The sequence below is a fragment of the Bacillus rossius genome, chromosome 2, assembly GCF_032445375.1.
Source record: "Bacillus rossius redtenbacheri isolate Brsri chromosome 2, Brsri_v3, whole genome shotgun sequence".
In the NCBI taxonomy this organism is placed as follows: Eukaryota; Metazoa; Arthropoda; class Insecta; order Phasmatodea; family Bacillidae; genus Bacillus; species Bacillus rossius.
Window position 1 is genome coordinate 67,530,964 of NC_086331.1, and position 72,089 is coordinate 67,603,052.

The 72,089-nt window shown below is 42.6% G+C and overlaps 1 protein-coding gene across 3 annotated transcripts; it reads right to left on the minus strand.

The window, feature by feature from the left end:
• Positions 1-21,575: 21,575 nt before the first annotated feature.
• LOC134529344 (peflin) lies at positions 21,576-58,575 on the minus strand. Of its 3 annotated transcripts, XM_063363306.1 has the most exons (6): positions 58,380-58,502; positions 43,166-43,244; positions 36,674-36,893; positions 32,702-32,845; positions 25,829-25,963; positions 21,576-22,204 (listed from the first exon to the last, which is right to left on the minus strand). In XM_063363306.1, coding segments are annotated over exons 1-6 (672 nt in total). In that variant the 5' UTR covers positions 58,382-58,502; the 3' UTR covers positions 21,576-22,112. The 3 variants fall into 3 exon arrangements, with proteins under 3 accessions (XP_063219376.1, XP_063219375.1, XP_063219377.1); XM_063363305.1 differs by lacking the exons at positions 43,166-43,244; positions 58,380-58,502 and adding an exon at positions 58,509-58,575; XM_063363307.1 differs by lacking the exon at positions 43,166-43,244 and having other exon boundaries at positions 58,380-58,533.
• Positions 58,576-72,089: the final 13,514 nt, after the last annotated feature.

Consider the following 72,089-nt stretch of genomic DNA (forward strand, 5'->3'; position numbering starts at 1 on the left):
TTTTCTGCCCGATGCTTAGTTTGTTAGTTACAACGCAAAATTTTCCTAATCGGCTGTCAACCATTTATTCCATTATTATTATTCATTTCTGACTGGGGGACATGGTTTGACCCGCGATATACCCGATTCCGCGATCAATCGAGGCGCGATATACCGGGAGTTTACTGTACATAAAAAAATTTAAAAAGGGTCCATACTTTACTTATTATAAATGGTACCTATACTTTAAAGTAAGATACACGAGTACCCTAATTCATTCGTAAGGTTCACAAGCAACGTGAATATACTCAATTACCTATATATTTTACGTGTGTTACCACACACTACTAATATTATCATCCATCCATGTGCCTAGCTTTTGTTTAGATTTATTTCGTGATCACCCAACGAGAGGTGCAATCACTCGTGCCTTTAAGGAAATGTTACTAAATTAAATTGTTTATATACACAAGTTGAATCCTTAATGCTTCATACGCTAGCCATGAGGTGAGGGATATATTGTAAGATAGAGTAGGTACTATACTTTTTTAACGTCGAGTTTTCTATAAGCAATTTACCAATTAATCTAATGCTTGCAAAGTAAAGTATTAATAATGTTTTTGTGATTATAATTTTTGAGTAAACAATTTATTAACTTTTATATATATTTTTTGTTTCGGTATTAATTTATTTTATAAGGTGGAGTATATCTAAAACTGAGCACAGTAGCTCGTACATCTCTGTACACAAAATTTGGTTGTTTTTTGCTCTCTACCTAAAATTAGTAGTTTGATGTTCATTACTATGATAAGTTGATTTTACATTGTTTTGCAACTGTGACTTCCACTGTGGCATTAAGGTTTAATTTTTGTGTATTTCTAAAGTCGAACTAGGTCACGATAGCCACAGTGCAGCACTATATTCAGGCGTTAAATCGCGAGAGGTCCTCTGAGCCAATGAGCCAAGACCTGGTCCTCTGAGTGAAATATATCATGACTGTAATCGAGTGTTCCCTGGGTTAGATCCCCAGCACTCAACCTTTGGACGACCTATAATCAAACCCCCTCTCAGGCAGTGTGAACTTTTGTGCCCGCCATGAAAGATCCGGCTGCGAAATTGATTAATTAAAGTTAGTTATGCTTATTAAGACTATAATATCAGGTGTTACGATTTTGCATATTTTTTAAAAATTAAATTTAAGTGCAAGGATTAATTAAAATTATATAATACCTAACTAAAATATAATATGTCAATTTTCTATAATTTAAATCTTTTTACATTATTCATCGAAATTCGTTGATCTTTTGGTTTTTGAACCCGAACTAACTCAGGGGTAAAATTCCCTCTTAGGTGTCTGTGCTCCAGCCTGTTGGTCTGATCAACATTCAGAGTCTGAACATTGATCTTACGTGAGCTAATAAATGTAAGTATCAGGGATCGAGGTGTACTTCGCCTTTCAGGCAAGAAATAAATTTATTATCTTTCGTCTGATCCATCGTCAGATTGTGCAGAGCTTTGTCTCACACCTTCGGCTTCTTGTGGACAGACAGAGAAACATGTAAAGGGGTTATATTCCCATTTAGTTTGTAAGTTACAGAGCTATCACGCTCATATACAGGGCTACCATACCCATATACAGTGGTTACAATCCCAATTCGCCACTGAGTTTCCCAGGACACAGTTCCCTCAGTGCTTTTCGGCCTCCCTCATAGCGCCCACTTTGTGATCCTACATGTCCAATACCTGAGATCAACGGGATGAATTTCATTTCATTCATATAGCAATGAAATAAATAGTTGTAAGCTTACAGGTACTTAAAATTTTTTTTTATTATTAAATAATTTTAAGGATTTATTTTAAAATAATTAAAACCGAGTTTTAAATGGACCCATTTAATTATAAACGTTGTTTTAAGCCTATAAGGTGTTACAGTCAAAGGTCAAGGAATTAATTCTGCCTTTATTATAAGTAGTAGGATACAGGCGAACCTGGTTACACGGCTAACTAAATAAAATAAGTGTTGTATTTTTTTCCCTCTATGCTCCGCTTCGCATTCAAGCGGGGTAGTATGTGCCGGAAATTAACTATTTCGGTACTTTTTTTATTTTTATTATAATTTTAAATTATTTTTGGAAATTTTATTTTTCATATAAATTGGCTACAGAAGGGTGATATACACTCTATTAGGCTGGTGTACTCTTCTTAGTTAAACTTTGCTACAGTGGCCCGATGCTCCTTTACTCAGGGGCCAATATGATCTTTTGCAAGTCTAAAGACGACGTTAGCAACTCGGATGACATTTCTCCCACTTGCAGTCACACCCGGGGCCTGTAACATTAATTCCCTGCATGACTAAATTTGCATACAACAGCTCTGGACGAGTGGCTACCACTTCTCAGAGCCCAGCTTAGAGCAGCTCTTCCCGTCACGCATACGTCTTAGGTTCACTCATAGAAAGTCACGTTAGAGAGCATTTTCCCATGCCGAGTGGTGTCGTTTAGTCCCCCCTCTTACCACGCCCCCTAGCGAGTGTCATCGAAAGTTCATGAACCCAGCAGGGCGAGTGGCCTGAATCAAGGCTGTTCAGCCGCAAGAGCTGCGGTGCGATTTGCAGACACCCACGCCATCTAACTAGCTCCTTTAGAACTAACCATCTCGTGGCTGACAGAGAAAGGGCCCCCGTGCTCCCTGTGCACTTGAGATGAGTACTTCCATTCCCCTTCTCAGTTAAGCCACCAGAGTGCAGCACTGGCTACAGCATAAGGACACTGGTTTCACCATCTCGACCTGTCTAGAGTCGATAGGCGGTTGTTTTCGGAGTTGCTCTCTAGATAGCACATTGATCGCGCGAACTTAAACCACTCTGGTTGTGTTTTGTTCTCGCCCCGCCATTTCGGGCATCTTCGGATACCTTTGGTACACCTCCGCCCCCAACTTTTGTTCCAGGGGTTGAACCCTGTTTTTAATTAAGACTCTTTCTGTGCGCCCCGCACTTCTGCGGGCGACCTCTTTCTGTCTGATATACAGTAATCGTCTATGCGGGTTCCGGCAGAGATAGTCGCATTGTGTAGTCAGCATGCTACAAGGAATGAGATCCCTAGATTAGATAGTATAATATAGCCAGTCAGTAGTACAAATTAGAGTTATTTTTTTAGTACATACTTCTATGTAAATTACATTATGAAATTATTCTTTATCTACCACGTCGGGATTTGGCCAGCCAAGATGCGGCACCATCCGGAGTGACGGCATCATTATCCCTGCTTTGTTGAGTGTTGTTTCAACTTCGCAAAATCCCCCCCCCCCAACATACCCTTTCTAGGCCTTTTGGGCCAATGTTTTTCGCGACTGTCTGCAAACAGGTCTTATTCACAAGAATGGATTTCTGTTGCAGGCAGGGTCCAAGAATCCAAGTAACAAGAAGATATACTCCTAGAGCCAGCCCTGGAGGTCTGGTAGTTTTTCTCCAGCACTGTTTCCTGCGATGACCGAGGAACTACCGCCCTGGTCCTCTAAGGCCTATTGCCATCTTTTTGATCCATCCCCCACCAAATTGCCAACGATTCGTGAGTGAAAACAAGCTTAAAAGTGTCAGCTTACAGACCGATAGGAAGATGTGAACTTAAGCAACAGGAACTTACAAATTTATATATATATATATATATCAAGACCAAATAATTAATTGTTTTGTTTGGGTAATGTCTTATGATTGGAACAAAAATAATTTCACTTGACGTCGTCTGGCCGACGACCACCCCAGAGCCCGACCTGCACCCGCCAGTATACGCTCCCGCTAACGGAACACACCCCTGGCCATGGCCCACCCGAGTCAGCCGAGCCGAACAGCAATTAAAGGCAAAACCGCGGAAACCTGAGTAGACAAGAGAAGAACCGTACCCATTCCTCCTGAAACATTAAATTAGGATTTTAGCGACAATAAAATCTCTTCCAGACACACCTGTTTGGAGTCTAGCGTAATGAGGTCACGCCTGGCGCGAGAGAAGCCGAGCCTCCCACGGACGCCATGCCAGTTCGGCAGTTCAACGCAGCTCACGGGCCGGGGCGGACCTACGTCCCACGGAGAGGCAACATCCTTTGTCTACATTGAAAGTAACGTCCGGTAAATATAGTCACTAATTAACAAAACCCCTTTTATTACTTAACCTCTCCGTGAGTACCCGGTCCCTTTTTTCGGTCCAGGACCTAATCCGGCCGCATCAACTTAAAGACACCCCGCACCACACTTGGTCAGCGGGGCTGCTCTTCAGCATACGGCACGGGCCGTCTCCCGCAACGTACAGAACTTTATTTAAGGTCACGCGCACGGCGCTGACCACAAACCCGCAAGGGAACTTGGACAAACTTAATTGCGGTGCGTGTTTCACCACAGTGGGCACAACACCCACGCTGAGACATTTGCATACGGGATTGGCCGTCTCCAATCGCCCGCCCCCTTAATTCAGTGTATTTTTGTATCCCGTATTTTGTACTGCTAACTTACGTTACCCGAGTAACGAGTGCCACGTAACCTGTGCGCGCCCCCTTAATTCAGTGTATTTTGTGTCCCGCCTTTGTGTTACGAAATTACGTTACCTGCGTACCCAGTGAGACGTCTGAGACATAACAGCATCCGAGGCCACGTAACGCGGAACACAAACAATACGGCGCCACGGAATAACAAGTAAAAACCCCCCGGGGACCTCTGTAGAGTGTTGTATTGTGTACGACTCGCTCCTCTGAATAAAAGGTACGACACCGCCACCTCAACTCCACGTCTCTTATTTAAAATCATCTCACGCAACACCGCCGCCGGCCCTAGTGGGCCACGCAGGGGCACATACATCCACGACCCCAAATTCACGACTAGAAACGAGCTAGTCTGGCGCCCACCCGGACAACACAGATCAAGAACCGCCTTTTCCCACTAGGAGCCACACCGAGACTCGAGCCCGAGACCCCGGACGACGGCATTTGGCGCCCGCTGCGTGGGGCAGAAAATAACGTGAAAAATTTTTTTCCCCCCCTTCTGGACATTTTCAAGATAAATTCACCAACAGGCGACAGCGTAGACACGAAACGGCCATTTTGGACACAGGAAGGGTCGAAGGCCAGACAGACCGGCGCGACGAGGCGAGCGGACGAAGGACACTCCAATCCCCCACCCCCGCACGTCATCATGGCAAGGCGAGCAACGGAGCGACGTCACCACCCCCACCCCGCGCGGACAGTTTCGACCTCCTCTTTGTGCGGCTGTCCGGGCGCTCTCGGCCGTCGCCTCACACGCCCATCCGCACCCCCTCTTCCGCCGCGGACAGTTTCGACCTCCTCTTTGTGCGGCTGTCCGGGCGCTCTCGGCCATCGCCTCGCACACCCATCCGCAACCCCGCCCGCGCCGCGGCCATTCTCGGTCTCCGTTTTGTGCGGCTGTCCGGGCACCTGCCCAGCCGGCGAACGCGACCCCGCGCACAGACTTGCACAGCGCGCACAGAGCCGCGAGTGAAAAACACGCATCGACACAGCTGAACACGCACGATAACAGGAGCACCAAGTGCGCAGAGATGGATGCGGACAGATGCATCGGGTGTTACCACCCCTGCCCGAGTGGTTACTTATACGGCAGGACCGCCGCTGGGTACGAGTGCGGCTATTGTGAAGAGTACCGCACATACGGGATGACGATGTGTGGAAGCCGGTCGTGTCCCGGAGCAAGTAGCGGGGGCTACCACTGCGACGAATGTGACAGCCTGTGGCATCGTGACTGCACCAACGAGCGTGACGGGACTTTGAAGCGCGAGTCCTTCACGTTCACGTGCACACGATGTACCGCAGAACGAGACACCCAGGTGCAGTACAGGGCAGCGACGCTAATAATTCCTCCCCGACGATACGCCGCGACGATCCACGACATTCGGACACCACCCACGCCGACGCACGACGTACCACGAACGCACGTCCCGACGACATCCGCACCGTCACGTACCATGTTCCCGCCACCTTCCGTCCCGATGCCGACGCTCGGCTTCCTGACGCCAGCAATCCCGCTCCCACCGCCTCCTGTCCCGGAGCCACCAACCTCGACGTCCCTTGTAGACCTGACGCCTCCCGAACCAAGTCTGGAAACACAGTCACCAGAGGGTCCACGCTTCATCGACCTGACGCCACTCACGCCGACGCACTACGCCTCACCAAGGACGCCTTCCGTCCCGACGCCGACGCTCGTCACCCTCTCGCCGCCAATCCTGCTCCCTCCGCCTCCGGGCCCAACGCCACCAGCCTCAACACCCCTCGCAGACCTGACGCCACTCAACATGACTGCGACGACGCTTGACCCGCCAAAGCCGACCGAACGACGCACGACGCCGACCGTCCCACCGCAGTCTGCCACGACGACCCGAATCCGCAGCGTGTCGGAGACACCTCACGACGCCGGGATGGCCTCGCCACCGCACCTGACCACTGTCACAGTGCCGCGAAGGACCGTTCCGACGCAACCCGCGTCGTCTACGACACACGCCTCATCCGGGACGCCACCAGACTCGGCACCGACACGTCGCGCCACACCGTCGCCACCGCCTAGCTTCAATTACATGCAGCCGTCATCACTGCCACATGAGCGCGCGGTCTCAAAAGGGACGCTGGAAAACGGAATGCCCAGGGCCACGACGCCGAGACGCCTGTGCGAGGCCCCGCCACCGGGACTCGCCCCGCGGTGCCCGCCTGGCTTCGAGGCACAGGGGATGGAGCCCACCAAAACGAGACAGACGCGCACGACATCGACGTCGTCTTCGGCACCGCCTGAAACATCAAAAACGCTAGAGGCGCCACGACGCCGCCCCTCGGACAGCCTGCCACAGCAGCTGCCGAGGCGACGCGCACTCTGCCCCCAAAAGGCGCCACGACGCCGCCCCTCGGACAGCCTGCCACAGCAGCTGCCGAAGCGACGCGCACTCGGCCCTCAAGAGGCGCCACGACGCCGCCCCTCGGCCAGCCTGCCACAGCAGCTGCCGAGGCGACGCGCACTCGGCCCTCAAGAGGCGCCACGACGCCGCCCCTCAGCCAGCCTGCCACAGCAGCCACCGAGGCGACGCGCAATCTGCCCTCAAGAGGCACCACGACGCCGCCCCTCGGACTGCCTGCCACAGCAGCTGCCGAGGCGACGCGCACTCGGCCCTCAAGAGGCGCCACGACGCCGCCCCTCGGCCAGCCTGCCACAGCAGCCACCGAGGCGACGCGCAATCTGCCCTCAAGAGGCGCCACGACGCCGCCCCTCGGACGGCCTGCCACAGCAGCCACCGAGGCGACGCGCAATCTGCCCTCAAGAGGCGCCACGACGCCGCCCCTCGGCCGGCCTGCCACAGCAGCTGCCGAGGCGACGCGCACTCTGCCCTCAAGAGGCGCCACGACGCCGCCCCTCGGCCGGCCTGCCACAGCAGCTGCCGAGGCGACGTGCACTCTGCCCTCAAGAGGCGCCACGACGCCGCCCCTCGGACCGCCTGCCACAGCAGCTGCCGAGGCGACGCGCACACTGCCCTCAAGAGGCGCCACGACGCCGCCCCTCGGCCAGCCTGCCACAGCAGCCACCGAGGCGACGCGCAATCTGCCCTCAAGAGGCGCCACGACGCCGCCCCTCGGCCAGCCTGCCACAGCAGCTGCCGAGGCGACGCGCACACTGCCCTCAAGAGGCGCCACGACGCCGCCCCTCGGACAGCCTGCCACAGCAGCTGCCGAGGCGACGCGCACACTGCCCTCAAGAGGCGCCACGACGCTGCCCCTCGGACAGCCTGCCACAGCAGCCACCGAGGCGACGCGCAATCTACCCTCAAGAGGCGCCACGACGCCGCCCCTCGGCCAGCCTGCCACAGCAGCTGCCGAGGCGACGCGCACACTGCCCTCAAGAGGCGCCACGACGCCGCCCCTCGGACAGCCTGCCACAGCAGCTGCCGAGGCGACGCGCACACTGCCCTCAAGAGGCGCCACGACGCCGCCCCTCGGACAGCCTGCCACAGCAGCTGCCGAGGCGACGCGCACACTGCCCTCAAGAGGCGCCACGACGCTGCCCCTCGGACAGCCTGCCACAGCAGCCACCGAGGCGACGCGCAATCTGCCCTCAAGAGGCGCCACGATGCCGCCCCTCGGACAGCCTGCCACAGCAGCTGCCGAGGCGACGCGCACACTGCCCTTAAGAGGCGCCATGACGCCGCCCCTCGGACAGCCTGCCACAGCAGCTACCGAGGCGACGCGCACTCTGCCCTCATGAGGCGCCACGACGCCGCCCCTCGGACAGCCTGCCACAGCAGCCACCGAGGCGACGCGCACTCTGCCCTCAAGAGGCGCCAGGACACCGCCCCTCGGACAGTCTGCCACAGCAGCCACCGAGGCGACGCGCACTCTGCCCTCAAGAGGCGCCACGACGCCGCCCCTCGGCCGGCCTGCCACAGCAGCTGCCGAGGCGACGCGCACTCCGCCCTCAAGAGGCGCCACGACGCCACACCGTGACGACACGGCGGCTACCGGGTCGCCCGAGCTCCCTGCATCTGCCTGACGCAATGCAGGTCGACGCCACGGCACCTGGACCCCCGACCGCCCCACCACCGCACGTGACCGTCACTCAGACGATGACGCCTGTCATCCGTCTGGCACGACGGGCCGCGAAACGCCCGCATGTCGACATGGCTGAGCCGGGCCGTGCCGAGCGCCGCCCGCGCTTGCTGCCCGCCTGCCGAGAGCCACCTGACCTTGGTCGCCGCCGCCCCTGCCGGCCGGCACCCTGGCCACCACCGCACCGCCGCACGCTGCGAGACACCGCAGCCACACTCGGAACCACCGTCACCCCCCGCGAACGAGTCCGGGGAGGGGCTTAGGGCACAACCGCACAACGACCATGCCGACACCACCCTCATGATGATAAAACTGGGCGACGGGGACAAGGAGGCCTCTACTCCAAACCCGCCCAGCACACTGGAACGGGAGAGGAGGCTGTACCCATCCACGCCGTACCAGACGCTGAGGGACAAAGTCGGCCACGATCACCAGGTCCAGTGCGCTGGCCCTACCAGCCGCTGACCCCACACCGGCACCACGACGCCGCCCTCGGCACGCCTGCCACGACGGCAACCGGGGTGGCGCGCACGTTGGCCCAGTCGGCCACTATCACCAGGTCCAGTGTGCTGACCCCGCACAGGCGCCGCGACGCCGCCCCCGGCACGCCTGCCACGACGGCAACCGGGGCGGCGTGCACGCTGGCCCAGTCGGCTACGATCACCAGGTCCAGTACGCGGAGCCAACCAGCTGCTGAGCCGCGAACCACGCCGGGATGGAGCGGCCGGAGCTAGGGGTGGCCCCCTGTTAGCGGGACCATAAGCGGCGCAAGGTCGGGCTTCTCAGGGGGGGGGGGGGGGGGGGGGGGCGTTTGACGTCGTCTGGCCGACGACCACCCCAGAGCCCGACCTGCACCCGCCAGTATACGCTCCCGCTAACGGAACACACCCCTGGCCATGGCCCACCCGAGTCAGGCGAGCCGAACAGCAATTAAAGGCAAAACCGCGGAAACCTGAGTAGACAAGAGAAGAACCGTACCCATTCCTCCTGAAACATTAAATTAGGATTTTAGCGACAATAAAATCTCTTCCAGACACACCTGTTTGGAGTCTAGCGTAATGAGGTCACGCCTGGCGCGAGAGAAGCCGAGCCTCCCACGGACGCCATGCCAGTTCGGCAGTTCAACGCAGCTCACGGGCCGGGGCGGACCTACGTCCCACGGAGAGGCAACATCCTTTGTCTACATTGAAAGTAACGTCCGGTAAATATAGTCACTAATTAACAAAACCCCTTTTATTACTTAACCTCTCCGTGAGTACCCGGTCCTTTTTTTCGGTCCAGGACCTAATCCGGCCGCATCAACTTAAAGACACCCCGCACCACACTTGGTCAGCGGGGCTGCTCTTCAGCATACGGCACGGGCCGTCTCCCGCAACGTACAGAACTTTATTTAAGGTCACGCGCACGGCGCTGACCACAAACCCGCAAGGGAACTTGGACAAACTTAATTGCGGTGCGTGTTTCACCACAGTGGGCACAACACCCGCGCTGAGACATTTGCATACGGGATTGGCCGTCTCCAATCGGCCGCCCCCTTAATTCAGTGTATTTTTGTATCCCGTATTTTGTACTGCTAACTTACGTTACCCGAGTAACGAGTGCCACGTAACCTGTGCGCGCCCCCTTAATTCAGTGTATTTTGTGTCCCGCCTTTGTGTTACGAAATTACGTTACCTGCGTACCCAGTGAGACGTCTGAGACATAACAGCATCCGAGGCCACGTAACGCGGAACACAAACAATACGGCGCCACGGAATAACAAGTAAAAACCCCCCCGGGGACCTCTGTAGAGTGTTGTATTGCGTACGACTCGCTCCTCTGAATAAAAGGTACGACACCGCCACCTCAACTCCACGTCTCTTATTTAAAATCATCTCACGCAACACCGCCGCCGGCCCTAGTGGGCCACGCAGGGGCACATACATCCACGACCCCAAATTCACGACTAGAAACGAGCTAGTCTGGCGCCCACCCGGACAACACAGATCAAGAACCGCCTTTTCCCACTAGGAGCCACACCGGGACTCGAGCCCGAGACCCCGGACGACGGCACACTGATAGCTTGTCTTAACACATTTATAAAATTAATATAATGTATTTCATTTAATAATTTTTGTTAACATGTAATACGGTTTCGGATCCGTCTGTAGTTTTCGCAGCACTTAGCATTCTCTATTTAAATATGTGTGTGTGTGTTTGTGAAATGTCCATTGAGTGCTATTTTGAAATTTAATCTTAAACAGAAAAAGAAAATTCTAAGGAATAAACCAAGATGCCTATAGACATGTTTGTAGTATCTTTTTAATAAATAATGATCCTTTTTCCCTCTCCTGTTTTAAGGGAAAATCTAAATTATAGTTTGTCTGGCCTCTCGTTGCTCCCTATGATGGCATAATTACTTAGTCATTTTTGCTCACACACTTCCAGTTCTTAATCGGCCACTTGGGCCATTACATTTTATATTGTAGCACGAAAGTCAGTTACACACATACCTTTCCCAAAATGTAAATCATACTTCAAAAGGTTGTTTCTCATCAGTGGCGTGTGGTAGTGTTATTGTGTGGGTAAGCTGTTCCACCCATCCGCAACCGGGGGCCCGGGGGCCCTACCCCGGGTAAAATTTGGATTTCTAGGTGCAAAATGGGCTATTTTTGCAGTTTTCCTGGTAGAAATATAAAATGCACTTGGCCAGCAAAAAATGTTTTCCAAGTAATGGGCAGCCTGTTAACTCATTTTTCGAATATAAATTACAATTAAAATGTCTAACAAAAGATTTTCCTGTTGTTTTCATGTCTAAATCAGAAGTCGGTCTCCCCACTACCAAATACTTTTTTTTATCTTCTAAACCCCTTGTGTAGTTAAAGAAACTTTATCTATGGTTATGAAAATACTGGAAGGTGCATTAAGTGGGCGAAACAGTAACTAGTACTGTATATTCAAAGGACACAAGGGAGCAACCAAAAATATTATTTAGTTACCTATCACAATCGGAACTAGGAAGGAGGATCGTAATTGAAGTGAAAAACAAATATGTTTGCTTAAAGTTTACCCTTTTTATTGTTAATTAAAATCTGCATTATATTATTTTGATGTTCTTTGAAATTACAAAATTACCGTTATTGGAATTAATAATTAATTATTTTAAAGGGGGCCCGGGCCATTTGAAGTAATTAGTTACAATTCTATGATACTTTCATAAATGAGACTATGAAAATAACCATAATAGTTTTAACATTAATAAATTTAATTGTTGTAAAAAAATTAATTGCTCTGATTGGTGCTGGAGTACATATTCAAAATGTTGCATAGCGGACTGTTCACTGGCGGAGCATAATTAGGAGGTTCTGGGCTTCAATCTCCGAAGGATCGGCGTAAATTTGGTAGACTAAGTCTTGAAAGGTAACTTCACTCGAGTCTTGAAACATTTCTTGAACCAAGTCTTGAACCCCACTGGAACCAAAAGAAAATCCAGTGGTCAAGAATAGTAAACTAATTAAGTTAGGGCAAAAGGATAACAGGGAGGCAACAATAGCCAAACAGGATGTTGACTTTTCCACTTACCGATCTGGGGTTGAAGTGAAGTGAAGTGAAGTGAAGTTAAGTGAAGTCAATCCCCGAAGGGAGGAGGTGTGGGTAGTTGCGGTGAACCGTCACGAAACATTATGCGAAATTACTACTTGGCTAAACTGATGGCAAATAGCCAACCAGAAGAATAAAAAAATAAACATTAGGGAATACTCATGAACTTGAGAGATCACATCTCTTAACTAGGTTGCGGCGGCTGAATATGTAAAAGGCACGGCCGATGCAGCTCCGGCATGAGATGCTATTGTGGTGACCGCCGAAGGAAGAATCTCTCGCTCTTCCAGGTGACATGAAGTTAAGTTCGAGCGAGAGGCCCGGAGTCTTAGAGAGTGGGAGAAATGGCCTCTGATTGGCTAGAATAAGCCCGGCGGAGTACTTGCTCCACCCTCCAAAAAATATATATATGAAGAGGACTAATTGCCTAACTTAAGGGACCTCAGAGGTGCAAAGCAGAGCGCTCTGTTGGGGACAACAGGAACTGACTCTGTGTTGGTACGCAAGAGTCCCGCCGAGGTGGGGGGGGGGGGGGAGGGAATAGCGAAAGCTTGTACCCTATGGAGCCCTGTTGGTGCGAGCTCTGTCGAGGAGGAAAGGAACTTAGATTGAGTAGGGTCGCAGCCGCCAGAGCGTTCGCTTCGACGCCTACGAGAAGGTAATTTAGTTCGCCGTGCCGCCGGGAGATGGCGCAAGCTGTCCATTCACCGGCCTGGGGTCTGTTAGAGACCGGGAGGGAGTTTATCCAGTTGGAAGGATCTGGAATGGATAGAGGGGAAAAGAGAAGGGGGGGTAGTGCTGCGTAGTGGGAAAGGCTGCCTACAGGACTCCCGAGGCGTGTCGGGACCGACCGTAACCTGTGCCGGCGAACCTGACCAAAGTTGCTTCGGTCAACTGTAGCTTGAGCTACGGGTGTGCCTAAGAGGGCTGATGGAAGCTAAGGTAGCGTGTGGCAGGACGTGCACGGAGCACTGAAGGGGTGCGAAATTTCACTCACGTACGTGCAGAGGAGTGGGGCCGGAGACAAAATTAAGTAGGAGAGTACAATACTGGGATACAATTTTGATAGACTGTAACAGGCTACAGAAAAAATACTAAAAATATTTATTTAAATTATACTAAGCCTAAAGATGAGCCAGGAGAATATGACAATTTATGGCTCACTTCAAAAGAAAAAGAATTAAAATCAGTACTCAAAAAATTGCAAACAACGCAGTGGCTGTGTTCTCGGCTGGGGCCAGGTTGAGAGTCCTTCTCCATCCCAGACAGCATACGCTGCGGAACTCACATGGACGGCAGTCGCAGTTGAATTTTACATTCTCACTGGCTAGCACTTGAAACGAAAACAGTAAACACCAAAACAGAATAAAATATTCTTAAAATGGACAGTGTTGCGCAATGAAAACTTGCCTTATAAGTTGTAAAAATAAAATTCGTACCGGTATTTGTTTGTTGCACGACGCGCGCACACACAGCTAAGGGCAGCTGTCTGGCAATAGCGGGCCTTGAGCGAACATTACGGAAGTAGTCATACGAAAATACGCGAACCCTTTCCCCCCCCCCTCCGCCCGGCTTCCTCACCCGCCCGGCTTTCACGTTACCATGACAACCGGGTAACACGCTACCCAACGCGCCCACTACGGTGATCGCATCGCATTGGCACACGAGATGAAATTACCAGATAGCAAAAATTATTACATTACACCAAGCAACATAACAACAGGGTAAGCACTGCTTACCTAGCGTCTATTGAATACACGCCACTGTTTCTCATTCCCTTTAACAATTGGGGAATATCAAACAATTGAATTGTACCTTCATATATATTGCCAAGCTGTTTAATTGATACATTTAGAATGTTTTCAAGGATAACTCATGTGTTTATATTTTGAAAGCATTTATAGCTGCCCTGTTCACCTGACCCTGATCACATACTGTAGCAAGTATCATAAAACCTGCATCACAAACTTTCCTCACAACATTTTTGATACATCTGATAAGCTAAAATGTGCTAGTAGGTCCGCAGGAATACTTGTAACACACAGACTGCTTCAAATTCTTGGTGATCCACGAATCTTTTACACTTCCATATGGTCTGCAAATTTTGATTTTCTGGAATGGCCAAAATTTCAAAACAAGCTAATAATTATCATGATTCAATCCAGAACATTAGGGGTAACAGCCATTTTGTCAAAAATAAGACAACAAAATTTTTCAGGTTTCATCTTCTTAACACTTGTCTTTAACTGGGCAAACACAGCTTCACCTATTCTTGGTAGATTCGTAAAACCTTTTCTACCAAGTAAGTTCAACAACTCAACTAACAACCTGTACCCCTTGCCAGCTTGTTTGTATATGGCTAAGGCCAAAATTCTTATCAAGCTGGAACTGCCTTCCTTTAGGCATTCAATCTATGAAAAAATAAATGTTCAGGCTACAGAATTCAAATGGCATTTGGAAAAAAGTTTTGAGGTGGAAAACTTTTGAGCTGCTTTACAGAGATTTTGATAGAAAAGCTTTAACTTTGCTTCAAAATTTTGGCAGCCATATAAATCTGTTTGGCTTTAGGAGTCAGATCGGTATATTTTCTGACATCGATATCTTTTAAAAATGAGCTCTGACATTGTAATTCTACACTGAAATCCATGGCTTAAGAAGCTGGTCTCTTAAGCAAAACTAACATTATATCAAAAGATTATTCCTAAATTAAAAGAAAAGTAATCAAAATAAAAACCCAAATCACACAAATCAGAAATTATAGTTACAGTAGTAGACTATGCAGTTAAGTTGATTCAAATCACTTTTGCAAGCAGGCAACAAGTTAAAATACAAAACATGGTCCGCTTAAACAAACACATTAAAAACTTAACAAAAAACACTAACACTAAACACTTAACTCAAAGTAAATTTTATTAAGTTAATAAACAACACAATAAAACTAGATAATAGCAGCATACCATTTAAACACTGCTTGAGGAAACTGCTATTTAGTGCATTTTGAGAAAAAGATTGCAATCTAAGTATACTATAAATAAATAGAAACTACACACAACCAAGGCGACTCGTCCTCACAGTAGGGACGTGAGCCGGGCACTAGTGTCGCGGAGTGGAGGACAGATAGGACACAGGGAGAGGAAATGTACAGATTCTAGCATGAGTTACCGCAACACTATTGTGTTTAGAGTGGCAATGATTGGCAAAAAGTCAATAATACTACAACACAGTGGGTGAAGTGCAGCTGTGCTTCATGTCATTGTGCTTCCCTGTAGGACAGCACTGTGATTGCAGTTTCAGTATAAAAATACTTGCTGTTGGTGTGAATATGAAATAGAAAAGTGTTATGTATTTATGTACAAAGTATAATATTTAACAACAAATGAACTGAAGAAGCAAAAAATATATGAAAAATGGTATAAAGAACCTGTATTCTTTACACATGGAAGTATTGTGGTAAAATTCTCATCCTATGTTTCTTGATTTAGGTATTAAATGGTATAAATGGTGGGTAGGATAACAAAAATATTTAAGACAGTCAAATTACATCTTGCAAAACAGAAAAGGAAACTGCAATTATTTTAAGAAAATAAGACACAAATAACATTAAAAGTTGAAACTATTTCTTCTTCTATTCAAAAATTTAGCAAGGTTTGTGCAAATACAATATTCTCTGTTTCCAATACCACACAAACAGTTTATTAATTGTATCTGATACAATTTCAAATACTAACACCTCAAAATAACAAATATTAAATAAACACTTCAAATGCATTAATAGGTCCTGATATTATAAGTAGTAGAGCCATTATTTAATGGGTTTACATATTAACCATTTAACGTTAAAAAATTTAAGAATTTGTTATTTTTAATGATTGTTATAATAGTAAAATCTGTGTGTGTGTATTTTTAATTTTATTGGGGAAAAATTAGGTAATTCATGCGAATTAACTTGCATTTTGTTTTTCCTTGCATTTCAGTAATTTTTCAGTTTCATAGTTATTCATCATCATTAAAGCCTGTACATAGGCTAGTTAACTTTAACATGTGCACAGAAAACAACAGAATAGTTGAAGTTCAAATGGTAAGATAATCAGTAAAATGAAAAATTTCTGACAAGAAAAAGTGAAGAAGCAATTAGCAAACACCTGAAATGAATAAACGTAAAAAAAACCTGAAACTTACTATTTTATAGTTTAATTTCAGTACTGTCTTTAAGTAAAATATTAAATGTAATTTAGTAAAAATAACTATAGGTTATTCTTAAAATGTGACACCTAACATGTGCACAGATAACGGCAGAATGACTACAGTTCAACGGTGAAATTTGTACACTTCCTTGCTTAACCTTCTCAAAACCACAAAGAAGACAAGCAGAGGGCAGTGACATAAGAAAAGATACTAGTATTAAGACAGTTTAAAAATAAAACATGATAAATTAACAAGTTAACAAAAGGAAAAACACATGTTGTGCACAGAGATTAAAGCAAAAAAAAAAAAAAAACATATCAACAACTTCAGACTGTTACTCCATAAATTACTTTCAAGAAATGGAAACTCTACGAAGGTTTGTTCAATATGAGTTGTACAGGATCTGCTTGCGTCTGCAGACATTACACTTCATAGTAGTACGATAACTAACACTGGTATGACCTCACAAATGAATCACCCATAATAATTAAATCACAGTACAGCGCTTGTTACGGTGTAAGCAGTCACCTGTAACTTTCTTCCTACCCCACCTGTTTAGTCAGTACTTAAGCCCACCCCACACGATGCCCATTTTCTGCTATAACTTCTGTTATACCCATGGGTATAAAAATTTTCATAAAAATTTGTATAGCAGAACCGCAGAAAGATTTCTTAACTCCATACACACGATACCTAGAATGCTAACAGAAAACCAGCCAACGCAGTTGCCGACCAAAGCAAACATTTCAGGGGAGGATAAACCTGTCGTAGTCAACTTATCAAAATACTGAAAAAAAAGTGAAAGTTACACCTGTGTGTGTTAAAAATTATGTAACTTGCGGAAATATTATTTGATATTTTATCTTATATTTTTCATTTGGAAATAAATAACAAAATTGGTTTAGTATTTAAAAACAAATTAAGAGCAATTTTGGAATTACAAATATATTTTTAAGTTGTAGGTTAATTTCAAAATCTAAAAATATATAAATTTAAATGATACAAGGGACATTGGGTTTACTAAATGTAGTTTATGTACGGTTTAAATTCTAATATTAATTTAATCATACAGTTAATCAAGCTAATTTCATTGTAATAGTAAAAAAATGCTACCGATTCATATATGTTATATATAAGATTTATTGATTACTTATATATTTAACTACATAATTAGAGGAATTGTAACTAATATTTTTTGTAACCCAGTGAGACAAATAAACACGCACATACCGCGTAATAAATTTAAATCTTCGGTGAAGAAAAACATTTTGCATGTTTTTTTTTACCCTCACAGGTGTGTCGCTATGAAGTATCAGTTTATTCATTATTAATTTATGGACACTCGTTTCTTAATAAACGTTGGCGTTTTAATTATAAAATTAACTTTTGGTTTAAATTATTTGTGAACATGTGATTTTACTTTACTTTTTTAAAAGTAAAAATAAATCTAGGTACGTAGTACTATGAATAAAATCAATGGACTGAGACACCTAAATGTAGTTAATAATATTATATCATAAATTAATTCTAATAATTTATATTTGCAGAAAGCACAGTATGTACAATTTAATTATCTGTTATTTAAAAAAAACTAAAAAAAAAATTGGACTGATGAGGATTTGAATCACATTCAAAATCACCCTTCTACCGCTGCCATCATGCCCTTCGCCACTACGCTACCGCAACTTCTACGAACGTGATAGGAGATAATGGGTAATATAAACTGCAACGTATTTTCATAACGTATTTTAAAATTTCCGATTACTTCTTTCTGTGGCAATTTCAGCTTAACAAATATATTCCATAGTAGTTTTACTATTATAAAGTTTCATTTGGCATACCATTACATTTGTTACGTCCCTTAATGTTGACAATACAGACTACATACGGGGTTACATTGCAACACGTGGGTCCGCCATCTTGACTGCTCCAGCTCGTGGGTATAGCAGAAAAATAGAACACGTTCTATTACGGTTTTGGCTAAGACTTCGGTTATGAAAACTTTTATACCCAGAGCCAGACCCCTTGGAAGGGTGCTGAAATGTTACCCACACGGGAGCAGGCGCGCTAGCATAAAAATTACATGAAAACTGCTAAGGAAATGGGTGTCGTGTGGGGCAGGCTTTAACGCCTGGTAGTAGACCAACCACAATGAATCCGTGTCTGTAAAATTGCCTGCAGACTCTTTTGCAAGGGATAAACCACTCTGACTTGTTTCACATCATCATACATGGCAGAACGTCGACAGTGCATCATTACATGTAGCCGAAAAGGAGCAAGCGAGCCAGACTACAAAAGACTGTTCTGGACAGTTATGGTCGGCGAAATTTGTTGGAGCTGAGTGACTATATATACCACCTTCAGGTCACCATCAAGCAGAGTACTCTGCTCTCGCTAACAGAGTGTGTCAAGCCACCCAAAGACCACTAAGCCATCACTGCCTTGACCACCGCCCGAATAGAAGACGTTATGTTACCCGAGACCACTGAAGTCTACAAGTGTGGAGATAGCCTCGATGTAAGTAAGAGACATTTCTGTATTTCTTGAGGATGGACTTGGCCCATGACCAGAGGAAGTAGCCAATGGAAAAATTCAAAAACTACGAGTAGTGAACTCGCTCAGCGAGTAAATTACCAAAAACTCGCTTCTCTGTATCCAAGAGTACTTGATGATTACAGTACCCAGACATGTCTTCAGCTACTCGCTGACGACTGATAGTGGTTACTCGTGAAGCATGTGAGAGAAAAGAGAGTTGGAGGACAAAGTGAGCACAAGACAGGTATAAGTAACACAGTTCAAAGCTTGAAGAAGGGCTGGTTGGTCAGAAACAACGACGAGGGGTGCGGTGTGTGTGTGTACATAGACAGACACCAAAAACGCTTATAAACGAGTGCATGTTGTGTTCGGTCTTCTGAGACAAATCAATGAGACAGTGATAGTAACTGTCATCATGGTACAAACAGGAAGTGGTATAAGATGTAACGAGTGTGTTCAAGGCAGCACACACTTAAAAGCTAAAAGTCACACGGGGCTAGGTCTGGTGAATACGGAGGGTGGGGAACGACAAAACACCCCTGAGCGGCCAAATAGCGGTTTACGCATAAGGCAGTGTGTGCGGGGGCGTTGTCGTGATGAAGGAACCAGCCACTTAATCGCCAAAGTTCCGGGCGTTTCCTCAACACATCCTCTCACAAAGGTCTTAAAACTTCCAAATAAAAGTACTAGTTAACAGTCTGGCCAGGGGGAACAAATTCCCGGAGCACAATTCCACGAACATCAAAAAAGACAATGATTATCGTCTTAACATTCGACCTCACTTGTCTTGCTTTTATTGGTCTGAGGGAGTTAGGAGTCTTCCACTGGCTTGATGCTTGTTTGGTTTATGGGTCATACCTGTAACACCAATTCTCATCACCTGTAATAACTTTGGTCAAAAAGTTTGGATCACTCTCAATCTCTTTTTTCAAGTCCTGGCTCAAATTCAATCAAATGATTTTTTGATCCTGTTTGAGAAGGCGAGGAACAAATTTAGCGGCAGCACACCTCATTTGCAAATCCTCAGTCAAAATCCACTGGCATGAGCTCCAACCACTCCTGTCTCTTACGAAATTTCATCAATCGTAAAATGACAATCCTCATTGATTTTTTGGCAGATTTATTCATTTTCATCATTTCGAGATGTTGAAGGGCGCCCAGAATGAACATGGTCTTCAACACTCATCTCACCACGTTTAAAGCCCCCAAATCACTTGAAAACTTGTGTGTAACTCATAGCATCCTCCTTGAAAGTCTGTTGAAGCATTTGGTAAGCTTCTGTTGATGATTTTTTGAGTAGGAAACCAAAATTTCAAACACATTCTTTATTCTTTTAAATCTGCCATAATAACTTCATAGGCGGAACATGAGAACAGTAAAAGAAAAACAATACTACAATCAAACGTTAACCTACAAACTGACACTGTCTGGGCAGCTGTTTAGTGAAGGTATCTATTAACCCCATCTAGCAGGAGAACTCTCTACTATGTCTACGAATGGCAACACACTATCAGTCTGTTTTTTTTTTGGTCCCGCTCGTACAATACATTTAAGTAATTTTGCTTACTAAGCACAATATATAAATAATCGATAAAGGCAACAAGGTAAAAGCACTATGGTAAAAAACTACATTAATATTATATGATATATATAATATATATATTAATATAATATTATCATTAACAACCTATACAATATTTGTCTTGCATATTTGGCATTGAGAAATTTTGGTAACAACTTTGACATGCCATGTTACATTTTTTTTTTATTTTGGAATATATTATTCATATAAAATCAATATATAAAATAATATAATCCCACCTTTTACAAGGAGACTTAAGACCAGAGTACAATACTTTAGCACAAAGTTCATGTGAGAAATAAAATGTTGGAAAGTGGATTTGGCTAGATTTAATTCCAATCAGTTTTTTTCCCCATAACCACATGTGGTACAGAAAACAGCAAAAATGAATGTTGGAAGTAAGTTGATATTAGTTTGGTGTTTTTGATTGAAAGAGAAGTTACAAAAAGAAATTTTTTTTTATTTTAAACATTTTTATACTATCAACACAATAGATCAAAATAACAAAAACATATCTTACAAAACATTATTGATAGTATTTCCAGAAGCGCTAACAAACGCAAGCAAAATTTACAGAAACATCATTTCCTTTCATTTTCTATTTTGAAGGTAACTTTTCACATTCCTTCGCATGAGCTATTTAGAATAGATGTAGTTATTGAATAATGCTGTTATTATGTAATTTTTTCTGTGCACGTGCTATTTGTGTGCTAAATCAATTCAAGCCACCTTTAGTAGGAAACGGGCACCAAACTAAATATTAATAAAAACACCCATGCTTAAGATAGTCTTGAATCCATGACCACATGGTTATAAATCATAACAGTTTGAATTGGATTTACTGATAAATAAAGTAGTATGTACATATAGGTTTATTTATAACATTACAACAAACAATGCATTTATTTATATAAGAATAAATTTATAGCAAATATTAAGTATACAAGTATAAAATTATGACTTTATTTATTGCAAAAATTGCTCAAAATAGCATACCTTTAAACAAAGTTGCACCCAAAAAATACTGCATAATTTTAAGGCAAATTGCAGAGTGCTGGTAGTTTTTAAATACTGTACATACATTTTTGGAAAAAACTCAATATCAATACAACAGCTATTAAAGAATAGTAAATATATTGTTCAGAAAGTCACTCATTTAACCGTATTTGGGTGTCCTAGGTATTGCAGCTTTGTACACCTACACATGCACTTTAACAAAAAAAAATATTATAACTTTTAGTATAAACTCAATATTCCAGATGTAAAATATTGAAATATTCCAAGTATAAGGCCAACATGTTACATACTAATATACAATGTTAACAAAGAACAGAATTTAAAATAAATAAGTGTTATAGGAATTCTGTTATACAAAATTTCTTCTCCAAGTTGTTTATAGCTATGCACATTGCTATGCTCATTGTATGCATATGACTGCAGCTCACAAATAAACTGTTAAAGTAATTAATGTGGAATTTTCCCTGAGCTATGCAAACAAGTTAGAACAATTTGTAAACTTATAATATATTTGCAAAATTATAGATAAAGAAAATAAATCTAAAAAAAATACACAAGTAATAATAAATCACTTAGTAAAAATCATGTGATAACATTTCTTGAACAGTAAGTATATTTTAGAAGCCAAGCTTATAAATTACACTGAGCAACTTAATGCCACCGACAAGAAATCCTCAAATCCTATTGTGATGACCCCTGTCAATTCCTTGTCACGGGTTCGAAATGCCTCTGAAAAATAAAAAATAAACAAATTAACACACTTTTAAAGAAACCAATGTTCCTAATTTGTAAGCAGAGCACTTTAGACCAAAAAGTTTCAAATATTTCAAAAGTGTATTGAAAAAAGGCTAGAGCTACAGCACTGAAAGAACTACAGAAGTGAGCTTATAATTTTTAATTAGTACTTGTTTTACTGCCAGCCATTCAGGAGAGGGTTTCCTGCCACTGACTACTATGTTAGCCATTATGTATGAACATGACTCATTGGCTGTTGCTGACGAATCAGAATTAGACCCTAAGTGGTTTCTTTCCTCTTGCTTTCCGCTGTACATTTTTGCTTTTTAAGCTTAAAGCCATCATCTCTAAGTTAAAATATTTCTGTAGCTTCTCTGATTGTCCAATTTCTATAATCATCTATGTTGGCTATGGTTTCAAATTTGTTTAAATCTACACTGTGTTTAATAATAGATGAATGTTCAGCTATGGGTTATTTGTGGTTGTCTTGTTTGTAGTCCTTAATATGTTCTCTTGTAGTTACACGTCTACCTGTCTGTCCTATGAAAACCAGGCCTCAGGAAAATGGTACTTGTAGATTCCAGCATGTTGTCAGTTGGAGTTTTATCCTTTACCAAGGGGTACACAGGTTTTTGGTTTTACTGAAGATTTTTTTATTGTATTTCCGTGTTCCTTCAAAAGTCAAGCTATCTGGTTGGTGACTCCTTGCACATGTGGGACCACAACTATGTAACTAAATTGGTCAGCATTTTTGTAGAGGGTGGTTTGTTTATGGCTTGCTCTATAGCTTTCTTTTTATATACATTGGCCAGTAATGCTGTGGTGAGATGTTGTGACATCTCAGGCCCTTACGCTCCCAATGTATAAAATATTATGTTAAATATTTATTATGCTTTATGATCAGATACCATACTTGGTTAGGTTTTTTGGTATAATGGAAACAACAGATATTTGTTCATTTTAGAGATATTTGTGTGTTAGCAATATGCTTTTATGCTCATATTTTACTTTATAATCGTAATTTACACTGATTCATGTCCTTAAGTATTTCTAAGAAATTTACTATATTTAATTAAATAAAGCAGCTGAAGGTTGGACATCAATTTTTGGTTTATTGGTTAAGTTTTCATGAGTATTCACAAGTTTCTTCAGCATAAATTACCATTGTTCTTTGTCTGGAAGCAGGGTGATGCAATGTTTCAGTAAATTATATTGTGATAATCTATATACAAAAATATTTAAATGTTTGCTTATTCAAAATCTTAAATCTCCAAAAGTTCTTTACCAATTGATTTGAATTTTTACAAAACATTGCATTCAAAACCACATGTATTTTTATATACTTATGTCACACCTGTGACAGGTAAAAAGATATATAAAAATATAGATAGGTAAAAACACAGATTTTTAATATTTTCAATGCTTAGCTAAGGGCCAAATCATTAGAATTATACAATTTCGATCTAGATATGGATTGCTTATGACATGGACAATTATAAGTTGCATGTCCTAGAATCAGCAAACTAGACAATCTACATCTGAACAAACAATGGAACAACAAAAAAAATTGTATACTCACAAGCACTGTAAAATTAAACATATTAGAAATGTGTGCTTTCTCTTTTATTTCTTTTCCATTTAACCACATTCAGCCACAGCATTGTGTGGCTGGGTACCACCAGTAATTAAATGATGATGATGACGATGATGATGATGATGATGATGATGATGATGATGATGATGATGATGATGATGATGATGATGATAATAATAATACAGCTAGTGATTAAAAAATAATAGTTTTTAGTTTATTTATTTACCATGGTTGCATTTAGAGTGGTGGTTCACATAATAACTGTTTAATGTGAAGTGTGGAGAATTTTACAACTGTGGTCCAGATCATGTTGCTTTATCATATTTTCTGCCTATCTCAACATCAATATTTTGACCACAGCCAGCAGTTTAGGCCTAAGTGGAGCATTTTTTTTTAAATTTGGTGGCCATGCAGAGAGAACAACTGTCTTTTCGCCATTTCTACTGACATGATGGAGGGGGGGGGGGGGGGTGTGTGTTTTGAATCGGCGTACGTTTATACCTTGGGCGCCACCACGTGGATGGGCACGTGGACCCGGCTACCGACTCTGTCCCAGGGCAGTGACGTCACCCATGTGGAGCTAGGCTCGACTTCCCCCGCTAGCACTGACCGGCCTGCTCTCAGCGGCGGGAACGCTATGTTACTGCTTGTGAGGTCTTGAGGCGACCCACACACCTCCGTCTCTGTGCTGGAAAACTCGTGGTCGGGAATTAAGTGCAACGAGTCGGGTAAATATTAAGTTTTATTGGCGCAGACACGTACACCGACGACGCACACAGAAAACAGCACATAGTCCAGCTTTCATGCTGACCAGGACACCGCGTGGCCCGGCCCCGAAAGTATAAGTCCGCCGATTAATCCAAAATGCTCCGGGGAGCTTTAATTAATTAATTAATTTACACAGTCTGCCGCCGGGGTAGGCCTCGAAGGTTGATTAGAAAAAGGTTTACAAAAAATAGTTACGACGGCGGATGTTAACGGATCGGTTACGAGTAAAAGTTGAAGTCGACGAGGTGCTGATATGCGTCCTACCCCGCACGGCGAACGGAAGAGACTGCCACAGGCCCCAGGTGTCATGGCCGCAGGAAGTGCTGAACTTACCGTTAGTACATTAATATTAAAGACAGTTAAACATAACTATTAAAAACTTTTAAAAATTACAAGTTAATTAAGATTTAAGGATTACATATTACAGATATTTAAGAATTATATTATTTAAAAACACGCAGTCTCCACTACTCCAGTTAGGGTGGGTGCCGAATGGGTTCGCGCAGTGCGACAGAACACACGCACTTGATGGCGGGAGGTTTGAAATAGAGGGTGTCGGGAGGAGAGAGGGTCGGCAGTGGCGTTAGGCACATCAGGCTTAGGGAGGGCGTAGCCCTGGTCGACGTCAGTACGAGTTACCAGTTACTGCAGGATTTTATATCAGAAGTAACATCACATATTCAATTCAGTACATTTTATTTAAGAGCGATGAACAATTTTGTTTGAACCAGTGAAAATGTTTATTCTGTGCAGACTTTGTTTTTGTCGTGTAAGGTTTCTTGGTTGGTGCCAGACATTAATACAATGAATTGGCACTGTAGTACAAAACCGAACATTCTAGATACCAAAATACTTTGCTTTCAAAATTTACATCATGTGTTACAATTCTATGATGTACTAAATAACATGCATTAAAAAATTAAGTCGACCTTCAATGTTTTCAAACATAAAAAAAGTGGAATTTGTATATTCCAGGATATGTACCTTAATAAAACTGTTGGAATTGTGAGAAAAAATAAAAAGCTTGAACGTAAATACATACATATATATACACAAAAACACACACACAAACACACACAAACATACAAACACACACACACATATACAAAAAATTAATACTAAAAATAAAATATCTTAGCAACAAATTTTTAATTACTGTTTATTTCATATGGATAAACTCCTCTTTAATAACAAAGCACACACATGGCCCTGAGTGATTTGGTGTGAAACGACCCATAAACCAATTAAATACACACCAGTAAACCGTTGAATCTGCACACATATGCTAATAAACTGGTCAACAGTAATTTTTTTCTGATTTTCTAAATCGCTTCGTTTGATGACAAAGTTAACAAACTCCGGTGAGAAATGAAATCCCATTTGCTGGAACGCTGTAACAAAAAAGATGCATAGCTCTCAAAATAGACAATGGTATTAAGAACAGAAAAAAGACTGGTTAAATTAACTGATCTAAAGTTCTCTTGCAGTGGAGTATTAGACAAGCAAAAATAAAGAGAGCCTATTGTTGCAACAGCATTCTTCCTAATTATGGTGATATGCTGGATCTTATGACTGTTCCATTAGCTAATTTAGATTGGGCACATAGCTGTCTAAGGGTACAGTAAGTAGTACATACACAAAGGATTAATAAAAAAATCAGTAAACTCAAAATTCTGATTCATTTAATAGTACACTATTGTGCAGTAAATTTGTAATGATAGTGACAAAAATCTTGGAAATTTTGGTAAGCAATTATGGACATAAGCCACTGCATAGTATTTTAACATTTTCGCAAAGCCAATAGATAACCTTGGCCGGTTTTGTGTTTTTTGTAGATACAGTGTAAACTCTTTATAACGTCACTCGATTTAACAACAAACTCCTTAAAATGTCGAAATTGATTGACTTTGGTTGGTTTACCTTGTTTTCTATTCAATAATACACTCTATATAGTGTCACGCTCACTCTATGTAACAACAACAATACGGCATTATAAATCATTAAGCAGTACTTTCTATGTTGCCGAAGTTGATAAGAACTGCAGCTGTGTACGTTCTTTTGTTTGCTGTTTTGTTGTTGTATTATCTAGCACGTGTTTACTTCGACTGACGCACAGGAGATTCCAAGAAATTTTTGTCTTTTGTTTTTACATGATGAACTTGCTCATGTTTACCTCGGTGACTAGACTTTTGTTAAGTTTATACACATTATCATTATCGCAGTTGCTTACACACTTTCAAACTGTAAACATGGCGAGTAAACGACAATCTTTGTGTATTGACGAAAAAGTTTTATTAATACGCACAATAGAGGCGGGAGAAAAGATCAGTGATGTTGGAAGACACTTTGGATTCAACCGCTCTACCGTGTCTACAATATGGAAAAACAAAGAAAATACATTTATAATAAGAGGAAACATAAGAAAATACAATTAAAATATCGGAGCAGCAAAAAACATCAGACGAAGATAACAGACTGTACGCAAAAGTGTTGTTATTCGTATGAATATTAATGTTTGTATGTAAAATGTGTACTATATTAGTAAATACATATTATTATAGAATAGTAAAATGATATCTTTTATTTCTCTCCATTTAACGACCACTCTCTATAACGCCAAAAATGCTCAGTCTGTTAAGTGTCGTTTTATAGAGTTTACACTGTATTTTAATTCTCAGTCTTGGTTCCTCCACATCAGACCAATGGTATGCAATAGCTAGGGACAAGATTTTATGGTTTTATTTTTAGGTCAATTTCATTTCTACAAAAAAAACTTTGGTGTTTTTCTTTTTATACATTGTCTTTATTCATGAGGACAATGTTTTATTCAACAAATATGAAGGAATAAAACACTTTAACACATATTTTAAAAAATAGTCACATTTTGACTGACCCAAAATGCACCGTTACAACAAAATATCTTAAATAAGCATGTCTGTGATAGAACTGTTCAGAAAAATAAATAAATTGGCAAATATTACATTTATGGAATATACTATAATAAAAGAATACATTTTTGTAATTTGAATTAAGTTATGTCAAGTTGTCAGTTGATATGATTTTAATTGCATTCCTGTGCTAAATGGAGTATTAACTTGCATTTAGGTGTTATTATGTGTATTGACATGCATTTCAATGTTATTTTGGTTATATCACAATTTACCATATTATAATCTTGTCACTATAGTTTCTCTCGTGCTTAGATTGCATTCCAGAGTAAATGACCTCCACTGTTACCCGACTGATACTACCTGGCATATTTTTATTAATATTGTATATACTATCAATAATTATTATAAGTTTTAGAATATTTTGGCTTTTACTATTTTTTTTATTTTCTAATACCATAAAATATAATATTTTGATATTATTATTGCAGTTATAAACATTTTAAAAGAAAAAAATATTAATTTGAAACACCAATTATTCGGTTATTATTAACAATAAGTCATTCCAAGTATTATGTCATATGGTCAAAAATTGCCAAATTGTTACATATTAAATAATCAGTACATAAGAAATATTTTGATAACAAATATGGTTGAAACCAATATAGTAACTTTCAGTAACATTTCTTTAGAATTAAGAATTGAATATTCTCATAGAGATGCCAACCCCCAGGTGAGACAATCAGTAATCACAATTTTTTTTACACATGCGTAAATCAGGCGCGACAAAAATTTATGAACACTGAACATTATGAACCTACTGATAGTGAGTATAATCCAATGTTAAAGATAAATCTCATATTGGATGTTACACTATATAAAAACATTTTTTGATAGTTTATACATGATAGTTTTTTCAGTAAACAAAGGTAGGTAGCTTACCCCATATTACTGTCCTTCATCAGACAGGGACAACTTTGTGGCACGTTTTGCTGCAGCCAACTCTTCTTTGCTAAACTTGTTTTGGTGACATATGGTGTTGTGAGTAAATGACTTCACTTTCTGCACAAGCAGTGCATTTAGTGTTTCTGTAGATAAATTGGGTCTAAATACAGTTTGGTTCTTTCGTACTATGCTGAAAATTCTTTCAGTTGGTGCATTGCTATGAGGAACTAAAAGAATAGTTAACATTAATTTGCTGAGTTCTCCAAATTTGTACAGCCCACTTTCATCTAGCAATCGGGAAATGTTGTGCCATGCTACATCGATACTAGGAGCAGCAAGAACTTCTTCACCAAAATCAGAGAACTGGTAAGCAGCAAATTCAGTTTCCAATTGGCCAATATTAACAGGCAAGTTTTTGAACAAAGTAACCATGTACTGAACAGAAGAAAATGAAACTTTTCTTCTCAAACGAACATCCAATACCTCAGAATGCTTCAGAAACTCATTGTAAATGGGCATTTTCTTGAGAATGTAGTCACAGCCTGCTTTGTAAAATTCCCTAACATTGGAATAAAACTGACTTATCTGTAAAGCTGTAAGATTTTTCCCTTGGATGTAGGCTCTAGTGCTAGCACCAATCACTAGGTCAGGATCATCTTTCTGATTTTTTCTTCTTTGAAAGTCAACATCAAAAATAGATGCATTATCAGTACTATCTTTGAGTGCTGTAGGCTTAACAAATCTTACTAGTAAATCTGTGTAAAGAGCAACAAGTTTCCTCTGTAGAGCATGTATTTGGGGAGCTTCTTGTAGAAGAAAAACATTGGTAGAAACAAAAAGTGGAAGAGTGTTACTGAAAAAGAGACAGTACAGTTTACATAAAGGATTTTCAATCTGAGACTTTATGTCGAGAAACTGTGAATTGGAAACATCAGCATTGTCACCAGAGAAGAAATGTTCCAAAGCTTCAAATTGTTCGATCATCCTGTTAACAGAATCCAACAGAGACAACCATCGAGTGCTCACATGTTTCAAAATTTTGTGGGATTTGGTGCCACAAACAGCTTGACACAACTTTAGACAGTTCTTACGTTTCGAGCTCTTTTGAAGAAAATAATACAACTGTATCAAAAGCTGTTCAACATTTAAATCCCTGAATTGACTAGAGGCTTTTTGTGCAGCTATATGAAGAAGATGACAAGAACATCCTTGCAGAAGTACAGAAGGTTGAACTTCTCTAATGAAAGCTATAACTCCTTTTAAATTGCCCACCATTGTGTTTGCATTATCACATGCGAAGGAGACACAATTTTTCCAAGGTATAGACTTCTGAGTCAGTTCCTTATTCAATATATCGAAGATTCCTTTCCCTGTACTATCAGTGGATTCCAGCAAAGACAATAGCGAGGTGCATATTCGGCCTTGACAACTATTATAGTATGACACAACAACTGGATACAATTTTACAGAGCTCATATTGTAATCTGAACTACCGTCTGTTGCCAAACCAAACGGCCCATTTTGTAACTGCTGTACAATATGCTTTGTTGTGGAATCAGCCATGCATTTAACTAGAGCAGTAGCTTTAGTCCTTCCACATGCAAATTTTTTTGCAATGGCAGAATCGGGAAACATTGCTCGAAACAAAGAATTCGCATGGTCCGCGCATGCAATTGGAATGTTGTGTTCTATCAGAAATGACGAGAATAAAAGCTCGGCATTTGTAACGGAAGTGTCGTCTTTGTTTGCAAAATATGATGTTACCGGCTTCGATGTACATTTTATTTTCATGTTGTCCTGATGCTTAGTAGAATTCACGTGCCGCCTACAGTCGTCTCTACCTCCATGAGCAACTGAAAAGTCGCAATCGCACACAGAACACCACACGTGATTTTCAGACCGTTTGGACACACGCAAACATGGCCACTCTTCAGTGTAGCTTTGTCTATATTTCTGAAGAACTTTTTGCCGCTTTGAAAACATGGTGAGAACATTTATCACAAAAAATGTTGACTAACACATACTATTATACACACACTATACGGTCGCAACACGTAACACATTAAAATTACAAAAAATTAACAGCACAACACGCCGAGACGCAAGTTCTCACAACTGAATGGCGCACACGCTGAAGTCGATTCGATATATCGCCATGTGACAGCCACAGCCAAGTCAGAGTCGATAACATATATCGACTGTCTCGTCTCTTCTTTTAAGGCATTTTCCGTAGAAATTTTGTCACGTCCGTAACCCCGTAATTATGGTTAAAATCAGTAATAATTACGGAATATCCGTAACAGTTGGCATATCTATTCTCAGATGACGCTCTTGATGAAATACAAAAAGAAAATGTATTTCAAAAATTCTCATTCCAAACTTTCATTTTAAAACAAATTTTTTTTTGTAGATTTAAAAATATTTTCATTACATTATAAAGTTGTATATAAAACTTTTATGTTCTTTAGGTAGATCTGGCAAAAGTGCAGACTAAAAGAAGGATAGTGCTAACACCAGATATCATGCATTGGAAAGAAGAGAGTAACTGCCAATTAGATTGCACACTGCAATCTATGGATGAGACAAGCTATAGCAATAGCATATGTCCATAAATTCTCACCTAATTACTTGCACCCACTACAAGAAACTTTTAAAGATCACATTTCAGTAATTCCATAAAAACCTCATATATACATTTCATACAACTAATGCTGATGTCACCAAATATCTTGAAGGTTATTTGAATAGAGGTGAGGTAGGCTATGTTCAGAGGGGATCGAGGAGAAAAAGGGGAGTAAAACTGTGCATCCCCTGCATGCTTTGTGGCATTCTAAAAACATTCAGCTTTGTTTCGCAGAATAATGGTTTTTAGAATTATTGAGTGTAAGAACGTCAAAGCATGAAATTGGATTCAATAAAAAAATATAACAGTACCATTAAACATTGGCACAATATTTGACCGCCATAATTTTTAGTATATTCTTTCACAACAACTAAGAGAACATTTGTATTGATGGAAGGGAGGTTGTGCATATTGTAAGGAAATTAATATATTTTATTTCTGTCAGTAACACATGGCACAACAGCCAATGAGAGCATAGTAGGTTGGCTTTTAGGCGGGAGTTTGGAATTGTTAAATTTTATAGATCATATAGTAATAAAAATAAATTATTATTATTATTTAGACAACTTACCTGCAATAAATTTACATTAAATATAATAGAACAGGTTTAAGGTTCCTTAGAAATTGTTCACTAAATTTTCTGCTTATTTTATCATGCTCTCAAATAATTTTTGAGTAGAAAAATAGTCTTTACGATTTGATAGTCAGCTATCACGAAAGGACAATCTTACATAAAATAATTACTAACACTACAAACAAAAGTTAAATTCACTGCAAAATTTTACTGGCTTAAATTTATGGATAAGAATTCTGTTGTGGACTAATTTTGCACATGTGTTGTGCACAACCATGTGCACTCACTTATGTTTTAGAATTGTTCGCCCAGCTTTATTATACAGTTAAGAAAACTTTAAGGAGCAAGTAGTAAGATAAAAACTTCTTATAATGAGGTTCAAAATAAGTGATAACTTTGACTAGTAAGCAGGTTAACTGAGAGTTGCAAAATAAACAGGTTTAAATAAATCGTCTAGCAATCAAATTTATCTGGTTTAAAGAAAACTATCCATCCTACTTACATACTGTAAAGTACCTTTTATAAAGTCATTACGGTAGGTCACTTGAACAAACTTTATTTTAGTTAGTGGTTGGTAGCCGAATGTTTGCAGGATGGCCGGTATCCTGCTGGCCCGCCACTTTGTAGGGATGTGACTGGCCTAGTGAGGTGGTCCGTCACACCATGCGACAAGAGGGGGGAAGCCAAGAAATAGGACTCAACCCTTTAAGACATTTATTGACAATAGTAGTCTGGCCAAGTATTTGTTTCTGTGGGGGCCCAACAAACATGAAACACCACCAAAGTATACATCTGTAAGATTTTTGCACGTAATCAGCCTGAACCATTGTGTTACTTTTGTGAAAAAAATGTTCTGGTTCATAAAGAATTTTAAATGAATAGGAAATATTACACACCTTTAACTTAAAGAAATGAAATATGAGGCCTAAAAGCGAATAATTAGCATAGCTTTCATAATCATAGGTACAGAGTTACATGTTACACTAGCAAATATAATATCTCCAGTGACTTCGGGACGGGCTTTTTTATTTCATTGCGAGTGATATAAAAATAACTGAGCTTAACAGTTTATTTCAGAAAAGTAATAAGGGATTGTTACCTTGAGACAGTTCAGATTCTTCAATAGAGCCAGAGCTATCTTGATCAAAGGCTCGGAATGTTGCTAGCCACTGGTTAATGTAATTATACAACAAAGAAAATTCATTGATGCCAATTGTACCAGTCTTATCAGTGTGAAACATGCCTGCAAGAAGCCCATAAATATACATTTCCATTGTCACTATGGTGTAACCTAAATACAAACTTGGAAAATATAATGTGCTTTGGAATGTTACTAAATAGAATTAAGAATTTTAAGCAGTTTGATATAAAATATGAGTAATGAACTGAATTACAAACTTGTTTTTAGAGAATAAGATGATGATAACATTCATCAAAGAATGGTTGATAAAAAACATAGAAAACCAAAAATTAACATATGTGTTCTCAAATTTTATTACAAGCCATGGCATATCAAACATGTATTAATTTGTCACTCAACATTATAAAAAAAACCAGTGATGTGGAAACATTTAACCTTGGTAATGAGCCAATTCACGTGTTCTCATGTTCATGTTACAAATAAACTAATATGTAATACAAAACTCTGACACAAAATTTAAAATAGAATTCTTTAAAATAATGCCAAATGTTAAAAAGTTAACTCTTAAATAAAATATTCGCTTTTCAAATACCAAAATTTCTGGATGCATATCATACACATACTTTCTGCGGCCAATGATAGAATTTTCTGCCTGAATCATAAATGTTGCCACCATCAAATGCAGATAGCAGCTACAGATGAGCAAAATGTTTTTTTTTTTTCAATACCAGTTTTGGCAGTTATGGTTCCAATTGAATAACTGGATATTTATATGGTTAACATTACCAGTTATTGGGCACAAAGGTCTGTTTTCAATCATTCACTATTCCAATTGCAAAGAGCTACTAAAAATCATTACAGCCATCAAAATTATGATGTGATTTTAATACTGGCATTGTAATTATCATTTTCATTCAAAAGAAAATAACATTTTTTCACGGTTGAATGTATTATATAAAATTTGATTGAAGCACCTTATTTATTTGCATAATTTCAAAGAAATTTCTACTGGCTGGATGAATAAAAATTTTTTATATAATTTAACTCATATTCCTATAGGCTACAGCATATTGGCACACACATGAAACAACATTACACTGTTAGTCTGTTAAAACCAAACAATTATGAAATAATGAATAACTACCACTTCCTGATAGTTGTCAAATAACAGAGTATTGTTAAAATATTGAACACAAGCATAGAACGTTTATATCAATCGTGAGTAGGGAACTGTTTATTTTGATCACAAGCAGAGAACTGTTTCTGTCAATCGCGAGCAGAGAACTCTGGCATAAAACATTACTTTGAAGATTTGCTATTACTTGAAGAACTTAAAAAGTCCTTAATTACTTGTCCAACTTAAAAATGTCAAATGCTAAATGATTATTTTATAACCGAGAACTGTGTGAAGGGACAGTGTGGTATATAGTTTTGTTCAGAAAATAGTTGTTACTGTTTGAGAATCGGTACTATTAATAGCAAGAACTGGTCTTCCACTAATGAAATGCACATATCATGATACCTAGCGGCAGCACAAGAGTTGAAGTAACAGTATTATATTTGCTCACTAGATTAGGTGATGTGTGCTGTTGCACAGTTGAGAATTAGATTCACTTTCTTTGATAACCCGTTATCAGAGACCCAGCAATGTACCAAAATGGTTATTGTTTTATAAATGTTGTATATACTGGTTATTGTAAATACCACCAATTTCTAATAGCAGCATGAAACAACAGGAAATTTTAAACTATTAGAAACAGCTCTAATAAAACCCTAGCTTTGAAACTGATTTTTGATAAGAAATTTTATTAAAATACTACCCATATTGTTAAAATTCACTATACAGTATATACAATAAAGTTTCTGCATACATTAGATGATATGCTTCCATGGCATTACCAAATTATTAACCTGAAACATTTTAAAACAAATATTATAACAATAAGTAAATGTTTACAAGTTTATTTTGGCTTAAATGACTGAAATCAGTCCGTAAATACTTCCTACAAACAAAACTAAACCTTATTGAGCTATTCAACAATATTATGATTATATTATGTTATTAAAAAGTAAAAATTAAAATTTCCTTCGAGATTTGAACCATGTCCCTTGAGATTAACAAGTATGTGCTCTACCACTGTGCTATTAAGCCAATATGGACGTTAGAAAGAGAATATGTATTATAATCATGGTTCTGCCAGTTTTCTGAACATTTTAAAACTTGAGATTACTTTTTACTATGACTATATTAGTTAACCAAATATATTCCAGGGTATCTTCAATATCATAATGTTTCATTTGCTACACCAATACTTTTGGTATGTACCCTAATGTTTACGAAAATTAATTTAAATGGGTTTACGTTGCTACAAGAGGGTCTGCCATCTTAATTGCACATTTCTGTTTATTGAATCCATTCCATTTTCACAAAATTACTCCTACCAAATGTCATATACTGAGAGCTACAATGATTACACATCAAAATTAAACATAGAAGTAAAGTCAGATACCTATTCAGAGGGCCAAATCGACTCAGATCCAAGGTGAAAAATTTATAGGAGCAGCAGAAAATAAACACTAATATTTGCATAATTAGTCACAGAAGTGTTTGACAATGAAAGTGTGCCTGACATACTGTGCCCTTTATATATAAATCTGACTGTAATTGTCTCTTTACATGTGATATAATGGTATTGGCACATTTATGGTCACGTTTTGGACTTTTTTCAACAATGATGGGTTACTTTAAAATACTTATTTTGTTTGTGATGGTACACAAATAAGTACACATATATACATATATAATTTTTTTTTGTGACACAGGAAGGATGCAATTTTAGTTTGGGCACATAGGAGCAGCTATAACATATTAAAAACCCAGCCTTGGCTGCACGCACGCAAGAGCTGTACCAGGTCTATATACGGTTTGCGTGAAATTACGTGGTGGCCGGAATTATATCCAATGCACGCCCATCAGCATAGTGGCTGGGGCTGTATATGGTACATGCCTATAAGCAAAATGGCAAAAGTTGTACCTGGTCCGCACCCATTAGCCTGATGGCCAGGGCAATTCCTGGTGTGCATGCATCAGCGTTGTGGCCGGGGCTATACCCGGTGCTAATGCATCTATGTGGTGGCCAGAATTATATCCAGTACGCGCCAATCAGCATGGTGGCAGGAGCTGTACACGGTGCATGCCTATCCGCATGGTGGCCAGGTCTGTACCAAGGATGCACCCTTCAAGTGGTGGCCAGGTCTGTAACTGGTGCACGCTCATCAGCGTGTTGACTGGTGCTATACCTGGTGCACACCCATCAACGTGGTAGCCTGGGCTGTACCTGGTGAGCGTCCATCAGCATGGTGACCTGGACTATACCTGCTGCACACCCATCAGCTTGGTGACCAGGGCTATACCTGTTGCGCGCCCATTAGCGTGGTGGCCCAGACCATAACTTGAGAGCATCTATCAGCATGGTAGCCTGGAATATACTTTGTGCACACCCATCAGCATGGTGGCCAGGGCTATACCTGGTACACTCCCATTAGTGTGGTGGCTGGGGCTATACCTGGTACACTCCCATTAGTGTGGTGGCTGGGGCTATACCTGGTACACACTCATCAGCGTCTCTTAAACTATTCCGGAATACATTTTGTAAACACCAATAGTCATAACAAGATATAAAAACACCTTTAATTTTTTTAATTAGGAAAACTGTTTTGGATCAAACTTTGCGTTAATTATTTTTAACATTTTGTTGGTTCTCTAAACCTTATGTGGTGAAAATGGGCCTCCATTCGACTCAACTCCTTGCCAAGTAGTTCACTATATCATTAGAATTCACATTAAATTAAATAAATTACCATAAATCTCACTGTCTCAAAAATTAATATGATAGAAACTGCCACATAAGAAAGATATTTTAAACTCACCAATCATCAGCTCACACACTGTATCACTGAAGTGCTTGCCTTGCCCATTGACAAGTGCTGACTGCAGCTCCTTGCTGGTTATCTTGCCAGAGTTATCTGTGTCGACAGCTTTGAACCACTGCTCTACCTCAGGGTTGACAGCAGTAGGCTGTCCCTGGCCACCCCAGTATCCCTGACCAACTGGATGTCCTGCCATTGGTTGACCTCCATATCCCATTGCCTGAACAACACAACACAATAGCATTACTACTGGCATGAAGACCTTACATCATTATCACCTTGTGGTACAACTCTTTTGTCATTAAAGACTTAAATTACATAAAGGTGAGTAACCATTAGTAGTGTACCTAAATTGTTTAAATACACTGACATCAATCACACCCTTCCTTAAGGCTCAGGCTCAGATGCAATTTTTATTTTTTGTTGTTACTCTTTTTAACACTTTGGGTGCTGCCGACATAATATTACGTCGCCACAATCTTTGTGAAACCTGCTAGCGACGTAATATTACGTCATCTAATTCCAACACAGAAATGTGTATTTACAACTAATATTACAACGTCCGCATTCTTTAGAAACATTTCTAATTTCTTTAGTTTACTGTTTATATTTTGACAGATTATTGTTTATAAATAAATATTATATTTTGTTGCTATTTTGTGTCTGGACATGTGCCTCTTAGCTTTATTCTATCGGCACATATTAGTTCTGTTTCCTAGTTTACACGTCTTGATCTAGATGGCACTAATGCACTTCATTTACGGTCAGTATTTCGCTCCATAGAATGAGCTAGTGTTTGAGTAATCCGTAGCAATACATATTTTAGCCACTAGATAGTAGCTCTGTGTTGAAAAGAAAGGCAGGTGAATACTACAACTACTGCTTTATTTGTACATTCACACAGCTGTTTCCTTCGTTCGCACTGTATTTTGGTATGTTTGCGTGGGACTTTTGGTTTGTTCGGACGACAGTTCTGCTCGTTCGCGTGGCATTTTCAGGAATGCAGCATGATTCTAATCAGGGTTGGCACGTTTAAAACCAAATGTTTAAAACAATATGTTCAAAATTGTTTTAAACAATACACTCTGAATAAAACAAGTTAAAAACACAATGTTTAAAACATTCTGTTCTAAACATGTTTTTTTATATGTATTTTAAAAAAAGTTTGATTTCTTACGAAAACGAAAACTGCATATTGACATTTTCATCGAAAGCATCACTGTCTCATTGTAAGTCACCAATTGTGATAAATATCCAGACTAGTATGAGAAGTTTTGAAGTGAAACACATTCCTCACGTAAACATAAAATACCAGCACTGCTTGGGGTCAAACCAGTCATACCTTTTAGGGTGCCAGTTCCACTAAGTTCATCTAACCTAATTAAAATCTGTTTTTGTTAGTTAAGTGCACGGAAAACAGTTACAAGTTTGGCAGCCTTCTCGGTTCCTAGCCGGTTCCTTACAGTACTATGCACAAACCCGAATGTGGAGAAAAGACGTTCAATACCAGCTGACGAAGCCACTGCACTGTGTAACTGATGTGCCAGGTTCAAAGTTGCATGATGAGTACTTTTCTCCAAAGCCATCCACCATACTAGAGGTTTAATCTCTTTTAGTGTTACAGGACTGAATAAGTACTCCTTGAAAGGTGAACTTTTTGCCTTGTACTTAATAATATCCGGAATGGCTACAGTCAGGGAAAACCGGGCAATGTCAGGGAATTCCATATTCAAAAATGTGTAGCAATATACCTTACACCTGATGGGACTTCTGCTGAAACCAAATGTGCAAAACATATTCTGGTGGTTTTGATTAAAATTAATATTAAAAACAAAACAAAAAGTTAAACTTAAAAAACTCTTTAAAACATGACAAACTGTTTAAAACAAAAAAAAACAGTCTAAAACAATAAAAAAAACAATTTTTTTTTATTTTTTAAAAAAAAAACTGTTTTTTCTCCAACCCTGATTCTAATGTTTGTGAGTGGCATGATAGTGATGATAATCTGAAGAACAGTGAAGATTATACCGAGCGAGTGAAGCATCTAGTGATTCTGTAATAAATGTAACAATTTAATTTTGGACCAAATAAATTAATTATTTATGTTTACTTATTTTATATGAAACACAATAGTATATGTAACAATTTCATTCAAAAGAATTGAATTTTTATTATTTTTATAAATTTTTATATTTTTTCCACATTCTTCTGTCAAAGTAGAGTTGCAAAAATAAATAAAGCTGCTTCTGCTACTTGTGATGTTCGAAAGAAACAAGGAAGTGGGAAATCCAGAGGAACATTAAACCATCACATGAGAAGGGAAAAGACTCAAGATCAAGATGGCTGGAGAGATTCAGATCAGATACCTAACATAAATGTTTTCACTGGACATTCTGGTATGACTGAAGAACCGGAACTAGATGCCAATAGTTCATTGCCGGATTTTTTTAATTACTTTATTGACAAAGATTTCATAAATCACATGAATGAGAAAACTAATTTGTATGCTCGGCAGGTTATGCAAAAGAAGAGGGCACTGAATCAAATTTCTCCACATAGTAGGTTGCATCTGTAAAACAAAATGATGTGCAGAAATTTATTGCAGTGATACTTCACATGAGAATCAGTGAATATCCATCAATTGCAGACCACTGAAGCACAGTGTCCCGCCTCGTCACTCTCACCTGATGACTGAGGTGAACGAGTGGATCTTTTGGTTCCAGAAGGTAAAACAATGATTTCGTCCAGACGTTAGTTTCTCTGTTTTTATTTTACTTTTGGTTATTTGTAATTATATAATATAGAGCTACATAATGTAAGTGAATTAACTGAAAACATATACAACATGGAATTAAGATAATATTAATACAAGAATGGGCCGGCCCTTATTAAAGAATTAACTTAAGTTGAATAACAATAATTAATTAGAGTTCATAACAATAAACACATTAAATTATCATAGTGAGGTTCTTTATTTCAGATCGAAGAAACGTCGTGGTTGAATGCTAGTCCAAAAAAAGTTTAAAAAATAATTGAAAGGCTGGTGTTTTGGAGATTGTTGGATGTAGTGGGACAGCTGACGAGACATCAGAGGGCCTGGGTCATCTGCCCTGTGGAGGCTTATCTGGTCCTTGGAAAAGTACCCGGTCCCTGTCAAACAGGGTGATGTCTTCCAGGGTCTGCCCGCTGGTTGAGCAGACGAGAGCGACGCAGATGATCCACGATTCTCAAAAAAAAAAATATTATCTACGATGACTTATACATGACTACTTTGGCTAGATTTACGTGGACTGACTAACCCCTAAACACTACTATGGTGGGAAACATCCCTTGTCTAATCGGATAACATCTTAAGAGAAAAACACGGCGAGGCGTCCCGATGTTGTCTGGTTCGATGCATTCAGTCCTGAATCGCAGCGCGCAGTGAGCTTGGGGCGGCCAGAGACTTGTAATTAAAAGCGTCATTAACGAAAAAAAGGTGGGGTGGCTTCGGCTCTCGAACCAAAAGGTTCCGAACATTACCGAGGTACTTGTCGAGGAAGGCAGACTTCGATATCGATAAGTAGAATTAATATATTAATTGACAAAAATGTACCAAAACATGAATTCTTAATATTTATATGTGTGGACCCACAATTGAACAAACACGGAATAATCAAAAGAATAATTTTAAATGTACTTAAACATTTTAAAAATGTAATGGTAAAGTTGCTAATTTGCAAGTAAAAATACCAAAGACACAAAATGTTCATGGAATGTACAGTGTTTCAGACATTTCAAAATGCTCATATCATGTCTACACACACAACCCCATACAACAATAAAAATAAAAACTTAAATAGGTAAACAAAATCACTCAAAACATTTTAAGGCTGTTGCTTGGTAATTGAAGAGTTTTCATTTTCTAATAGTTGGGGTTTCCTTCTGAGCCTCTTTTTTATTTCTTTACTTGCAATGCTTCAACCATTTATGATTATAGCTAGGCTATAATCAAACCACACCATGGAAGTTACAAGAATTTTTCTGCCCATTGCTCGCATCAATTAGTCAAAATTGCCGAGCTATCTGTCTCAATGTACATCAAAGCCAGATCAGTGTGTGGTTTTGTTAAATGCTGTCTTGTCTGTCGTGTTTGCGATGTGACAGAGTTAATAATTACAGGAGAAAACAAATTTTTTTTAAACAAATTATATATATATATATATATGTATTATCAGCAAGGGAGAAAGTGTGTTGTTTCATAAGTATGTATAATAATTCCTGAAATATTTTTGATTTCCTTAACTTTTCCAGGGTACCTGTGATTTCGTGACATTTCCAGGTTTTACCTGACCGAACTTATCCCGGCCAATCTTGAAATATTGTTAGAGCTTCTCTTGTACTTCAACACTAACTTTCCTGTTTAAACATTTAACTAACCACAACAGATGTATTTTAATTTTTGTTAACTTTTTATGACTTTTTTAAACTAATAAAAATACTTCATTTTACAGTAATTTGACGAGAATGAAAACCAAAGTGTGATATACATACATATATATGGTGATTTTTTAGAATTAGTCAGGCCAGGAGTGGAATAGGATTGAGGGAAAGATACTGAATGTGAGAAGAGGAAAAGACATGAGGAAGACGCTTCAGAAATTGGGAGAGAAGAACGGTGCGAGGGGGGGAGGGGGGGTGACTCCTTGCCATCAGGCAGAAACCCCATCGCAAGTGTATCAATCAATCAACAGTCATGTATGTTTTGTATAAGCTTTATGTTGACTACATATTCCTGGAAATTTCACTAATGGTTAAATTAAATAGATGTCACAATACAAAGTTTCTTTCTCATTCTTGTTCAGAAAAGTGTGACCAAGTGTGTACACAAAAATTTTATTTAATTAACTTACTGGCCTTGAGTATATTTTAGATCTAATACATATAAATAATCACTCCAAATATTATGTGTTCCACCAAATTATACTGTTAATGCCAGAAATTGTATGAATTGAACTTTTACACACATAAAATTGTGTAAAAAAATAATGTAGATTTTATATAAACACTCATACTAAGAATAAGAGAATATGTTAATTATAAACTAATGCTCGTTAGTAGTAATAAAAGCTTGAAAGCTAAAAATTTGTAAGAAGAAGTTTTTGGTAACATAACAATTAATTATAGTGGTATCTTGGATGATTTGCAGTCCATCCTGATCCTGACATTCCTTCAGATAATGGGAAGTCATACCTTCAGTATAACATTATATATAAAAGTGGGTGAGTGTACTTATGTACACGCGTGAGAAGTTCTACTTCTTTGGCATCATTAAAAAATAGTTTTTAATTGCATGCAAATAATTAATTACAATAAAATAATAAAAGGGCTGAAAAAAGATAGTCAACAGAATCAAAGTTCAGTTTAAATTTGAAAAATTAAATAAATAAAATTTAGAGAATAATAAATATATGACATATTTGTACTAAATATTATAAGATTCTTAATTTAAATATTTATTATTGATTATTTAATATTTTAAAAGAAAACAGATATATTTAATAATAAATTCAAAAATTTAATTTAAGTTTACTCATTTTTTAAATATTTATAGTTTTCTTAATTTAATATTCACTTTTCATTTTTATCCAAAAGTTTTCATTAAATTTGTTCATTTATTTTTATAAATATTTATTATTTAATGAATTAATAATAAATATTAAAAATTAATATTTTAATTTGATGTTCGATTTTAATTTTTATGACAAATTTTTTATTAAATGTTTTATTACATTTATTTCTTTATTTTATAAATATTAAATAACCAAAAATAAATATTTAACATTAATAATTTAATAATATTTTGTATTAATTATATTAAATAATAATATTTTAATTTATATCAATAAATAATACATACGGATAGTTAACCTCAATTATATTGGAGCACTTGAAAAAGTATAAAGGCACAATTTTTTTTTACTAATATTTACGAATAGTAAAGAATATTAATCCAAATATTCAATTTAAATCACTACTGAATATAATTTATTTATTAGCACATATATAATTTGCACTTATATGAAACTAAAATACGTGTTGTGAATGTAGAAACTAGAAACATGTGGATAAATATTATAAATATGAAAACAGTGATCAGAGGCGATGAGCGTGCCAACATGCGCGACTAATATAGGTTCTATTTATATTTTGTTGGTAGCTTTTTTTCGAGACTTAATGAGCGGTTTAGCGGCCAGCTTCAACCTGTTAATTTTGTGTTACAGTGATGCGCGCGCATCTTAAAATTTCACTCTCATCATTTTTTCGTAACGCGCCTAAAGAAGTATAACTTCAATAATTCAATAGTGATCGTACAACTTTGATTATTTCCTTTGTTGCTGATTCTGCATGCTGTGTTTGGTTTGTGTATGCCTTGTAGATAGAACATATGCACTCAAATAATAGTTACTTAACTATACATTTACTTTGATACATAGAATAATACATGCTTACTTGCATAGACAGATCTTTTTTACACATGTCTAAGATCACACTGTGAGCATAACTCTCTTGATCAAGGAATTCATACTGCCTGGAACAACAATTATGAGACACTTTTGGCACAGTTATAACTGTCTCTCAGATTAACATTAGTAGCTCCTGCAGATGAATCAGTGTATGATTTTGTTGGTACCAACACAGGAGTGAACACTCAAAGAATAAAAAGAGTTGGATGTGATATGAGTCAAAATATTCCTCTATACGCTTGGTATTCTAAATTTTGTTGGGTACCTCACAGAATTTGTGTTCTGTCAGAGGTATTCTGACTAATGTCAACATCTGCATCATTTCTTGCTTACAGCCAAAAATCTGTAAGCACATTTTGAATTTCAAAATAAGTGATATTTTGTTTTGTAATGTACATGTTGATTTACATTTTTTAGATTGTGTTTCATTAGTGGGGAGGTTTTAAATTAAATAAATAAGCCACATTAAAAATAATGCAAAACTGTTAAATTGTCTGAATACATATAACAAACTTAAGGTTATTATCCCCAGTGAATTCTGTATAACTCCGCAATTGTGAAGGGATTTGAAGTCAATGAAAATTGTGTGTAGTTAATTGAAAACAAATATTCTTGGAAATTGAAATTATTAAAATTTTTGTTATTAAATTCTAGCATTAATATTTTCTTGCTTTCAATTATTTTCACCCAACATAATCTTTGGACTTCATTGCCCTTACCACTAGAAAAATTTATAGAATATTGTGGAGATTTTAAAAATCAGTTTTGAGGGATAATCAGACAGTAGTAGGTAGTACTGAATAAAAACATTTAGTACTTATCTAAATTATAAATGATTAAGTAGAAAAACAATGACATTACAAATATGTTATATTTTAGTTCTACTAACCATTGTGGTGGTTGTAAGCTTTTAATTACCTTTAAAAAATTTTCCCGTTGGTTGAAGAGGTGTAGTCAAGTACTTCGTTAGCATTTTTTTAACTCAGTGTGTGTTTTTCTTTGGGTAGTAGTTGTGTCATGTGGGGTAACTTATTAATTATGGAAACAGTTAACGGCTGTGTACCTGACAGCAACTATAAAGGTGTCAGGTTACATATATTTGAATTCATTTTAAATTTTTAAATATTTTGTGTTATGGCATTTTGTGTTGTTTGTATTTTACGAAGTATTTGGACCAACAGTGTGGCAAACTTCAATTAAATTCATTAAGGTTGGGGATGAAGGCAAGTATTATCAAATTGACTTCCTTGTTCACTTATCACTTGGTGTGTTGATTCCTAAGTTAAAGCATTAATTAGCTGGGAGCAGATATGTATGGTAGTTCATAGAGAATATGTCAATATTGTACTGTTGTATTTTATGATATAAACATGGTTGGTGTTTCTGGGTGTATGGCATGATGCAAGACAGAAAGTACATCGGTAAGGTCGGCGAATTCCTCATTAAATTGAGGATTCTAGTGGAATTTATATTTTGACTACAGTTCTAGGGGATCCTGAATCTCTCCCATTTTCTGCTCACAGCAAAGAAAATTTATGTGCCACTGACATAGGTAAGTGTTTTTGTTTGTTGAGGTTTTGTTATTAAATATAATACCCAGATCATGTGCATTTAATCCTGATAGCATTTTCCTGTATGCAATTATCATGTGGTACAAAATGCTTGCTGTTTAATCTAGTATGTCGAAAATCCTATCCAAACAATCCTGATGGCATGATACTGTAGGAAACTTGTTAGTGCAAAAGGCCTTGAAGTCTGCAAAGATTGTGTGTATTAGCAACTTCAAAATGAGTAAATTATATTGATGTAAAATTACTACATTGGCTGTAATATTTTTGCAATAGCTGTTTTTATAACTTTCCAGTCAATATTTGTCACAATTGTAATGGCTTTTACCCCACTATTTCCCTTGAACTCATGGCCCTGACAACTAGCGAGTTTCTCAGAATCCAGTAGCAATTTGAAAACACTTTTTTTTCGGGCAAAATAAAGAAACACCTATAGTACTCAAAAATACAATTATCTTAAATTTTTTACCATTAAAAAGCAGTTAGTTAATCTGTTAATCTAAAAAGTTACCCACCAACTTTTCAATATTTAATCTTTATTTTGGAATAGTTGCTTCCCAGGATATTCAGGAATCATAAGACGTATTAAAAAATAATATTTTTATTTATTTTTGGAAAAGAAGTATTGTAAAGAATTACTTCTGAGAATTCTGTTGGGACTGAAAAACACAAATAATTGTTTAGATTAGTGGCTTCTGCATAACAAAACAAACACTTTCCAAATATGAGCCTTTTTGGTTCTACTACTATTGTGGCGGTGGCAGTGTTGGGACAGGAGTGAGATTTGAATTACCTGCAAAAGGCATAAAGTTCAAATGGTGTACCTACTTCATTGGCATCTAGGTTTTTTTTTTTTGTGTTGTGTCAAGTGCGGTAAATTTTAATTATGAAAACTGTTAAATAACTTGTTTTATGTATGATAGTGTAAGTGCTTGCAACCATAAAGAAAGGTTATTTTAGGTTATTTTCAATTGATTTTTTTATTACTATGATATGGTTTGCATTGTTATAGATTTGTGTCATTTGTTATTTGAAGAAGTATATTTTGTCTCACTTAGTGGCTAACAGTTCGGGATGGAGGCAAGAATCGTCAAAAAGAGTTCACTCTTCACATACCATTTGGTGTGTTCATTGATAAGTAAAAGTATTATTCAGTTGGGAATAGAAATTGTCATTCATAGAGGATTCGTTGGTTTTGTACCACTCCAATTTTTGATTTAAGCATGGCTGGTGTTTCTATGAGTGTTTTGTATGTTGATAATGGGTTATGTGAGAAGTGTTACCTTAATGTATTTATATTTATGAGATACAGGAGTCGTGGTCTATTTTTTAAAATTTTTTGTAGATCATTGGGTGTTGTCTTGTGAGGTAAAGTGTAGAAAAATATGGGTGTGGTTATTGAATTGGCGGAGGACAGTGAATAATTTTGTTGTCAATGGACAACTACTACGCTTCTCTGTAAGACAGTTTAAAGGCTTCAAAAAATCTTTTCAAAATGGCACGTTGATTTCAGAAAGCCATATTTTTGTTAGACAGTTAATAAAATTATGTATTATTTACGTTGGGTAGCTCGCAAAAATCATGTTTCGTCAAAGATTTAGCTGATTGCTAACATCTCCATCATTTAGGTACTGCTCACGGCAAAGATGATGTACGCACCACCAACATTGGCAAGTGTCCAAAGAGGCATGATCCTGTAGTACCTGATGCTTGCTGTTTTAATTTAAAATGTGTAGCAGCAAACCACGGTCTGATTACCATTTTTGTTTTGCTGGGTGGATCTTTAGGTTTCACAATGTTATTAGTAATGAACAGAAACAAGGTGTCATTCCATCTGAAATATAATTACTCCATACTGAGTAAACTTATAGCAGAGACAAGAGAATATTAACGTACAATATTAATTACATTCTTAAACAGCTCTCAGGTATATTCAGAAAGAAAGAAAATAAGTTATGGGCCGGCCGTACATGAAACTATCAAAAGTTTCATTTACTAAAAATACATAAACCAATAAAAAAATACAAATATATTTAAACTATCCCAGCATATATACTTAAAGTCCATAAATTATGTTTATCTAATGAACTGCATCTGACGACGTAATTTAAAGAAAGTTCAGAGAGGGTCAAAAGATACAGAAACACCGGAGGTCGAGGCTTCGTTTCCCGGAGATCACGCGGGAACATGATACCAGGGCGCTTGTGTCCTGTTGAGGAAGGGAGATGAAAATGCCAATTTGGCGTCCGGCTCTCGGACCCTGTCTGGAACAGTCCGAATCAAAACTGATCAGAACTTGTACACAGACAGTATACGGGGCAGAAAATGCCCGGAAAAGTTAAGGGGGTTGGGGGGGGGGGGGGGGGGGGGTTGGGGAAAGTCGCGGATCGTCACTCACCAGACAAGGGAGTTGGCTTCTATTTACAGATGCGTCGCCCACCAGGAACTGGATCCCGCGAATACGCGGCTGGCGCGGTCGTTTTCATCATTTCAAAAGAAATAATTTAAAAGAAAAATAACTATTACACTTTGTACTATGCAGACGGACTAAACTACTTTAAAAAGTTTATAAGGATAGCATCCCTTATTTAGGCGACTACATAGTCGGTTGCGGCCGGATGGAAGACTTGCAGTGTCTCGTCGACTCGCCGGTAATCGCAAAATGGTCCGTCTGCAGTCGCGACGCTAAGTATCCCACGGAGAACCGCGTCTCGTAATTAAAAGTAACTGTTCTATCAAAAGTGGTGGGGGGGGGAGGGGGACTGGGAGTCCGGACCGAAAGGTTCCGAAGTTCCCCGAGTGGGCATCATAAATAAAAAAACTCTGACTGATGTCTCGAAGTTGGTAGCACTGGCCAACTTTAGCTCTACCTGTTGAGGGGTGTCTGAAATAAAAAAAGAATCGACTCGCCCAAGGCATCTGCTTAAACAAGGGAATAAAGGGGCAGTCAGGTGCTACACTCTGGCGGCCTACAGGGTAAGTTGGCTGGGCAGTTAGCGAGTTTGCCGCTAGATATCGTGTGCTGTCCATCTTGGCACACACATTTTTTATGCAAGGCGTCCTTGGAGACGGTCGCTGTCTGCTGGGGTTTCTGACCGGTCATTGGTCTTAGGTGAATTCTTAGAACCGAGAGGGAAGGGGGGTGGACAAAAGTGCAACGACGCTGGGAACAAGCATCCATGACGTGCTTTTCGACGAGAGAACCTAATACGTATTCGTGACAGTAAAGGCTATGGTCAGCTCGCCTCTGAGAAATGGTAACAGCTCGTCCAGAGCTGCTGTATGCAGTTTTAGTCATGAAGTGAAGTAACGTTACAGGCCTGGGACGTGCCTGTAAGCGAGGGAAATTTCAAACTGGCAGCCAACAAAGTCTTAGATCTGCAAAAGATCCTATAGGTCTCTAGGAAAAGGTGCTTCAGACTACTGGCACAAAGTTTAACTTAGGGGAGTACACCAGCCTAACAAAGTGTAAATCACCCTTTAGTAACCAAATTTTAGAGCAAATAAAATTTCCAAAAATTATTTAAAATTATAATAAAAATTTAAAACAAATCGTGTCAAAATACGAAACTTCCGGCACAAATGTCAAAAATCCTGAACCTTTGATCCTGATGCCTGATATTGTAGGAAACTTCGTAGTGGAAAAGACCTTCAAGTCTGCAAAAATAATATTTATCAGGTTGAAAATGAGTTATTATAGATGTAATACTCTTATATTTGCTGTACTATTATTGTACAGGAATTTTAATGATTTTAAAATAGTAGGTCATTCCATGTCAAGTGATCTAGAAAAAAAAATAATTGGTTGCTTGATCACTTAAAATAAAATGATTTTTTGTTTATTGATTCCTACATGATTACAGAGTCAAAACGACCAAGTTTAAAATTTTTATATTATTATGAAGTCTGATGGCAGCAATTTTTATTTTAAAAAACATGCTGATTTTTGCATTTGTGTTTGCGTTAACTTGTATTACTTCCAACTGGTGAACCAGATTATTCAGGAAGATACAGCCTTTATTACATCCCGTACACATTTAAGGGAAATTGTATCAAAAATAGCCAAAATCAAACTAAATTTTGACTTTAAAAATGACAAATTTTCAAAGACATGTCATTCACAAAAGAAATCTATCCTCCATATTACTTATGTGGGGATGTGTAACTAACTACCTTAATGCACTACATTTATAAAAAAATTTCAATCAGATTTGCTTCTTTTAAGATTTACAGGCTTTCAAAAACGGAAACTTTCAAATAAACCCAAATATTGACACCTTATATTGTAGTTGGAACAAAGTTTAAAAATCTGAAATTTTTACGGATAAACCCTCTATAGTGTAGGTATGCCCGTAAAAATTTAATTTTGAGATTTATCTACATGTCAAGTTAGAGGACCTTAAAATTCCCATAAAAAATTTACTTTTTGCAGAGGATGATGGAGCATTACATTTGATTATGTATTATTATCATCATTGATAAATTACAATATGATCTGATGTTATATTTATGATTAAATTTACATTTTAAATTAATGCCAACTTTCAATATATGCACCATCTGGCACACTGCCAATGTTTTTGAGTCATTAAGAGTGATACTTTGAAACACAATACAGCTACAATCTATTGCTTTCAGCAGCATATGGTAAATCACATTAAAAGGCATCATCAGCATATTAAAAAAGTCATTTATTTTTCTGATGAAGTTTCTGGTCAATGAAAGAACCATAATAAAGATTTTAATTTGGAAGCTGGGTGGCAATTTTTGGCTTAGTGTCTTGGTAAAAACATCTGTGATGGTGTGGGTGGTACCACAAAACAAGAGGTTACCAAAGCAAGTCTCTAGCGACCGTACACTAATCAAATATTGACACCAACAGAAATGTTTGAATTTTGTCAAGAACATTTAAAATGAATCACCTCCACTTATATAAAATATGACCAAATCATTCAACATCATAACAGTAAACTTCTTGATCGCTTTGAAAACTCTGTGAAAATTACAGGTACCTACAAGGAGTTTTCATTGTTTTGTTCCTGTGTCAGAGAGTAACCTGAAGTGCTTCATTACTTTACAAGCTATGGAATATGAAATTCATTCCACTACAACAGCTGTACAAATAACAATTCACACAAAAGATTCTATCACATGTGTATATTATGGTCAATGGTGGCTGGCAGAAGCGAATGACATTAGTGGTATAAATAATGATGTGATTGTAACATTTTATTACACTGCCAACCAAGGATAGCTTTTAAGAAAAAGGTGAAAGACCAGACTTTGGTACCTATGAACAATGTTTAAAGGAAATTAAATGTCTTAACTTAAACAACTACTTGAAGGACATAAAACAATTCCCCACAAATAAGTAAAGAAATATAAAAACTTTATAATAAATACAAATTAAGGTAGAATAGCAAACATGATCCAAGTGTTATAGTATATCAATACTTTTGTGATATGTAAGTTGTAAATAATATATCAATAATGTTACTTGGTAACAATGGTAGCCACAGTAAAAAATGTGTTACATATTAGTGACTAAAGAAGCCTCCGTATACTGTCAAACCGTAAGTGAAAATGAAATGTAGGCCCTATTCAAATTATTCCAGTTCATTAAACATTTTAAGTGTGTAAAACCTACTCAACATGTAAAAAATTTATGTTTTAATGTAATACGTGATAATAGTTGAGTTCATATTGACGTCGTACCTCCGTGCCTCTGGGTTAAAGCCCGGATCACAGCCCTGTCCGCAGCGCGCCGCGGCTTTGGGAATGACGTCACTTCCGCTCCGTGCGCGCGAGAGCAGTGCGCCGGCGTCCTGGTCTCCAGTCCCGTGCGAGCCACCTTCGAGGCTAGACGCGGCCGCGAGACGCTCCATAAACTCGCCGCTATTATCGCTTTTGGATTCTGTTCTATAGTGTGTATAATCTCTTTTTTATCGTTTTCTTTACCGTGTGCGTGAATGTTGTTTTGTATCTGGCGTGTCCGCAGGCCAAAACACGTGGACTAACACAACTAGCCTGCACCGCACATTTCTCCAGCGCGCGACGTCCCTCGGCAGCTACACGGGCCGGACGGTCCACCCCTGCCTCCCCGCAGGAGGCTGCTCTACGCGAGAGCTGGCGCCGGGCAACACTAGAAAACGGCCGAGCGACGTCCGCCACGTCTCCACGCATTCTACGGAGGCGGGTACGCGACATTTGGCGCCCGTATGTGTGGCGAACTGCAAGTCCACAGGAGAGCGCGTGCAGTGCGGGAAAAGAGTGTACATTGAGTGATCAGACAGCGTGAAAATCCACCTGGGACAATGGATGGATTCACTTATTCACCTAGACAGTACTTCTGATCTCATCAACGCGAGGACGCAACCATTCCTTTCCCACGTTTTCAACACCTATCAGTTTCACGGTTCAGCTGATAACGCATCGCCGTCTCCCGTCCCGCAACCGGATTATATTTCCCGTCGATTCACCACCACCCCCCTCCAACGGGATAACGCACCGTGGTACCCCCTCCTTTTTCACCCTTTCGCCGTTCTGCCATCGGTGATCTTCGGGGCGCGCCAGCGGTGTTCGGGCGGGCGCGGTGATAGCCTGCGCGGGCAGGCTGCGCAGACGGAGCGGCCACGTGGGCCCCGTGTTTGTAAACAATGCTGCCGCGCGGGTTGACAGTTACGTGCGCGACGTTTCAGCTACCGAAAGGAATGGACCTTGTGACAGGAGAGTGGCAGTGTCGGAACACGTGTACGTGCGCGCCACTGAGGCGCAGTGAGGTGAAGACAGAAACTGCTGAGGGTGTGTTGTTATGGGACAGGGATACATCATCAGAGCAGATGCATAGGGTAGCCCCGAACACAGCGAGTGCCGTGTACCGGGAAAAAGGGGGATGTGACGAGTGTAGAGGCTGCTCGGGCAACCGCGTCGGGTCGATGTTACCGAACCAGAATCCACCGTCGCCGAACCTAATTGACTGGGACACACCTACGAACTCGGCAGCGCCGCCAGTCGCGTACGCTGTGCGGGTTGCCACAGGGGCTGGGCGTATAGTGCTGCCAGAGTTTAGCGAGCTCGTGCACGAAGACCCACGGGAGTTTGTGCGGTGGTGTGAGAGGCGTATGTTACAGTGCAGTGTGCCGGTAGAGGAGTGGACCCAGCGCACAAGCGAACAGTTGCGTGGTAGAGCTCGTGAGTGGTGGACTCTGTGGGGGCGATACGATATGCAGTGGCGGGAGTTCTCCACGCGTCTCATGCAGCGATTTGATGACCACCAGGCAGTCTTGAGCTGCAAGGCCCGTTTCTACGGCGAGGCGCAGAGGGACACGGAATCGGTGCAGAGATTCCTGGCGGGCAAGTTGCAGCTATATCGTCGCATAGCCCCAGGGGAAGCGCCGGAGCAAGCGTTGCCGGACGTGACCGCGTTAGTGCGGGAAGAATTACAACCCTTCCTCAGGCCGTATTGCAACGGGTCTGTTGAAGAATATGTGCGACAGGCCGTAGCCACGGAGGGCAACCTGCAGCGCCTTCTGGGGCGACGGACAACTATGACCACTCCCGGACGAGAGCCCAGACACGAGTACAGAGCGCCCGCTCTCCCAGAGGGAGACATGCAGCTCGAACGTCCACGGCAGATGGTAGCACGGGCAATCGAAGGCCCACCGAGTGGCAGACGACAGACCACCGCACCAGAGTGGCGGAACGCGGGGAATCGGCGGGACGGAGGCCGACCACCCCAGTGTCGCCTTGGATGCCCGCAGGACACGTTCCATTGGCACCAGGACTGCCCAAGACAACAACAAAAACAACAACAACAACTGGCGGGAAACTGGCAGCAGGGGGTGTAGGACCAACAGTTCTGCCCCCCACACCACCTAACCTCCTTCCCGAAGCCACGGCCGAGACACGCATAACACTGGGACAGCTCACTACCCCAGACGACCGGCTGATGCGGGTACCCGTCACTCTGAACGGGAGACCGACGGCCGCTCTCGTAGATACAGGTGCGAGCCACGTGTTCGTGGCCCAACACTTGGTGCCGCCAGCGGACGTCACACCGAGACGTTGCGCGCTGCGCCTGGCCACGAGCACCGGAGTTGGGACAGCCATCGGGGACGCCATCATAACGGTGAGTGTGAGGGAGCTGGTTACCCAGACGGCAGCAGTTGTAGTAGAGGGACTCAGGGAGGACCTAGTGCTGGGACAGCCTTGGTTGGTAGAGCATGACACAGTGATAGCGCCGGCCTCTGGGCTAGTGAATGTTGGCAAACATGAGCGCCTGGCAGTGTATGCACTAGGTAGAGCACCACCTCCCCCGAGAGAGCCCACGAAGTTAGAAGATGTGGACAATGATGTACCCCCAGAGTATCAGGATGCATTCAGGCGGCTCATAAGGGAAAGGCAGAGCATCTTCGCCACTGCCGACCCACTCAGGCGCACAACGGTGACAGAACACCGAATCCCCACTATGCACGACCAACCAGTGTATGAGGCCCCCAGGGGATATGGTTTCCGCGAGCAACGGGTGATACGTGAGCAAGTGCACGAAATGTTGCGAGATGGTGTCATTGAACCCCCAACAGCGCATACAACTCACGCATCGTCCTTGCTGCCAAGAAGGATGGGACCATGCGCTTCTGTGTGGACTTCCGTCCCCTGAATAATGTCACCATTAGTTCTCCACCACCGCAGATCAGTGTGGACGAGGCCTTGGCAGGCCTGGGCAATGCACGAGTGTTCACGACCCTTGACTTACGTTCGGGGTATTGGCAGGTGCCAATACACCCAGGTGACAGAGAAAAGACTGCGTTCACGGTGCCGGATGGTAGACGATTTCAGTTCTGTGCCATGCCCTTCGGGCTCAAGTGCGCGCCGGCCACATTTCAAGCTATGATGGCCCGCGTACTGGAAGGGTACATTGGCCAGTTCGTGACAGCCTACCTCGACGACGTGATTGTGTACTCCAAGACCTGGGAGGACCATGTGCAGCACCTGTCCCTGGTCCTGGAGCGGCTCCAGATGCACCACTTGACCTGTGCCACACAGAAGTGTCACATTGGACGGAGAGAGGTGGAGTTTTTGGGGCATGTGGTGGATGCTGAGGGAAATCGTCCGCACCCGATGCACCTGGCGAAAATTGCAGAAGCTGAACCCCCTAGAACCCGCAAGCAGTTGCAGAAGCTCTTGGGCCTCGCCAACTGGCTGCGGAACTATATCCCGCAGTTCTCCACGCTCACTGCCCCTCTGACAGATCTTTTGTCACCACGACAGCGCTACCACTGGACACCGGCTGCACAGCAGGCGCTGGACAGCTTGAAGGCGGCTTTTCTCCGATGCCACACTCTGTCACGGATAAACCCCGAGAGGACGCTGTACGTGCAGACGGATGCGAGCGCCGAGGGGGTGGGCGCGGTGCTATATCAACGAGACGAAAATGGGGACAGGTGCATAATCGACTACGCCAGTGCCAAGTTCGGCCGCGCGGAACGGAATTACCACAGCAATGAACAGGAGTGCCTGGCTGTGGTATGGGCACTGAAGAAATACCGTCCCCACCTCGAGGGTAGGCAATTTGTATTGCGCACGGACAACCAATGCCTCACATGGTTGCGGACCCTCCAGGGGCGGAAAAGCAAACTCGTGAGGTGGGCGCTGTTTCTAGTCGTTCGACTTCGTTATGGAGCACGTTCCAGGAGTAGAAAACGAGCTGCCGGATGCCCTGTCACGGGACCCTGATGAGGGATCGTGCCTGAAGGACGAGGTATCTTGGGACGAGATACTGCCACCTGGCCGTGAGACGGATCACCACCACCCAAGGGACCCAACCTGCCGCCTGCTTGCTCTAGGTGTAGACGACGACCCGCCTCCTGCGGACATGGTCGAGCTGAAACGTCGGGTGCACGATGCCCAACGCACCTCTCAGGATGCTGAGCGCAGACGCGCGAAGCAAATAGCGGAACCATGTGAGACCTGGACTACGAGGGACGGTGTGCTCTACATACGAGGACTGGGACCCGATCAGGAGTGGCGCACCTATGTCCCACCGGAGGCACGTGAAGCGGTGTTGCGCTTTATGCATGATCACGACCTGGCCGGACACCCTGGGGCAGACCAAACACGGCGGGCGGTCGGTCAGCACTACCACTGGCCCGGCATGGCCCGGGACGTGCAGGAGTACGTGAGGACTTGTGAGATGTGTCAAGAGCGGAAAGCGCGGCGGAGCGACGGGATGGAGCAAAAACAGCCTCGCATTCCCACTACCCCTTTCCAGTCCGTCGCGCTGGATGTCATGGGGCCATATCCCCGCACAGCCCGGGGCAAGAGATTCCTGGTGGTAGTGACCGATCTCTTTACCCGTTGGGTAGAAGCTTACCCCACCAGCAATGTACGGGCCAACACCATTGGGACAATATTGCAAACGGAATTCTTCCGACGTTGGGGCTACCCGAGAGACCTGCTGACGGACAATGCCAGCCAATTCGTCGGGAGGCAGTGGCGGGAGATGTGCAACTCGTGGCACGTCAAACACCGGACCACACCTGCCTACCACCCCCGAGCCAACCCGACGGAAAGGCGAAACCAAGAGTTGAAAGTCCAGATGCGCATAAGGCTGGGTAGCGACCATACTAAGTGGGACAACCATCTTGCAGAGGCTCTGTTTTGTATCCGTCGCAGAACCAATGCAGCCACAGGAATGACCCCGGCGGAAATGGTCCAAGGCCACAATTTGCCCTTGCCAGGAGAATGGACAGCCCACGGGATAGCCGATGAAGAAGAAGATCCAGAGGAGCGCCGTCAACGGCGAGAGGCAGAAATGACAACAGCGCTCGAACACCAGAGGGCCTATACTCGCCAGATAACACCGCAGACGACCCGAATGCCACCGGAACTCCAACCTGGAGAACTGGTATACGTGCGCACGCAGCCTCTGTCCAGCGCGCCGAAGAACTACAGTGCCGGGTTGAGCCCCAGATGGTCGGGACCACACCCGATCCTTAAACGGCTAAGTAGGAGCACCTACCTAGTCCGCCTTGATGGACGGCGGGCGCGAAAAGTGCACCGAGACACCATACGGAGAACATCAGACCCAGGAGAAAATTTGGTCTCTGAAGATGTCACCCTGGTAGAAGTGGACGAAACGCCTACTTCCGACGACTCGATCACACCCCGAGGCATGCGGGGCCTGTTCCATGCCACCCCCAGCCCCGAAACAGCGACCCTGGAAACAGCAGGAAGCTCGGCCACAAGTCCGAGGCGACGCCGTCGGAGACGCACGACGCGGACACAGATCGATGACGTCACCGGGATGCCCGAGGCGGGCGCCGATGCGGCGGGCGAACAACCTCTGGTGACCGAGCCGGACGAGGAGGAGGCAGATGAGCCACTCTCCCCCACCCGAGGTGGATGGGGACATGGTGCCTCCCTCGCCGATGCAGAGTTCAGAGTCACAGTCGAGGAGCCGGCTGAGACGACCCCGAGACGCAACCGGCGACGTCGGCGAGCCCCACGTTACTTGGCAGACTATGTCACAGGCTCGGAGCTGGACGCGTTTGTGTACGACAACCCGGCGAGTACGGGGCGAGAAAGGCGGCCCTAACTCCAACGACCGCCGTGGGAGAGGGCGTCCCGATCCTGCTGCCTCGGGTGGAAGCACGGACGGCATTGACCCGGGCTTATCCAGGGGGGGGCATCTGACGTCGTACCTCCGTGCCTCTGGGTTAAAGCCCGGATCACAGCCCTGTCCGCAGCGCGCCGCGGCTTTGGGAATGACGTCACTTCCGCTCCATGCGCGCGAGAGCAGTGCGCCGGCGTCCTGGTCTCCAGTCCCGTGCGAGCCACCTTCGAGGCTAGACGCGGCCGCGAGACGCTCCATAAACTCGCCGCTATTATCGCTTTTGGATTCTGTTCTATAGTGTGTATAATCTCTTTTTTATCGTTTTCTTTACCGTGTGCGTGAATGTTGTTTTGTATCTGGCGTGTCCGCGGGCCAAAACACGTGGACTAACACAACTAGCCTGCACCGCACATTTCTCCAGCGCGCGACGTCCCTCGGCAGCTACACGGGGCGGACGGTCCACCCCTGCCTCCCCGCAGGAGGCTGCTCTACGCGAGAGCTGGCGCCGGGCAACACTAGAAAACGGCCGAGCGACGTCCGCCACGTCTCCACGCATTCTACGGAGGCGGGTACGCGACAATATTATAATTTATTAATGATAATACATGTAGTCAAATCAATGCTACCTATGTCATTTTAGGCAAAAAATAAATTTTTTATGGAACATGTAGATAAATCTCAAAATTAAATTTTTACCGCCGTATAATACACTAAAGAGGGTTTGCCGTAAAAATTTCAGATTTTTAAACTTTGTTCCAACTACAATATAAGGTGTCAAAATTTGGGTTTATTTTAAATTTTCAGATTTTGAAAGCCTGTACATCTTAAACGAAGCAAATCTCATTGAAAATGTTTTATAAATATAGTGCATTAAGGTAGTTAGTTACACATACCCATATAAGTAATATGAATAGATGTCTTTTAAGAGTGACATGTCTTTGAAAATCGAAAATTTGTCATTTTTAAGTCAAAATTTAGGTTGATTTTGGCTATTTGTGATACAATTTCCCTTAAATGTCCACCGGAGATAATAAAGGCTGTATTTCCCTGAATAAACTGGTTTTTGTTTTATCAACTTCAGGTTCACCAGTTCCGAGAAATACAAATTAACGCAAACCCCTACAAACGCAAAAATCAGCATGTTTTGTAAAAAAAAACAAATGGCTCCTATCAGAATCTAGAAAAAAAGTTAAAATTAGTATTTTTTGACTCTCTAATCATGTAAGTTTTATTATTTTTAATTGTTTGAATGGTTATCGGCTTCCGCCCACAACCAGCACTAGATGTCTTTTCTTAATCACAGCCTTTTATCATCACATCATAAATCAAATATCCGTACATAGATTAACACCCATGCCTTACCCGGGGCTCGAACCCAGAGCCCCTCGCACCGTAAGTCGGTGTGCATCCAACTACGCTACGGAGGTCTGCTATAATCATGTAAGAATTAAACAAAAAATCATTTGATTATGAAATGGTCAAGCAACCCATTTTGGATCACTTGACATGAATTGACCCTAGCATATTTATCGGTTTTAATGGTTTGCACCCCATATTTCCCTCGATTTCAAGGCACTGCCCACTAGCCAGTTTCTCCGAATCCAGTAGCAATTTTAATGCGCTGCGTTGGTGGAAAATAAGGGAACACATGTGGAGCTCAAAAACACCATTTTAGGAATTTATTTTTCCCTATTAAAACGTTGCTAATACACGAAATTACTAAAACATGTCTCGCTGGTATATAATCAAAAACAATAGTACTTAAAATATTTTTCGTAATTTTTCCAAGACTCTCTTACCTCTCGTTACTTTTAGTACGTCTTAACATTTTAAATTGTAAATAAATTTGCAAACATTGTGTTATTTGTATTGTGTGTACACAAGTACAACAAATGCATTCACAAAATAAGACACGTTTTCGTTCAAAACAACAATTCGTAATACAAAACATCCACAGCTAACTAAAAAATTAAGCTGACATACTAAAAGTAAAAGAATTATAAAATTATTTTACGTACATTGTATGACATATTACAGGTAGATGTACGTTTCTTTAAGTTCTCTCTTAATATAACTTATGAACCTCGCGCCTAGAAGCTAGGTTTAACAGCTGAGGCCAGAATTACAATTGCCCGTCGCTTTCGTACCTTGGTAAACTTCCATATATATACTCGAAACAGCAACACAATACATAATGTAGGAACCCATGATGGTTTCCCAGAAATATTCCTCGAAACAAAAACATTCACCCAAAACATCTTCTAAGCTCAGCTCTTTACTAACAATAAAAATGAAGTTTTATCACTATATATAGGGATAAAAATTGAAAAAGTAAAAATTTTATGCATATGCATTTAACATCATCTGCGTGTGAAGAAAACGTGCAGTAGGTCTTGCACTAGAAAATATGAACAAAAAAATGTATATGTATTTTTTCTTTTAACTTTTTACGGGTATAATTTAAACAAATAATATTATAAATCAACTTCAAATAATGCCTATACTATAAATATATATATTTATTAACTTATTTAAAATCAACATAATTAACTACATACACCACATTAAGAGTGAGCGTTAGTTTGTGGCGGCCTCGTCTCTGATGAAGATGTGGAGACGGGGTGGACGTCGCTCGGTCGTTTGGTAGTCTTGATGTTTGCCCGGCGCCAGTTCTTGGGTAGAGCAGCCTCACACTCTGAGGCGGGAGTGGACCGTTCGGCCCAGTGCAGCTGACCGAGGATGTGCTAACAAGGAAGGGGCCCGCGGTCTCACAAGGAGTCGCTAGCGGAAAGTCTGGGAGCAGGAGAGAGGAATGCCCGCGGTCTCACGAAGAGTCGCTAGCAGAGGATTGCCCGCGGTCTCACAAAGAGTCGCTAGCAGATGGGTAGGCAGAGAAAGGTAGGATGAGAGAGTGAGAAGGAAGCCCGCGGTCTCACTAGAATAGAGGTGGGTCGCAAAGTATCAACCTGATACTTTGTAACTGGTACACACCTGTATCTGGAACGGCAAACGAGTACACTATTCAAGTATCAAGTACTTTAGTATCAGTTCAGAATTCGCCTGGAACAACACCACGGCCAATGTGCACAGAACCCGATCGCAGATGACGGTCACTTGGGCGGAGCTTGTGAAAGGGGAGGGAGCGGCATGACGAATAAGGGATAAAGAAGAGAAAGAATGTAGGGGAGGAAGCGCAGGGGAAGGCGTTGAAGGAGAGGCACAGAGCGAAATTGTTACGAGTCGTTTTGTTTATTGTCCCACATCAAAGTATGCTCAGTGAGCAGTGCGTGCACCGTCTCGTTCAATAATAAAACTAATGAAATTTTTATATTAAAAAGTACATTAATACAATATATAATATTTATATTTGAGCACCTAACAGCTATGAAAATGCAAATAAATTCTCAGTTGACACTAATAACAGATGTACTCAACATATGGACTTTCTTTTTTCGAAAACAACTAGTAACTAGTGTTTTCACACATTAAAAGATTACGATTTTATCAAAAATTAAAAATAAAATAACAGATAGGTACATTAGTGAGCATACTATATAAATGTTTACGTTTCAAATGTTTCTTCAGATTAGTCGATGATGATTTATAACTCAGTTTTTGTTAACACAAATTACAATTAGCAAACTCATTATTTTCCGTGAAAAAATTCCACACAAATGAAGTCTTTTTCCTGCACTTATCCATTCCTTATTTCACTATAAAGATACTAACTACAAAGCATGACAGCCCGCAACAATGTACATACATGGTAATACACGGCCAGGACGAACTGCAGTGAATGTTGAACTGATTGATACTGGCTGTATTAGGCGGGCATGAGAGTAACAGAGGTAGAGAATTACCGGGCGTGATAAATAATGTATCAGAAACACCGATACCTTTTTACGCTGGTGATGACGGCACGGAGGATGTGTAACCTGTAACGAGAATGCTGATACCTTGTCGCTTCCTGGGACCACTACTGCTCTAACTGATACAGAAGTATCAGATACTTGTAACTAGTACATTACTGTATCAGTAACAGGTTGGAACATAAACCGAATATTGCTGTAACAACCCACCTCTACACTAGGAGTCGCTAGCTGAGGAGGAGAAGGAGAGAGAGGTATTCCAATAATTCCACAATTTCTTGTATTGGTGTTTATTCTCCCATATTAGCTGGGAGAGGAGAACTTATAATAGTGTTTCTTCTCCCAGATTGGCTGGGATAGGGCGATTTTTTTTTCCTAACCTAAATTAAATCTAAGTGTGTTGGGGAGGGTTCCGGGTTAGGGAGGGAGACTAAGTGCGTCTCAGGCCGAAGCCCATACGCTCTAATCATGCAGGGTATTAGCCATGCAGGAGGGGTAGCATGCATCATGTGCTAGGAGGGGATTGGCCAGCCATGGCAGCGATTGGCGCCATGACTAACTCCCCTCACTGACTATACTAGACTAAAACTAGATAAGTTGGGCCCAGGTAAAACCTGCATAGACACAGCGAAAACCCTGGGCTCTGACATGCGGGATGCAAAATTTCATGCATTATTATCAAGCAGGAGGCTTACAGGAAAACAGAAGGATGGATCTGGAAGAAGAGTTGGACAGAGTAGAAAAGAGTCTACCATGCGGGGGGGGGGGGGGGGGGGGGCGGCTTGGACATTGCTGTCCGCATTGTTTTGGGTGGCACTGGTTGTTTCGGGGGCGACTTTAGTCGTTTCCCGCCAGGCTGCCAGCCAGCCCACTTAAAATTACGAAGAAGGAAATTTTTAGTTAATTATTAAAGCTGCAATTCAAAATCTCATGCCTTTCAGGACACAACCGGCACTGGAGGTGAGGCCTGCCAGGCGAGCGATGCCATCAGACATGAGAGTCAGCACTAACACAACAGGCAGAGAACCCCCGGGGGCTGACCATACACCTGCGTGCTTCGCACTATTTTGAATTGGCACTGTGTGTCCTTATCGCTGGTGGTGTTGTGGTGTGTGAATTCGCATGTTTAACGGAGAATGTTGTGTACTTAAAGCTAAATGCCTAAAACTATTTTTTTTATTTATTTATTTTTTTGGCACCTATAATATAGATTGTGTGTGTTGTTCAGGGGTAGGAGAGGAGTTTCGCATGTTTAACGCGAAATTTTAGTGTGATAACAGCTAGTTACTAAATCTATCTATAGCCAACTGCCAGCAGTACGAGTATATGTGCGAAATTTTCCCACCAGTCCGCAACCACGTAGTTGGGGTCCGGCCTCGGCCATCGCAGGCAGCTGTGATTGGCCGGCTGCTCAGCCAATCGCGCATCGCTACAGGGGGCGATGTGCGAGGATTGATTTCGGGCGTTTGTATTTTTGTGTTATGTCTGGATCATAATTTCCATGTGACGAAACATGCGGATTTAAGCTGTTTACACATTTATCGTAAAATGTTTGTGTTGTACGAATGTAAAAGTCTTGCAAAGTTTCCGATTCCGTTTCGCGATGCAAAGCTTCTACAGGACAGTACACTGGGGCGTCTGTAGCGATTCGAATACATTTGTTTTGAATTCGCTGTAGTTTCAACAAGTGTGTGCGAACTGCGGTTGCCCAGACCGGGGCTGCATATGTTATGATGGGGCGCATAAGAGCTTTGTAAAGCAGCAAGCCATTTTTGACTGTGCTGCCGCGTCGCCTACTCATGACTGGGTATAGGGCACTGATTCTAGCCTGTGCTTGCGTTCGTTTGGCGTCTATGTGATTGCGCCAAAGCAGTTTCCTGTCCATATGTACGCCTAGATATTTGATTACGTCTTTGTGAGGGATGTTTTCGTCAAACAAACTAATGTGTGGCCTGTTGTCGGGAGGAGTAATGCGTTTGCGGGTAAACACAATTGCTTCGGACTTTGTTGTATTTACTTTGATTCGCCAGGTCGTGCACCAGTGTTGGAACTCGGTGAGTGCAACTTGTAGTCGGTCTGTGGCTAGCTGGAGGTTTTGAGACCTGCTATACAGCACCGTGTCATCTGCGTAGCAGCCTAGTTTGACAAGGCCGTGTGTGGGGCGTGGCATATCGCTTACGTATATGTTAAATAGGACAGGGCCTAGAATGATACCTTGTGGTACTCCTGCTCGTATTTGTTTGATGTCTGTGAATACTGTGAATTTTCTGTCTGCTAGGTAGGACGCGACTAGCTTGATGTAGCAGTCTGGAAATCCTGTTTGATAAAGTTTATAAATCAGCCCCGCATGAAAAACTCTGTCGAAGGCTTTTTCTACGTCTATAAACATTGCGACTACATAATTGTGTGCGTTAAATGCATTTGTTATCTCTTCTGTGAGATGCACTAATTGGTATACTGTTGACTGAGTACTGCGGAAGCCGAACTGTTCGTTAGGCAGTATGTTGTTATCGCAAATGTATCTGTTGAGACGATTTAGTATAATGCATTCTGCGACTTTCGACACAGTGCTTAATAGGCTGATTGGTCTGTAGTTTTGTGGTAGTGTTTTGTCTTTACCTGGCTTGTGGAAGACTATAATTTGTGCTTCTTTCCACTGAGAGGGGTAAATATTTAATCGAAACATTGCATTTATGCATTCCACTAAGTATTCAAGTGTTTCGTTTGGGATTTGTTTAAGAACAACAGCTTGTATGCCATCGTTTCCAGGAGCTTTGCGCGGCTTCATTTTTCTGATAGCTCGCTTTATTTCCTGTGCTTGTGTTCGCAAGGGCTCGGAGACTGTGGGCTGTCGCAATTTAATACGAAGTTCGCGGTAAATTTGTGCGGTGAATTGCCTGTCGCAGGGCTGCATATTAGGCTGGAAAGCTGTTTCCAGTGTGTCTGCGAAGGCCTGTGCCTTGTGTTGGGGCTGGAAAACTACGCCGTTGTTTGTTTGGATGGGCGGGATTTTATCTGTTTTGTTTAGAATTCGTTTAGTTGTGGGCCCAGGCACTGCCGTCCTGGGTCTTGAGTTTTGATATTTTTGTTTCCCACTGGCTGCTGCGCCAGAGTGAGATTTCGTCGGATATGACTGTTTTGAGTTCATTGATTCGGCGTTTCGTCTGTTGTGTACAGCGCCGCGTGTATTCACGCCGCAGTCGATTCTCTTGTGCGATCAAGCTGCGGATATACTCTGGCAGTTCGTCATGCGCTAACCTAGCCTCCTTTTCAGGGATGCACTGGCTGATACCCTCCTGGATTTTTACAGTTAATTCAGTTATCGCAGAATCTAGATTTTCACTATTTTCAATATTAATTTCGGCCGCATCAGGGAGATTAATTATTAAGTAATGTTAAATCGTTGCCAATCTGCATTCTTGTAATCCTTAACTTTGCGCGGTGGATTTTTACCTACAGTTGCGTCATCGAAGATTAGGTGAACAGGGAAATGATCTGACGACATGTCGTATACAACCTCGAGTTCAAATCCCATGTTGACATGCTTATTTAGGGCGATATCTCATATATCGGGTATGCTATTTAGTCTGCCAGAGTCATGTGTTGGCTCTCAGGGAGCATGTACGTGATAGTTTTTATTAAGCTGGTGAGTGTAGAGTAATCTGCCGTTCGCTGTAGCGCGCCTGCAGTTCCACTCTATGTGTATTGCATTTATGTCACCTACAGCGAGGAAGCTCGGGGCCACCCCATACAGAGCGTCCAGATCCACCACGCTGAGGGACCTTCCAGGGATCGCATACATTGAAGTGAGTTTAATTTGTTGGCGGTTAATAGTCAAATTAATACCTATTGCTTCTAAATTTTGAAAATCGGGGAGCTGGCAGGCAGAGTGCCTGATACTGTTGTGTACTGCCAGGGCCACTCCGCCGCATCTGGCATCGCGGTCGCGCCTGTAGATGACATAATTTAAAATGGTTAGCCTATCAGTCGGTTTTAAGTGCGTTTCACTTATCGCTGCTATTTTTATTTTATATTTATCCAGGTGGTTTATTAATTCCATTAATTTTTTTTTAATGCCACGTGCATTCCAGAATAGGAGGGAATTTAACTTAAAACTACTGGCCGGGTTTGTGTTGTGAACCGGGGCCACATTATTCATCGCCGCCATGGATGGTGTCGGCGAGCGCACACACGCAATCCATGGTTGCACGGATTTTATCGGCCATGGATTTCGCTGGGTCGAGCCAGATTGCTATCAGTTGGCAAAGTGGGCCGATGGCACCGCGCAATTGAGTGTTGGCACTTATGGTCTTATTGTTCAGGAGGAAGGATTGGACATCCTCCAGGAGTGGCACCTGCATGTCGGTGGCGGGTGTGGGTCGGGGAGGTGGTGACACAGAGGCTGTGTCAACAACCATGGTCTGGGCAGCTGCTGGTGGTGTCACTCGTCGTGGGGCCGTGGCGGGTTTTTCCTTGGCCGGGGCAGCTGGGGCAGCTGGGGTCGGTTGTTGGTGTTGTTGTTGTTGCTTTTGTTTGCCATTGCCATTCTTGTGGCCCGTCCAGTTTTTCTTTGCCTGATTTTGTCGCGGCCTGCGCTGCCAGGGATTGTTGGCGATGACAGGGAAGTCCAGCTCGTTGTAACTGGGTACACCGTGGTGTGTCAGTGCCTCGAACCTGTTGTTGGTGAACTGCGTGAAGCCCGGGGGCGGGTGGTGCCTCGGGGGGCCCCATGGTTGGGGGCCTGGGGGACCGAAGAAGCCCGGTGGGGGTTGTTGCTGGGGCGCGGGCTGTGTCGCGGCTCGTTTGTTCTCGCGGATGTCGCGGCGAGACTGCTGTTCGCGTGCTTTGCGGACCTGGGGGGGAAGGTGCCTGCGGCTTTCCTTTTTGTAGGCACTGCAGCCCTTGTAGTTGGCGCAGTGCTGTTCCTGGCATTGAGCACATTTTTTGTGTTCCTGTTGCCCGGCCAGAGGGCAGTCGGGGGCGTGGTGCGGGCCACTGCACCACCTGTAGACTGGGGCGGCTCTACAGCCCTTGCCGACGTGGTTGAATCGCTGGCAAACACTGCATTGACTCGGGCCTGAGGGGCGGCAGTAGTCGTCGACGCGTATCTGCATGCCAGTAAATTCTGTCAGGGCGCGGATTTTCTCGGCGTCGTACGTCTGCGGCACCTCTATAACGAGCGCGTCGCATTTTTCGTGTTTCTGCCGGTTTTCAAGAAACCAGCAGTTTTGTACCGGCAGGTTGGCTGCAGCGAATTCCTGCTGTAGGAAGTCGTTGGGCGTGTAGCGGTGCACGCCACGCAACACGAACTTCTGGGGCGTCTCCTCCCGTTGGAGCAGGACGGAGTGTTGAGCGCCGATGGCCTGAAGGGCCTTAATGGCGCGGTGGTACTCGGTGATATTGGCTGTATGGACCATGAGCTCATTGCGGCCACGGTTCTGGCAGACAAACTTCTCTGCCAGGGCTGATTTCAGGGTGTGATAGACCCTCGGATATTGATGCCCTTCATCCAGGAACACAAATAATGGCTTCACTTTGGGAGCCTTGGTTGCTTGCGCTGAAGGCGCTTGGGGGGGCGGGAGTAGTGGCCTGGGCCCTCCTCGTCGCTGCTGTCCGCACTTCGGTCGCTGTGGACACTGTGGTCCAGCGTGGCTGCTCGCCACTGCCTGAAGGGCCTCCGTCCATGTCGTTGTTGTCACACTCAGCCCTAACGCTCAGTTGCACCCACTGACCACTCCCCTGGGGCTAGTTAGCCGGGTTCGTGGCTAGGCTACAGGGGTTCTAACACCCCGGGTGTCGCTGAGTTCGTAGGTCGTCAATACCTTTACCTGTACAGCTACAACTGTTACCGCCTGTGCGCACTAGGCACACAGGCACCTTTCTAGACTTTCTACTGTCGGCTGTGATAGCACTGAGAAGTGCTATCAACAACTAAACAAGCAAGACTGCAGGAGCTGCTCTGGGACACGTCCATCTACCTCCGCAGCACAGCTGGAACTCCCCAGAATAGGGCGAGCTTAGCCCGCACAATTTATACACGTTTCTTCTACAATCATTTGTGTTAGAATTTTACATATTCCTAACCCTTTGGATATTTTGCATTTACAATATTATTTACAAGTCTACAAAACATACTTCCAATATACACTTAATAATCTTCATAAATATTTACAATAATAACATATATAACATAACTATAATACATTGTCTCTTTATATTTACAACTGCCATCTGGTGACGAGTGGTGGCACTACCTGGGCCATGGCTGGAATATTGTGCCGCGGACAGGGCTGTGACCCGGGTTTTTGTTTAAATAAAGAGGAAGTACAACGTCAAGTTAAATTTTTTGCTGCAGTTTGGAATGAAATTTTGTCAAAAGTGTTATTTAGCAACTGTTGTTGTCTGTACGTAGTTTCGAAATTTTTGATAACATTTTAATTGAGATATTAAACCTTAAGTTTTAATAATTTAAAGCAGTTTTATACAGAATTTTAAAAAGTCTCGTGTCTGAAGTGTTACCTATATATGCATGTAACCTTGTCGCGGCCTCGTCTCTGGTGAAGATGTGGAGATGGGGTGGACGTCGCTCGGTCGTTCAGTTGTCGTGTTGTTTGCCCGGCGCCAGCTCTTGGGTAGAGCAGCCTCACACTCTGAGGCGGGAGTAGACCGTTCGGCCCAGTGCAGCTGACTGAGGACGTGCTGACAAGGAAGGTGCCCGTGGTCTCACAAAGAGTCGCTAGCGGAAAAGTTGTAAGTAGGAGAGAGAGATGCCCGCGGTCTTACAAAGAGTCGCTATTAGAGGATTGCATGCGGTCTCACAAGGAGTCGCTAGCGGATGGGTAAATGAGAGAGGGAGAATGAGAGAGTGAAGGGAAACCCGCGGTCTCACAAAGAGTCGCTAGCGGAGAAGGAGAGAGAGTAAGGTATACCAAAAATTCCACTTTTGCTGTGTTGATATTTATTCTCTCAGATTGGTTGGGAGAGAGGAGAGCTAACTGAGCCGCCACCGCCGATTCATTATATTGCCATCCGGGGCAGTAAGCGTGGGCGAGGCCAGAAACCGAAGTTTCTATAACTCGAAAGTGCATAATAAATTAGGTGCACCCCACACTGGTGAAGAATCATTTGAATCGATGGCGGGGGTGTGTGTCTTGTGGGATAGGTTTGGCACACGGGCCTGTGTGTGCGCTGGTATGTTGTGTAATGCTATAAAAGTTACGTGTACCTAATTCGGCTAGGGAGTGAAGCTCCCCACCAGTTAGATCGGCTAACTGACATGATGTAGTGTCATGTTAGTGTGCATTAGAGGCTTGTCTGTGTGCTGTAATTTCAGGTGACCTATTTAAACTCGGGTGTGGCGTGTAGTGTAAAGCTGTGTTAGCCGCTCCTACGAACCCCTGGGAACACAGAACATGCATGGGTAGTTAGCCCATTAGTGCATGTAACAGGTAGTTCAGGCCGACACTCGCGCAGGCATATAATCGTGTGGTCGTGTTGGTGAACGGTAAAAGAAATAACATGGATTAGTAAACTTCTGGCCGCCTTAGGGACCGAACTATTGCGTTCCAACATAGCTCGGTCAAAGTTAGGCTAAGCCAGTATTGTTGTAGCTAGCCCTCTGGCTGTTGTATGCTATAACCTGTAAAAAACAAAGTGGAGTTAGTGGATTGTATTCCCAATGAAGGTCGTCCTATTTTATTATTATTTGGACGGAGAAATGCCCTAGTCCAAATTGTTTTTTTTTTATTAAATATAGACTTAAAACTACTGTACATGCCCCCAGAGCCCTGCCCTGACAGGCATGCATTCCTCTCGGCCCGGATCCCCAGCGAGGGCTGGGGCAGCTCCCTCTACTAGTTCACCTGCATGATTCTGCCTTGACAAGGTGCTACGATGTGTGTGTGTATTGTCGCGCGTGTCGTAGTGGTGCGGCTGTAAAATTTTACGTACCCCGGGGAAGGGAAAATATATTTATTAGGTGATGATAAGTTTACGGAACTAGCTTTGTTAATTCAAAATCCCATGCCTTCCGAAACGTGGCCGGCACTGGAGGTGAAGCTTGCCAGGCGGGTCGCGCCCTTCAGACATAGGGAGTCAGACCTAACAACAGAGGCAGTGAACCCGAGGGGGCCGTATATACACCTGCGTGCTTCGGACCATTTTGAATCGAAAGAAGTGGAGTTAATGATGCTGAAGTTATTTTGTAGCTTGTATTTATTTATTACTTTTTTATAAATTGTTATTATTATATATAGAAATTATAAATGTTTCACAATTCAAAATCCCATGTCCTTCCGAAACGTGGCCGGCACTGGAGGTGAATCCTGCCAGGCGGGTCGCGCCCTTTAGACATCGGGAGTCAGCCATAACAACACTGGCAGTGAACCCGAGGGGGTTGTACATACACCAGCATGCTTCGGACCATTTTGAATTGTATAGGCAGTGTAAACTTTAAACTTTAAACTGTAGGCTCCACGTGGTGTGAACACGCCCGGAGCTGGAGTGAGACTGACCTGGGGAATTTAAAAAATTTTTAGCAATAACCCCTCCATGCTAAAGCCAGTCCCACACAACCGAAGTGATTGTGGGCCCTCCTATAAAAATGGGCGTGATGTGACGAGAGGAAATTTATGCGTGCCAGGTGGGACCTATACGCTTACTTTAGTTGTGGAAAAACTGCCAGTGCCACTCCCCACTCCTGCGAGGGAGGGGGGAGTAGCGCGTCGACGTGCGTCTGGCGCGAAGCAAGACTGCAGGAGCACGGGAATTAGTGCTCCGGCAGGCAAAGTGGTTTAGCAAATGGGTTGGCAGCAGTAAACCAGCGATCGCACTGGAGGAAACCTGCTACCCGGTAGTGAAAATGTCCGCCCGGATATCCCAGAGGGAAGGAGAGGGATGAGGATAAGGTATGATTGCATCTGCCTGGGATGGCCAGATGCAATAATGTTGGTGTAACATTGTTACCTGAGCATGGCAGGAGCATGCGAGTAGGAGCATGGCCTCGGTAGCACCGAGGGCGCCGGGAACACCGACGCAACCTGCAAGAAAAAGATATAACATACATATATACATACATACACGCGTCTCTGACACTAGTGCTATGGAGGGCGTCTCTGTGTCAGTAGAGTATTGGCAGTAACATTATGTTGAAAAAAAAAATTACTGATGCACTAAGAGTGATTATTTAGCACTTGAAAAATTATTATGTCGAAAAAGAGTAATTTATGTACACTAAGAAGCTATAATTTAGGCATAGGAACTTAGGAAAAGTGGGAGAAAAATCTTGGGGAAGAATCTGACGAATTCTGCAGTAGTTGTCCCTGGCAATATTGCAGAGGCCCTATGGTTGGTGTCTCTGCAATACCAGGGCGCCATCACTGCTTGAAGTTCTGCGAAGGATCCCAGCGAAATTGCCTTAGTTCGGTCCGCAACACATTGCGGGAATTATCTGAGCGGTCCATAACGGAACACAGCAACCCCGACCACGGGTGCTAGCACTTATTAGTGCTACACAGCCACCGAACACAGTTACTGTGCGCCCTGTGCGCACAGGTGAAAGGTTTAAGCTGCTGTTGACGACTGACTAAGACTCACCAGTGCCAGCAACACTGATTACACCCGGGGCTCTGTCCCCCTTGGCCTAGCCGCTTGCGGTCAGTGGGTGATTCGGTGCGAAAGGAAGCGACGGACACGGACTAAAGGAGCACCGAAATGGACACTTCGGAGGCGGCTCCCATGATCTCAGGCGACGACACGAGTGACTGCCCATGGCAAACGGTCCAGGGCAAGCGGCCTAAACGGAATCATGACGACATGACAGGCGTGGCCGGGGGCCCCTCACCCCCCGCGCCCTCCGCAGCGCCCTCAGCGTCCGGCGCGCCCGCAGAGCCCGCACAGCCGCAACAGGCAGCGACCAAACCCAGACGGAACCAAATCAAGCCGTTGTACGCACTCGTGGACGCCACCCACAACTACCCGGCGATCTACCGCGCCCTGAAGGGGTCCCTTCAGGACAAGTTCACGGTGTACAACCGTGGCCGCGACCAGCTACAGATACAGACTGCGAGCATGCCCGAGTATCAACTGGCAATCAGGGCCCTTCAGGCCATAGGCGCCCAGTTTTCAGTCCTACTGCAAAAGGACGAAATACCAAGCAAATTCGTGTTCAGGGGTGTCCACAGGGAGACCCCAGCCGAATTCCTCGCCGAAACGTTCCAGGACATGCGGCTGCCCGTGCAGTCATTCTGGTTCTTGGAAAACCGGTACTCGCGTCAGAAATGCGATAAGCTCGTAGTCGAAGTCCCTCAGACTTGCGACAGCAACCAAATCCTTGCCATCCGGGAATTCGCGGGTATGAGTATCCGTGTTGAAAGCTACCGCCACCCGGAAGGGCCAAATCAATGCAGCAATTGCCAGCGCTTCAACCACATGGGCAAGGGCTGCAATTCCAAATCTGTCTGCCGCTGGTGCAGCGGCCCGCACCGCTCTCCAGACTGCCCGCACGGGGGCAGCCGCGAATACGTACGCTGCGCCAACTGCAAAGGGCAGCATGCAGCTAACTACCGGGGCTGCCCGGTCTACAAGACTGAATCGCGCCGTCACCTTCCGCCACAGACACGACGCGAGCGAGAGCGGCAATCGAAATACGACATGAGGGCAAATCGGCGTGCTGCAGCGGCAGCACAAACACTGCCCCAGCTACAAGGCCCCTCAGGCCAGCAACCTGGCAACCCGCGCCAGAACTCGGGCCCACCGGCACCACCCAGGCACTGCCCCTGGGGCCACCCTGCGCCCCCCCAATTGGGGCAATACTTCCCCCAACCAGCACAAAACAGGTTCGCGCCCCTTGCGCAGGATCCGAACTACCACGAAACAGAATGGCCAGTCTGTGCCAACGACTACAGGCCTCGCCGACAGTTCCAGGGCCAGCCCGCGCCACACTTCAAAAAGCACCCGAGCGGCCACAAAAATGGCAAGGGTGCCTCACGCAAGCCGCGCGACACACCTGCGCCTCCCGCACCGCAGACTCCGGCCCAAACACGCAGCGAGCCGCAGAAGGCCCCTCCTGCTCAGCCGCAGCAGGCCTCACCTGCACCTGCCGACACAATGGCAGTAAATGCCGCCCCGGGGACGTCATCGGCACCCCAGCCCACCCCCGCGCCCACACCAAAACAACCAGTGCTGGAGGACTTCCTGCAGGTCTTGGAGAAATCTGAGACCTTCTAGTCAGACCCCAACCTGGCAGCGACCATCATGCCAATGTGCCAACTCATGGCCATATGGTGCAACCCGCAAACGGAGCTGCCAGACAAAATACAGGCCACAATGGGCTTCGTAAAACCTCTCACTGCTCGCCTCAATGGCAGCAAATAATTCCGGACCGTACCAAACGCAATCGGCCGGAAATACTAATAATAGTCTATACAAAATCCTTTTCTGGAATGCACGTGGAATTATAAATAAAATATCAGAATTTATTCATCACCTGAATAACTTTAAAATTGATATCGCGGCAATCAATGAAACATTTTGCAACAAGCAGACCGACTTACTATATTAAATTATGTCATCTATAGGCACGATCGGGTTAACGGCGCCAGACGCGGAGGCGTAGATCTAGCTGTGCATAGGCGCATTTAACATACAGAATGCCAGCTCCCACAGTTCCCTAACTTAGAAGCTGTAGGCATTAATCTGGTCATCAATAGACAACAAGTCAAAATAATATCCATATATGCTAAACCAGGCCGATCACTTACCATGGCAGACCTGGAGGCTTTATACAATGTAGGTCCGTGTTTCCTAGCTATCGGGGACATAAATGCTAAGCATATAGAGTGGAACTGCAGGCGCACTACA

What these genes read in the sequence shown, in the direction of transcription:
- LOC134529344 (XM_063363306.1), bottom strand. An exon ending in AGTGTGTGAGCTGATGATTG is followed by an intron (nt 32,846 to 36,673) that starts GTGAGTTTAAAA and finishes GGCTTCTTGCAG; the next exon opens with GCATGTTTCACACTGATAAG. An exon ending in GCAGATTCAACGGTTTACTG is followed by an intron (nt 22,205 to 25,828) that starts GTGTGTATTTAA and finishes TTTATTTTTCAG; the next exon opens with AGGCATTTCGAACCCGTGAC.